Here is a 72,089-nt window from a genome sequence, read left to right as displayed (position 1 = left end):
GGTTGCGAGAGCATTGCTTCTGTTTAATAGCGAAGGTCGTCCAGATTTTCTTGGAACGGTTTAGGGTTACTCCGCTCGCTCTTCACGCACCACGCCACAGACATCATTTCCCTACGAAGTGTAACGTTAATTCTAGGTAGAGCGCCTGTCTATCTGTAACCACTACAAACCCTATCAGCTGCTTCCTCTGAATGTCTCTGCAACACATCTCTGCAAGCACAAACTGTCTCGAGAAGTGGTAATGGAAAAATGGCCCCCCTACCTGGGCCTCGCAACACTTAACCATTGCTGTAAGGCCCAGCAGAGGGGTGTGGTCTCACAGTGCATAGGACCAGCCCCTCCTGTACTTACCTGCGACCAGTCCTCCATCAGGTCAAGGCCCTTGCGGCCCGGCTCCCATGAGCCTATAGACTCCCACCGCTCTCCCTCTCGCTCTCTCCCTTGCACCTTGTTCTCTCTTTCTCTGTGACTTTTCTTTCACTCTTCCTGCAACTTTTGTACCTTTTTACTTGCTCATTGTGCCATCTCTCCCACTCTTTGTTGCTTTTCTCTCACTCTTACTGTGACTTTTTGGCCCTTTTGTACACACTGTTTGTGACATTTTCTAGCACTTCATGCCTTTTACCTCATGTTTACTGGCTTTTTGGCCCTTTTTACTCACTCATTGTGCCTGTTCCCTAATTTTTCCCACTTTTCCAACTGTTTCTGTGACATCTCAGTGGAGTTTCTCTCGCTCTATTAGCAACGTTGTGCTTTTTCTTCATGCTCTATTTCTAACCTTTGCCCTATTTCCACTTTTGCTGCATCACTTTTCTGTCCTCTTTGCCCCACCCTCCCTCCTCCCCTGGCTTCTTACCTGCCCCTTCGTACCTCTCTCTTTTACCTCTTAGCCCTGCCTGCCACACCCTGTGCTTAGCCCCCTTGCAGGACCTACTTAATGGTGTGTCAAAGGTGCACCAAAGTCAGGTCTGTCTGTGCTTGACCTGCCCCAGATACTCTGGTTCCCCTCAACCCATTACTACCCCTCTACTCTCCTGCATACCTTGAATCCCAAATGTTTCACCCCCCTGTTGTTATGCCACAACATGGAAGAAGGCTTCACCTGCTCCCTCTGCCTCTTCACCTGCACCACCACTCCTGCAAAACCATCCAAGGACATACCTATCACACCCACCCCCACACACAATCAAACACCTACCAACAAACACACCTGCATCCCTCACAAACTTATATCAGGTATCCTCCTCAACACCTGCTCACTCAGGAAGCACGCCACGGAGATCTGGGACATGTTGAAAGATACTGCATGGAACTCATCTTCCTTGTGGAAACATGGCTGACTTCTGCTTCAATGCTAGACATTGCAACCGCCATTCCTGGTGGATACAGGTCACTAGGCAGGACCACCTAAACAAGGCTGGAGTAGGAATTGCCATCATCTACAATAACAATTTTATTTGCACCACCTTCCCTGAAGCCTGAAAGCCTGAACAAGCTACTTGAGCACTCAACTTTAAATTACAGATCACAGTAAATTTCACTATGGTGGAACCCTAGTAGACCACCCTCCAGGCCCTCAACTTAACTTCAGAACCAACGTCACAGATTTCATCGCCCCCACTAGTCCTCATCCCCATCGCTTTCATCCTTCTCGGAGATCATAATTTCCATCTTAAAGATCAAACCGACCCCCAACTTAGCTGCCCTTCTTCACAACCTCATAAACCTGGGAAAACCCAAACGTTCATGGAGTGCACCCATACCACCGGACACATCCTAGGACCCATCTTCATACCTTTCAATAATATTACAATCAAGACACTAACACCCATTACCTGGGCAGACCACACCATAGTCAGTTTTACAATCAACATCCATCACAAGAGTCCCCACAGTGGGCCCAACATGCCGACACTGGAACAACATAATCAAGGCAGACTGGATAACCACCCTACACATGAGCAAACTAGAACCCACAGGCTTCCTGGCACACAACATAGAGAACTTCAACAAGTGGCTCACCAACTGGGCCAACACCATGACCTCATTAAATGAAGCACTAAAAAAAAACCAGAATACAACCCAGTTGGTAAACTAAAGACCTCAGAATGACCAAGCAACACTTACCAACTGGAACAGAAATGGAGGGCCAGAAAAGGGTAAGTAGAAAAAGACGCTTTCAAAGCCCCTAGAGGAGGTACCACCAGGTCATCCAAGAACGCAAGAGTGAGGTCCTAGTCAAATGAATAAATATAAGCTCCAACAGCAGCAATGACATTTTTGCAATCATCAAGGACTTCACCACACCAACATCTGTCACTAGAAAAATCAAACCGTCACAAGATTTCTGCAACAATCTCCCAAACTTATTTTGCAGCAAGATTGTCACCATCTGCATCAACGTCCCCCACCCCGAACAGAACCCTGAGACCCTCTAGAAAAGTCTCCCTTTGATGAAGGAAGTCAACACAATCACCACACGGGACAGCGTGAGCACAGAGGAAACTACATCTATCCCAATGACTCTTTACTCCAGGGCCCCGGCAGACCCCTATCCCTCCATGCCTTTCACAAAGGAGCAATATCTATCAGCGATGCCCTCCCCCCTATCCTCCAAAAAGTACAGCCACCTTTCTGGAACCATGGAAACAAGCAGTCATCAATTCCCTCCTAAAGAAACCCTCAATCAACATGACCGAACTCTCCAATTACACACGCATTATCCTCCCGCCCTACTCAGCCAAAGTTTGGAAAAAGCTATCAACAAGCATCTCTTAGACCACCTTGCCAAATAACAGCTTCTTGGTTCCACACAATCAAGATTTAGACCCAACTACAGCATGGAAACCTCCCATACAGCTGCTTCGGATGCCATCCGGGTAATTGTCGACAGGGGGGAAACTGCAGCCCTCATCCTTCTAGACCTAACAGCAGCCTTTGGTACAGTCTCCCCCAGCATTTTAATCCAATGACTCCATGAAGCAGGCATCCAGGGGCACGTCCTGTAATCGGTCCACTCCTTCGTCACTGGAAGAACTCAAACCGTCTACATGCTCCCTACTCCCCCGAAGCACGGGATCTTATTTGTAGAGTTCCACAGGCTCCTCACTCAGCCCAACACTCTACAACAGCCACATGATCCCGTTGGCTGACATCATACAAGCTCACAACAAAAACATCCTCACCTACACTGACAAAACCCAACTGACACTGTCCCTTGCCATCACCAAAAACAAGTTCAGCACATGAATGACAAAATTGGTGTGCGATACTGGCTATTTATATGGTGTACTAAAATGAAGTTCAATGTGCACAGAGTCCAGTGGATCCCCAATAGGTGTGCAGAGATAAAAGCATATCATTCTGACGCTAATAAATAAGACACACACTCAAAAATAAATGCGAGACCAATTAGGAAAAATAACATTGTATCTTTATATATATATTTAGAAACCAAAAACTTCATTCAACAGTTAATAAATGCTTTGTATGTTGATTTTTAACCAAATGCAGTTCAAGACACAAAGACTTACAGGTTTTAAGCAACATCGATCAATACCATCAGGCAGAGATTGTCGCGGGCAAGGGGAAAAATATCATAGGGTTAGATAACGGAGTACCACCAACACATTTACTGTCACGATGGAAGCAACACTGTGCCACAGAGTTTTGGGGGACACTGGTCGCCCATACTTCAGGGGAGGTTCTACTCCAGGGGAGTCATAGTTATGGAGGTCCCCGGGCTCAGGCACAGCAGGCAGGTTTGGATTACTTGGATCGGAGGTGCCGGAGGTCGTGGGATGTCATCATCATCAAATTAACTTTATCCGGCACACAGCCATAAAAGCTTCGACCAAAAAGACAGTCCAAGTTTAAAATACACAATTCAAGTTTAAAATACATTCTTTTGTCCTTTAAATATATTATTATAAGAATAAAAGTTCATATGCAAGCGAAAAAACATGTCTGGGGATGCAGAATTTATTCTTCACAGTCAGTGGTGATGGTGGACCATCGTGGTCTGGGCGGCCGTGCCCAAGTTGCTGCTTTCACGCAGCCGTAGCCACCAGGAACAGGCTTTTAGGAGCAGGACTGTTTTCAGCATCGGTCATAGTGTGGTGTATTTACTATGGGTACTGTATCGATCCCCCTATTTCTGACCCTTGTCTGGTTAATAATTAACTAGCAGCCATTCAACTGCACAGAAACCCGTTATCTGATTATCCACACAACGGCACAGAAGCCCGTTATCTGATTAGGTCATAGCGCATGCCATCTCATTAGGCAAGCACTATTCCTCCAGCCCCCTAACAGGCATACGGTGTTCTCAAAACAAATCAAACCTACCACGACCTGGGAAATCCCCACAGCCATTGTTTTGATTTAGCCGAGAACTTCAGTAAAGAATGTGCGAACGACCAGTTCGTATGACATCCTTATTGACGTATTTATGTCCATCCTTACGTCAATCCCGGCACCTTTCAGGTATAAATAATACCGACATTGCCTTAAGCAAACACACGAGGTGGTGACAAGATTGGAGCAGCGAGACTTGCCGAGGAGCCCAGCTGACAGCGAAGCCCACAGATGCTGCCCCTCCTTTCTGACACGCTGAGAGAGAGAGACGCTGCCTTTTCTCCTGCCGAGAAATCCAGCTCCGGCGCTTCCAAGCCGCCCTCGCAGGCAGCTGGAATATCAAGACCTGAGATAGAGATACCAGCCCTCCAGCCTTCTAAACTCCCAGGTACTGAACTGAATCATCCTTTGTAGAGAATTCTTGAAGCAGACCCTTGGCAAAGCAAACTTAACTTAAACTGCTACTTATCTACTCCTGCCACGTATTAGGCTTAGGTCAGGTACATTGGGGTAGGCGTAGTTAGAAGCACCAGTTGAGTACGATTAGTCAATGTATATATGTATGTATCTATTTTATCCATTTTAAGTATCATATGGCTAAGAAACCATATCAATGCTTTTACAGTATTATTTTATAATTCTGTTATTACTGTATGCACTTTACTTAACTCTAAGTATTACAATAATAGCGATTCATTTCTCTTGTATGAGAAAAGAGACTGATCAATAAATAACATCTTTTTATTGAACACGCCCGTCTCTTCCTTTTCTTTACAATCTGGTGAAACTAAGAATGCACTGAACTGACTGAGTAAAATAAGTTGTCTTTTGTTTTCACACGACTCTAGAGATACACTCTTGATTAGGGGAGAGCAAAGTTGTCATGTTCTATGGTTGTCAGAAACTAAATCCCTTCTTGTCTATCCAGGGAGGTTAAACTCCTCCTTGTCTATTCGAGAAAGTTTCTAGTGAACTCTGAGCTAGCTGGCAAACACTAAACTTTAAGTCTAATATCGACAGTAGAAGACCTAGTTAACCTCTGTCCTACGTCTATACTATTGAAGATATTATTCCAATGCGCAGAGTCTATTGGGATAATAGGAACTACACTACATGGCGCCCAACGTGTTTGGATAGGCGATAAATCTAACGTAAGACATTAGAGTAACTCAGTCGTGCTTTTTCACACAGACCCCTTTTCCCCATAATACTCCAAAGACGTCTGGAGTGGGTGAAAGGTTAAATCCGCCAAACTTAGTAGGAGGAGACTCCTATGTATGGTTCTTGGTTTATTCAACGTTGAAGGATACACTGTTCCAAAATATTGTGCATCTAATCTTTGTTTCCATAGAAACCTGATCTGCAAATAAACAAAATCTTCTTGACATTAGAATGTCAGAAACTGAAGAAGAAAGGGAGACAGCTAGAATAGCAGCTGAACTCATAGCAGCTGACAATACTCTGCTGCAAACTGACCCGGAGGCAATACTCATCCCGGTCAACATAAGGAAATCTATAACTTTAAAACTTATAGAAAATGGGCTGACACCGAGAGGTGGTACAGTCATATTCGTAATTGAGGCACACGAATATCGGCAGACAGAGGTATTCTATTCATGGATAAACTTTCCAGCAGCAAACGCTGTAACAAAGGACTTCCACTACTACAAAATAGAGGAACCTCCTAATGAGTACACTCCTTTCGAGGAGGTGGAAATACCACTCAAATACCGAGAGCACCTGCTCTGGTTTAATGGCGCACCCTAAAACATAATAATCACATCACCAGGCTCGGTCCACGAGGTAGACCAGGAGCAACGTGGCTGGTCCTATCCGGATACACACCACATCCAGACATTGAAGAAATGTCTGCACCAGATCTTTTAGCACAGCTAAAACAACTAATTAAAATATACAGACAATTAGTCCAATATGTAATGCGGACTTCAACAGTCCTACCAGCTATTACAATTCCACAGCTGATCCCTCACCAGGGGAACACAAATAAAATTACACCACAGAACATACAGTCCTGTCTAGGTAAAGTACCCGCAAAACGGGAACAAATACCATTCTGGTTAGCACAAAAAATCACTCAAATAGAGGCGGTATTTCCAGATACCACCCCGATTGAGAAACACAGGATTCTGACTATCTGTCTTCCAATGGGAATCGCACCACATGTGGAGGACTGTGACACTTGGGGTACAGTCTTTGCTTCCAATTACACAAAAACACATGGTGTTCCATCCATGTCAGTAATACCAGATGTGCTAAAACAAATTCAAGATGAATACGGTCCAGAACCTGCTTTAACTCTTGGTATGAAATTACTAAAAGACTTCAAGCAGGTCTCGGCAATATTATTAGCAAATATAAAGGGAGAAGCAGCAAATGTGGCGATCTGCCAGAGGTTAAAAGAGACAGATATAGCAGACCAACCATTCGAGATTGCCAGAATCATAGAAAAATCCTATGAAGAACTAGGAAGAGATAGTTTGGGTGGAAAACCGGTGAAACCCCAACTTATTGAAAAACCTGAAAAAATATTTATTAAGAATAATCTAAACACTTCAAAAAAGAGCTGGGATGGAAATAAACAATCCACTCCTAAAGAAAAAAGATTCCAGTCCAGAGGAAGGTCTCCTCGGCGGAGAGAAAGATCTCCGGACCAAGGGCACAAGTCTCCCCAGAGGGAGCCCTCTGAGAAAAAATACAACCTTAGAAATAGGGATAATCTGAAGAAACCTGATAGATATCAAGATATTGATACACGTCCCTCTCAATCTTTTCAGACTTCCTCGCAGAAATCGGAAAGAAGAGGACGGTCAGAACACAGGGAAGAGCACGTCAAGTCGAAAGACAAGGAACCTGCTCATCAAAATAAAAAATTACAGTTTCCAAAAAAGAAGGTAGCCAGTATTAAAGTAATCAACCATGCCGAGAATACTGAGGACACAGCTGAAAAACGGAGAATGGGCTCAGACAATGCTAGACAGCGCAGCAGAAGTGAGCATAGCTCGCAAGATCCTTATGAATCATCTGGAGACAGTGGACACGAATGAATACATTCAGGTGGAAACTGCAGATACCTGAGTTAGCAAACCTCATAAAATATATGAAATAACATTGCGTATAGAGGGGGATAAGACTAGGAAAATAAGGGGTCTCTTTTGGGATAATCTCTCCAAGGGCTATGACATCCTTCTAGCTGAAAGAGACTGGCCACCAGAGTTTGTCAGGGAGTGCCCTCATGGCGAAGAAATAATTATGCCTGCCTTCTCAAATCATATTCCAATTCATAAAAAATATACACTTGCAAGAAAGTGGGCAGTAGCCCAAGCTCCTGCATTATATAAAAACCATGTGGGATGGGATAAGGACTCTCCTACTCACAAAATCCAGTTAAAATCACAACCTACTGCTCAGAGGCAGTATCCAATTAAGCAAGAAGCTAAAAAATGGGTAAAAGAGATCCTAGATCAACTTGAATACCAGGGGGTGATTGAAACTTGCACCTCACAAATGAATAATCCTTTGTTTCCTGTCTCCAAACCAGACAATTCATATCGTCTTGTTTTGGACTACAGACACCTTAACTCATGTTGCAAAACTTTTGCAGTACAAAACTCGCATAGTGCTGCGCTAATGAATAACATAGTGCGCAAAAAATACAAAACAACATTAGGCATTTCTAATGGATTCTTCTGTCAAAATATAGCACCAGAAAGCAGATATTTTACCGCGTTCTCAATAAATGGCGCGCAAAAAAATTTCTGTCGTTTGCCCCAGGGGTTTAAAAACAGCCCAGGATTATTCTCAGCAAGAGTAACAGAGTTACTACAAATATATGATGATGAGGCATTATCTTATGTCGATGACATCTATCTAACAGATGATGACTTGGATACTCACTTGAAGAGAGTGAACACCATAATACTTGGGTTCGCAGCTGAGGGTTACAAATTCAACTTTAAAAAGTCAAGAATTGCCCATCTAACTGTCCTGTTTTTAGGATATGAACTATCAAGTGAAGGCAAAAGCCTGGCTGACAATTTCCTAGAGAAATGTGCTGTAATCCAAGCACCTAGAACACTAAAAAACTTACAATCAATTCTAGGTTTCCTAAATTTCGGAAGAACTTACATTATAAATTATGCAGAGAGAGTTAAACCTCTCTATGACCTTATAAAACCAGATTTTAAAAGAATCAATTGGACTCAAAAACACACAGAAATTTTGAGATCTTTACAAACAGATATGTTAGTCAAAACAAAATTACAAACACGTGACAACACACGCAACCTTGTGATTCGAGTCATCCCAGGAAGATGCGGATTCACATACCTGACCTCTAATGAGGGAGAGAAGGTACCAATAGCATACAAATCACATTTGTACACAGAAGCTGAAAAAAGGTTCAGCATTAGGGAAAACATTGTTCATGCGGTTCAAATAGCTGTAGCAAAGGAAAAATACCAAGCCGACGGTAGACAGGTTACAGTCAGAACAGCAGAATCAGCTTTTGAGGCATTAACAACACCATGTAATTTACCGACAACTGCACTGAATCCAGAATGGATACAATGGGTAAATTCTGTTGCTACAGACAAAGTAAAATACTATTTTGACCCGGAAATGAAAGAATTAAATTATCTAGAATATGAGAGAGAATACCCTCTGCCAATCGACATTCTGCCTTTACGACAGTACGCCTGTATAATATATACAGACGGACATGCTCAACCCTCAGTTTGGGGAGAGCTGGCTTACAACGCCACATGCGAAATTGTAAAAGAAGTGTGGCGCGGAGGTAAATTAAGACCTCTACTTACAAAAACACACTCAGTGGAAAATAATTCAGAACAACAAACTGAAATAATAGCGTTAAAAATGGCGCTAGATAATGCCGATTGCGAATTCCCGACACTTATAGTGTGCGACTCGTATTACTTCGTCAAATCATACAATAACGATTTACAGAAATTGATTCAAAACGGTTACAAAGATGACACAGGTGCAACAATAAAGCAAAAAGTACTTTGGGAACAAGTAGTTCTTTTACAGAAAGAACTACCAAAAACTCACGTGATACACTCACTGAGTCATCAGCGTGATGGCGTTCACGTTGCAGGGAATTCATTGGCTGAGACAGCCACAGCGGTAGCAACTAAATCGGCTTCCGTAGCTACAAAAAAGCGTGCAGTAAAATACATTGACGGTGAAACTGTGCTGGCAGTAAAAACGTCATCAAAAGGCGACTGCTCTGCACTACCGATCAATTATCCACTCAATTATACATACATAATCGAATCCCTGGAGTGGGGGATAGAGTAATTCCAAACATGGACAGGAGAGGCTTGTTAATAGCAGACGCACATATGGGTGAGGGTCTCAGACACCTTAAGCTAAAAGATTCTCTGGAAGAATTACAATCAGTGTACTGGTGGCCAGGCATGAGCCTGCATCATCACATTTTGTAAAAAACTGCCCAGACTGCAATAGAGATCGCAGTGGCGAGAGAAACGGTTTAATATCATGGCGTTTCACTCCAGAATGTATCAAATCAACAAAAAAAATAAAACCCAGTATGAATAATGCGTCGTATTAACATGAAGAGACTATTTTCACTTATAATGTAGACCCCAAATTTCGGCTGACGTCGGAACTGTTATACAAAGATTTGCGAGTCTAGAATGGCATATACGCTAGAAGCATGTTACGTTCTGACCAAAATCTTTCCTTTAGCTCTAAAAACAGCTTATGGGGGGTGACTGGCCAGAATGAACATTGCATTGCGGGACTCTTCTCACTTCCTTCCTGAGGGAAACGGGATGGTGTAAAGAAAAAAACAAGGCATAAAGCAATCTATAACAGCAAAGATATTAGGTTCAGGAGTTGGGTGGGTCAAACATCTAATAAGTGTCCAACGTAGTCTAAATAACCTGCCAAGAAATTCTCTGAAAGGACTCAGTCCGTACGAACTATTGTTTGGGACTAGAATGTTAATCCAGGACTTAGATAGTCAGACTTCAGTGGTTGAAGAAAAATGCTTTGATATCAAAGATCGCTTGGCTATTTTACAGGACTTAAATGAAACAAGAAAAGACCTGAGCAACATAAAGTTGAAACAGCAGCCAGCAACCACTGAAGAAAAGCCACCTGTCCCAGCAAGGCCTGTCTGGATTCCAAAAGTCGGGGATCTAGTCAGAGAAAAGATCGCGGTAAAGAAGGAATTTGGGCCTTCTTACAGAAAAGCAGTTCCTGTCTTGTCTATCAACGGGACAAGATCAGTAGTACTACCGCCCCTTGCTGGTAAAAAGGAGAACCGAGTCATATCCATCGACCTGGTTAAACCACAATCATGTGGCCGATAACAAATAGTAGGCCAAGTGGACTCCCAAGAAGTAGCAGAACACCAAAGTTTGCTACATCCACAGAGGTTCAATCTGAAAGACTGATCACATTTGGAAAATCTACAGTGAAACAACAAGGACTATGCAACAAAGCAATGGAACTTGAACCTCTTAAAACCCAAATCAAAGCTTTTCATCAAGAAACAACAACCTACGATGATGTAACAGATTCTTCTAATGAAACAAAGCAAAAGCCAAAAACAAGAAGTAATCCAGAAGCAATTGGAACAATTGACAGAACGGCATCCGGCTACTTCATCAACTTCGATGATTCTTCAGAAGAACAAAGCGAACCAGAAGTACAGCCATCAACAAAAACTTTTGAAGACAAAGCAAAGGAACTTTTTCAGCAACTAAAGAGAACCTATCTGACTTCTCCATGGATTGAAATTTGGGTGACATTAGGTGCATTTGTCCTCATACTTTGGCTCATCATGGTACTATGCTTGGGACATTTCATTGAGGGAAAATATGCTAAAATGGACACAGCAAGCCAGAAAATCAACTTGGTCCTTAAACCACACACATCTTCACATGTCAAGAAAAGAGAACTTTCTTCAGTGAACTTCACAGCCAATCCTATACCAGGCGGTGTAGCATGGGACAATACTGATTATGAAATCTATGGCCCGGTTAAAATCCTGAAGTATCCACACCAATTTAAGATCTCGTTAAGTGACTTTGTAAAACCAAGCACATTTGCTGATGATTGGGACTTTGAAAGTATTAATGATATGATGTCTGACCTAGTAATGTCTGCTAAGTTTACAGAACATGATTATTTGCAGGGTTCGTCTAATTATGATAAAATGTTCTGCTATAACCACTATGGTAACCATTATCTCCATAAATCTGCACAACCTAGAAATGTTTTAAATTATAACCAATGGGAACATTGTGCTACTCCACCAAAGGGTAGTTCCAAAACATTTTTTGATAAATATTCATACTTTTCAGGGTTTAATACAAGTAATGCAGAAACATTTTATTTCAAATTGTCAAATAAGACAGGTATGAAGACCATGCTTACAAACACAAAATTGATATATTCAGATTCATTTTTTGAGCAAATGAATACATTTGGTTTTGATTTCTGGAACAGTAACATTGAAACAAAAACTGTTTGGGGTACAAAAGATTGGCAAGTACAAGGAATAGAATCATTGTTCAGAGCCTGCATGATCCCAGAACAAATTATATTTTTGAATGACACCATTCAACAAACTACCTGCCTTGGCTTAGCCAAAATCAAAGACTTAAACAAACCGTCTATTCCAAAGCCAACAACGAATAGTAATAACTCTATAGAGGTTGAGATAGACGTAAACCATATTTTAAACCAAACAGAACACATCCTGATTGGAAACAATGGTTGATCTGGCCCACAGACACAAATAACTGTCAAGACAGATTCCTGAACAAAATACAGGGGTTCAAATTGACCAGGCCAGACCCTAGATATTCCCAAAGACAACATCCAGGGATAATAACTACTTACAGTGTGGGCAAGCTCTGCCTTCAATGGCTACAAACATCCACACTGGCAGAAATTAAGCAACACCTAACTTTACTTCAAGAAGGTGCTGACTTGCGTGATTTCATTATGGGACCATGCAAACAGCGTCAAAAACGTTTCATAGCGGCCTCTATATATGCAGCTTACAATGAAGTTTGGAAAGTAACTCAAATTGAGACAGCAGAAAAAATACGGGAAATTGACCGTATTAATTTGGAAAAATCACTTTCTGTTGTGGACAATGGGTTAATGACTCTGTCCTCCAGAATATATTCACTGGACAGTATTGTATCTTCAGCAATCGATATAATATCGCAAGACTTACTGATGTTACAACACGGTCAGTCCCAATTGCGTTCTATTGTACAACTTTGCTGGACGTTACAAAATCTGCGTTCAGGCTATGTGCCTTGGCGTTTAATCAACACAACGTCACTATTTAATATCTTTAACCTTACTGATAAACAAATCAGTTTGGCACAGAAGGGCGCTGACTATACAATTCTGAGCATTGAAAAACTTGAGAGATTTCCATTGACAATGTCAGAACGACCTGTCATTGAATGGATAATACACGGGATAATAAATATTCCAATAACAACTTTCCAGTTTCAATACTGCCAAAAATATATACAGGCAGGCCAGTATGAAAGGTTGGGTAAAGGATACATTAAGTCAACATGGAACTTGCCCTATACACACGCATGCGTTAGTAATAAAGGACAAAGTGTGTTCCTTAGTGGCAATAATTGTGAAAGGTCACTAAGCGGTACACTTCTGTGTCAGGGTATTAGTTTGCATGGAGCTTGTGAAGGGAACTCAAATAACCTTTCATGTCACCAGCTAGGCACACCTGCAACACAAATAGAACCATTCTTTAAGAGACTCTCGAACGGGAGTTACATTCTAATTGTAGATCGCAGATGTTGCAGTCTGCTGCCCGGAAAACCTTATCTCATAACCGTGACTACGAAGGTCATGTGCTGTGAGCGAGTATTGTACCCGAACGATGCCCGAGACAGGGAGGCAAGGTTGTGGCCCAGTTTGAAGATTTCTTCTATTCGAATTGATACTTTAAGCAGAATGAAGACAGTGCTCCTACAGACGCCAACCATGTTAACGTCATCAAAAGAAACGTATGATCTCCAAGTTGCAAGGACAACGGCTGAGATTCATTCACTGTTATCAACCAATTCCCCCATACATTTCGCGGAAATACTGAGCGAAATCTTAAATATTTCTGATACAAGCGGAATCGCGAGTGTATTTAAGACAGTGTTTTCGGGAGCTTTAACCCCATTCAAAGCCATCCTGGGTATTTTTCCTGATTTTGTCCATTCCATCTTTGGCGGACTTCCTCTCCTTTTGGGACTAGTGGCAGGCATCCTATTTTTGATCCTGTTACTTCGCTATGGCAAACCACGTCACAGACAAGACACCAGCGATAATGGAAGAAACAATCCGAGCTATTGGCTACCGGGACCGCATAACTAAAGTCCTTGGACTAGCAAGGCTACGAGATTTAAACATGACTTGGTTTCTTTCATTCAGACCGATGTGGCAAAGTTGTGTTATGCCTGTATTAAGGTGCTTGCTATGCGGCGAAGAATGCGTGTTGGACACCTGTCTGACACTACAATCGGATGTGCCAATGGACGCAGAGACTTTGTTGGGTCCGGTAACGGCTCATGCATTGTGCTGTCCCCAGCGGCTACCAATCCTGATGACGGCATTCGTGGAGACTTCACCACTACGATTGAAGAGTTGTGAAGTACAAGATGAAAGCAGCATCGATCTGGTACAACCTTCTGTCAGCTATGCTGAACAAAACATCTATGAAGGCAATCATGCTCATGAATGCATGTTACAAAATTTTTCCGAGTTAGTGGAACTCTCGCAAGAAGCAGTTGACAGTTTTTTCGAAAGTCTCAACAATATGATGTTTTCACCAGAGCAGAAAGAATGACTTTGAACAAACTAGCACACGGCGTTCCCTACACCCTGAATTTGGCCTTCAACTTTGAAAATAAAGCAAAGAGAAATTTTCTCACCAGTTTTTTCGGAGAGCGAGACAATTTTTTCTCCCCTTCCATTTCCAAAAATATTTACGATTTTTTGGGACACTTATCTTCTGCTTAAAGTAAAACTATTCTTAGAGAACAAAATTTCTATATTTAGCTACTCTAGAGACATTAGCTACCCTCTAGCATGTTCACGAGTATTATGATTTTTGTGATGAGATGGTCTTGACTTTTTCTTCTGTATTAAGAGCCATTTCATGTGTAATTTCCGCATTTCATTCATGCTGATTTCAAAATATGCGTTTAGATTTAGCTTTATTATGCTGCTTGAAGTGCATATAGTGACTGTACTCATCTTTTCGTGTATTTCCCATTTTGCAATTTCAAAATGCATTTGATTGTATTTTGGGGTGGTTCGGTATACACATGCACTACTAGTATGTTTACTATGCCTAGACTTGTAAATATGGACATAGATTACGTGGAGTGGGTGTGGTGTATTTACTATGGGTACTCTATCGATCCCCCTATTTCTGACCCTTGTCTGGTTAATAATTAACTAGCAGCCATTCAACTGCACAGAAACCCGTTATCTGATTATCCACACAACGGCACAGAAGCCCGTTATCTGATTAGGTCATAGCGCATGCCATCTCATTAGGCAAGCACTATTCCTCCAGCCCCCTAATAGGCATACGGTGTTCTCAAAACAAATCAAACCTACCACGACCTGGGAAATCCCCACAGCCATTGTTTTGATTTAGCCGAGAACTTCAGTAAAGAATGTGCGAACGACCAGTTCGTATGACATCCTTATTGACGTATTTATGTCCATCCTTACGTCAATCCCGGCACCTTTCAGGTATAAATAATACCGACATTGCCTTAAGCAAACACACGAGGTGGTGACAAGATTGGAGCAGCGAGACTTGCCGAGGAGCCCAGCTGACAGCGAAGCCCACAGACGCTGCCCCTCCTTTCTGACGCGCTGAGAGAGAGACGCTGCCTTTTCTCCTGCCGAGAAATCCAGCTCCGGCGCTTCCAAGCCGCCCTCGCAGGCAGCTGGAATATCAAGACCTGAGATAGAGATACCAGCCCTCCAGCCTTCTAAACTCCCAGGTACTGAACTGAATCATCCTTTGTAGAGAATTCTTGAAGCAGACCCTTGGCAAAGCAAACTTAACTTAAACTGCTACTTATCTACTCCCGCCACGTATTAGGCTTAGGTCAGGTACATTGGGGTAGGCGTAGTTAGAAGCACCAGTTGAGTACGATTAGTCAATGTATATATGTATGTATCTATTTTATCCATTTTAAGTATCATATGGCTAAGAAACCATATCAATGCTTTTACAGTATTATTTTATAATTCTGTTATTACTGTATGCACTTTACTTAACTCTAAGTATTACAATAATAGCGATTCATTTCTCTTGTATGAGAAAAGAGACTGATCAATAAATAACATCTTTTTATTGAACACGCCCGTCTCTTCCTTTTCTCTACAATCTGGTGAAACTAAGAATGCACTGAACTGACAGAGTAAAATAAGTTGTCTTTTGTTTTCACACGACTCTAGAGATACACTCTTGATTAGGGGAGAGCAAAGTTGTCATGTTCTATGGTTGTCAGAAACTAAATCCCTTCTTGTCTATCCAGGGAGGTTAAACTCCTCCTTGTCTATTCGAGAAAGTTTCTAGTGAACTCTGAGCTAGCTGGCAAACACTAAACTTTAAGTCTAATATCGACAGTAGAAGACCTAGTTAACCTCTGTCCTACGTCTATACTATTGAAGATATTATTCCAATGCGCAGAGCCTATTGGGATAATAGGAACTACACTACAATAGATACTGTGAGGATCCCTCAGGCTGGTGAATGCAATGAAGGGATCAGTTACTGGAATGATGACCAACAGGCCTTGGCTACTGCAACTTTTGGATAATGAGGTGAATCGTGTCGACACAGTCTGTGCGGGTCTTCACCTCGTGGCGGTCTTTTACCGGTGATGTGCTGGGGAATAGTACCACTAGTCCAAATGGAGGGCCCAGAAAGTTGGTGAAGGCAGGCAGAGCTCTGGGTTTGTTGGAGACTACACCGGTCTCAGGTAGGGACAGCAGACCACAGTTGTTGAGTCCATTTGCAGTTTGTAGGGTTTGGCGCCGATTTGTTCTACAGCAGCGGTCAGTTCTTAGATCAGCAACATGTCTTCTTCCTTTATCTTCTTTAGGCCAGTGGAATCTGACCTCAAGGTCTTGTGGAGCCACCTAAATACTGAATTTAGGGGTGTTACATGGGGAGACAGGTAGTGACCAAGGGCTACTTATATGTAGGGTGTCTACACCCGTAGAGACTACTTCTTGTGGTAAGAGGCACTACACTAGACCTCATTGGAGGTTTTCTTACAGTCTAAAGATGATGGAATTTCAGGAAAGGGGTTCACCTCACCTACCTCGTCCTGGGGGGGTGTAGGCTGAGAGGGGCCCTCCTCCTCATCCAACTATTTTTCCCACTTTTCCTCCCACCAAAAGTGGAGCAGGAAAGGAGGCTTGGCCTCCTCCACTATCTTGGGTTGGATTTCAAAGGCAGCATCATCTTTGAAGCTTCCCGCCCGGGAATACCATCCTGTCCTGGAGGAGGTGTGAGACCCCACTAGTGTTTAGTTAGGTTTCAGGGGACCCTCAAAAAGGCTCTCTTGTGTGAATGTATTACTGAATCCAACACTGGTGTAGTAGAGTAGGGTCTGCTTCCTATGGTCACCCCCACTTGTTGCTGTGATTTACTAGTTTTTCGACTCTAGGGTGGCTGTGGGCCTGCTAATCAGACCCACAGCCCAGCTGTTCTCTCTCTAAATTGATACCATGTACTTTAGGTACATACCTGATTGGGTATTGGGTCACCTTTGTGAGCCCCTGTATAGTGTACCATAGGTATCCAGGACATAGGTGCATCCAAGGCCCATCAGGGGCTGCAGCCACAGGCTGATCACTCAGCTTGGGTAAGGTGGTGTAATCACCCCTTACTTTGATATAGTATATCTATATCTATCTTATATATAGACACATAGTAACCTATAAGTCACTCCTATGGCAGGCCTTAACAATCCTGTAGGGAGAGTGCTTCGTTTTATGTGAGAGGGTACCCTAGCAAGAGCTGAGCCCCTTTGCAGCTTTGGAACCATATCCTTATAGCTGTTCTATAATCCTCGCTGTTAATGCTAACTTTGGTTCGGCTTTATCAAAACATGTCGTGTAAGGTGTCAAACACTTTGGAATACTACCCCCCCCCCCGCCAATTCTGGCAGCGGGGGTAGCATTCCACCCTTCTAGAGGGAGAAGACATGTTGGTTACTGCTTTACCCGGTTAAAGTTAAATAGAGCCTCAGAATCACAAAATGGATGCTGCTGCCACAGACACGACCTCCTGCGGCTGGATGAACCTCCGGCAGGGGAGGCCTGGACAATAGGTTTCCTGCCTTGGGAGGTGCTAGCACCTCCCCAGACAGGCTTTTAGTGTATTGGGGCAGGGAGGGCTGCAAAATGAGACACTGCCTGGGGCACACAAGGTGCTCCATGCATAGCCCGGTTCAAACCACTTGCTTGGGCACTCCAGCCCCAGCTCTGGCGCGAAACTGGACAAAGAGAAAGGGGTGTAACCACCCCCTTCTCATGGTCCACCCATAGGAGGGACCTAGCAGGTAATCCAGCCCCTTAGTTTGGTATAAAGTTAGGAGCTGTTTCTAGAGACATCAGATTACCCTGGAAAGAAACTATGAAACAGAACTCTTGGACTTCGGCATTCTATGTTGACTAGAAGACTGAATAAGATCTCCCTCGTTGTCAAGGAGTGACCACCCTGTTCAAACAGGCACCACCAGTAACTTTCCAGTTTGCTTTGTCGATGCTCCTGATGGAATCCGACAACTCAGCTACTCAGGATGGACTTCCAGACTTCTTGGACTCCGACCCACATCCACAGCAAAGCTGAGACCCATGGAGAGACGTGGGACCAGACTTCCTGGGCATCCTGCAAATTGCTAACTACATCGACTCCTGAGGTAACTCGCAGTTGTGCATTGAGGCATGAGAATCCCCAGACCCAAGCAACATCGGCACCAGAGCTTAGCCCTCCACACTCCACGAGTGCCGCATGGGGCCCACTCCTGCATTTCAGCTCAACGCATCTTCCAGGTTGATAGCCTGTTGGCTAGTGAGCCCCCTGAAGACGATCCTTTTAATTTTCAATGCTTGCCTGGTTGCTCTGGGCTTGCTCCAGCTTCCTTACAAAAGAGAAGCTCCTCAGAGCTTGCTGGTCTGAACTGAAGCGAATCTTCACTTTCTGTGTGGGTTGCAGTTACCAAGGTTTGTTGGGTCCAATCCAGATACCGACACCGCAGGCAACTAGATTCTTCATGGGACAGCTGGACTCCAGCTCCTGGTAATCATTGATGCCTCCTGGTCCTCGTGGCTGCAGAGACAAGCTTCACCTTTTCACCTGTTTGCATCGCGACATCACCTGGTTCCATCCTGGTTCCATCCTGGCCACTGGCCAGTGACCAAGACTCTGTACCCTCTGCTGTCAGGTTCCTCACTGCTTGATCCACCCTTGGATCCACCTGGACACTCTTCCTTCGGCCGCCTGCAGCACTTCTTTTGCAGGTCTCCATTGAAAGCATTGACGAAACCCAACACGAAAAGACACCTATGCACCCGGCTTCCCTGGGTGAGGTAACTCAAGTACTCCGGTGCTCCCGTGGGTTTTGACTATCCAAGTGTCCTAGTTTAAAGGGGTTTCACCGTAGTCCACCCGGAAGTGTCCTTAATTAGTAACTTTGTGACTTCTTCGTTCCCCATTGTAAGTCAATGGTAACTTGCGTCTGTGTTCCCACACTGCACGCGTCTCCCGTGGGTCTCCTGCTTCCAAACCCTTGGTTCTGTAGTGTAGCCCCAGTGATTCCCTAGGCCCTATGCCTATTCACCATTGCTGAAGTGGTTCTTATACCACTTACTTAGTATATGGTTTGTGAGGCCCCTAGGGCAGAATTGTATTTGTGCAACTTATAGAATGCTTAATGAGTAACTTGTAATGTATCTCAAACTCTGACCTCATAAAGAGTGCAGAGGGGTTGTGTTAGTAATAAATACATATATATTTGATATATACCTTGTGTGGTATCCTTTCATTTGGTATTCAAGGGATTATATATGGTGAAACAGCTTGCTTCACATGCTCTCTGAAGTTTTAGCCTAAGACTGCTGGTCCACGCTACCACTAGGATAGCAGGTCTATAAGGTTGGTTTTACAACCAACCACCATAAGGGTCGTTTAGAATGGTGCAAGGTGCCCACTAGAACAGTGGACATCATATACCAGGCTAACTTCTCACATTGGTGTGTAGCGGATGGGATAAGAGCTTTCTGTTGTTTTACCATATAATCTTAAGATATCATTTGAAAGATCACTTTAAGGTACCCGAAGGTACATATAAATCAAGTTCTTATAATACTTAAGTTCTACTGAACTTAGTTGTTGTAGAGGAAAGGGCTTAGCACACCCTGACTACAACTCCTAGAGAGGTTCTAGTAGGTAACACTTAGTGAAGGTAGGTGCACACACCACACCTCACTAGAGAATGTCCTTGAGAGCAGAGCCTAGTGTGTCTCTCCCAGAGGAAGTGGACCCTCCCAGGTTCCCTTCTCACTATGACACATTTACTTTTAATGAACTTAGAAGTTTGTGTTCACTCAGGAGACTGAGGCAATGACAGAGTCCAACCCTAAGACACCTTATAGATTTGTTAGTGGAGTATGATGCTGAAAAAGCAGCAACCCCAAATCAGCTAGGTAGTGGGAGGGGGGGGCATCCATCAACAGAGGATTCCCAGGATGACAATCCAGGGGGGTCTGATGATGAGGATGATGATCAGTTCCAAGTTGAAGAACTGGACCAGGTCAACCTAGGACTACCAGGGGCTGGGCAAGAGAGAATCCTATCCAGGCCCCCAAGTAGGCCTAACACTGAGCACAGAAGGAGGAGGTCACTTTCCAGTGACTCCCACCACTCTGATGAGTCAATAGGGTCAAATACCTCAGCAGTGATGAGGATGACTTCACCTCAGAGAAGAGAGCATAAGGCTAGGATGAGGGAAGTCAAGCTTAGGATCAAGAGGCAAGAAATTGCCCTTGCCAAAGAGACCCTGGCTCTTGCTAGAGAGCAAAAGTTGAGTGGATTAGATTCCACTGGTGGCAGCAACATCCCTAGAGGTATTGAAAGGTCAAATGACCAGAGAAACCTAAGTACGATTATCCCTCCCTACCAGAGAGGGGATGACATCCACAAGTAGATAACTGCTTTGGAGAGGGCTTGCAAAGTACAGCAGGTCACCCCAAAGTCAGTGGGCAGCAATCTTATGGCTCCCCTTTTCAGAAAAAAGGTAGAGGCAAGCTCCTCACAGTTAGTGATGAGAATGCTGACAACTACAATGTCCTGAAGAGTGCTCTGATAGATGGGTTTGGCTTAACCACGGAACAGTATATTTTGCTGTTCAGAGACACCGAGAAGACACAGACTCAGGACTGGACTGACTTTGTAGATTGTGCCACTAAATATCTGGAAGGCTGGTTACTGGGCAGTAAGGTCAAATACTATACAGGATTGTATAATTTGATTATGAGAGAGCAAATTCTTAATAATTGTCAGAACCAGTTACTGCATCAACACTTGATTGAATCTGATCTGACCTCTCCCCAAGAATTGGGAAAGAAGGCAGACAAATGGGTCAGAACCAAGGTGAAGCAGAAGGTCCAGAACCAAGGTGGTGATCTGAAAAAGCAAGACCAAAAGGGTGGGGAGAAAGCAAAAGACCAGGGGCCTCATTTATGAGGCCTTGCGTCAGTTTTGCGCTTCCAATGCGTCACTTTTTGTGACGCATCGGCAGCGTAAAACATGCCTTCTGTTGCGCACCATTTACAAAGAGGCGCATCTAAGCCGATGCGTCACTTTGTAAACCCCCGCGCTACATTATACCTGCGTCAGGTATAATGTATGCAGAGGGGGCGTTCCCCCGCAAAAAGCCTCGTAATAGTGACGCAGTGAAATCTATGAGATTTTACTGCGTCACTTTTAGGACGCTGTTGCGTCAAAATCTTGCGCCTGCCTCACAGCAGGCGTAAGACTGACGCAAGCCCTTTCACGTGGGGCTTTCCCCATGTGAAAGGACGCTTTGCTGGAGTTGCGTCACTTTTGTGACACACCCCAGCAATGCGTGACTTTTGCGCTTACAGATACGTCAGAAATACTGACGTATCTGTAACTCCTTGCGACATGATGCGTCATACTGTAAATATGACGCATCAATCATGTCGCAAGGACTGCGCACTGAGAAGTGACGCATCGCTGCTTTCACGCAGCGATGCATCATTTCTCATAAATGAGGCCCCTGAAGTCTCCTCAAAGTCCCCAAAAAGCTTCTAATGGTGGGGGTTCCCAACAATCTAAGAAAAAGGAAGGCCCAAATAAACCCTGGTGCAAAACGTGTAAGGTTAATTCTCACTTGACTAGTGATTGCACCAAGAAGGAGACAGCTCCAACCACTGTTGCCCCTAAGGCACCTGCACTGCCTAGTACAGTTAACAGCGGTGGGTCTCAACCCAAGGCTATAGTGGGGTTAACCCTGGGTACTGAAATGGATTCTGGCCTAGTCAGAATACCAACTCAAGCTGTTCTTGTCTGTGATGTGTACATGGCTATGTCCTCTACTGTGAGTCCCAATGACTTGGGCAAGTACAGGCAAACACCTTTAATCAATAACAAAATAGCTCAGGCCTACAGGGACACATGTGCCAGTGTCACCATGGTGACGCTTAACTTTGTGGACCCTGGTCAGATAATACTAGGTGACAATTACCTAGTGACCAATGCAAGCAATGTCACTACCACCCATAGTATGACAATTGTTAATTTCTCCTGAGGAGGGGTAACTGGCCTCAAAAGAGTTGTTGTTAGTTCAGACCTCCTGTAGAATGTCTGCTTGGCAATGATCTGGAATATTCAGTCTGGTCTGAAGTGGAGTATAGGACTCATGCATAAATGCTAGGTATATCAGCACATCTCCTTGGTGTGACCAGGTCACAGGCCAAAAAGTGCAAAACTGAACAGGCCCTGGATCCTGAAACCATGGACCAGTTGCCTACCAAGAGAAAGAGTAGTAGGGTTAAGGCAGTGCCTTCCCCCCTGCCTCAGAATGAGGATCAGCCTTCTGAGGAAGCTGATAGTGAGACCCAAGAAGGAACTGTCCTAGAAGAGCTTGAGCCTGATCAGGTTGAGTTTCTTGGGTCAGGGGGACCTTCAAGGGCAGATCTGAGGCAGGAGCAGCTGGACTGCCCCTTTCTTGAACCCCTCCGAAAGCAAGCTGCTGCTGAGGCTGCTGGGAATGCTACAGGTACCCATAGAGTGTATTGGGATGAAGGACTCCTTTATTCAGAGGCTAGAGACACCAAACCTGGTGCTTCCAGGAGGTTGGTCTAACCTTTGGCAGTCGGGGCTTCCTTCTTACCTTAGCTCATGATATTCCCTTAGCAGGACATCTTGTCCAGAACAAGACTTGGGCCAGGCTTCTCCCTCACTTTCACTGGCCACACATGTCAGAAGATGCCAAGGAGTTTTGTCGCTCCTGTGTCACCTGCCAAGCCAGTGGCAAATCAGGTGGCGCCACAAAGGCCCCCCTAATACCACTACCTGTGGTGGGGGTTCCCTTTGAAAGAGTTGGGATAGACATTGTTAGACCAATAGATCCCCAAACAGCCTCTGGGCACAGGTTTAGTCTGGTGGTAGTGTATCATGCCACCAGATACCCAGAAGCTATTCCCTTAAGGACCATATCAGCCCCTGTTGTGGCAAGAGCCCTCCTGGGAGTTTTCTCAAGAGTGGGTTTTCCGAAAGTGGTTGTCTCAGACAGAGGTGCAAACTTTATGTCTGGGTATTTGACTGCTATGTGGATAGAGTGTGGAGTAAACTATAAGTTCACCACACCCTACCATCAACAGTGCAATGGTCTGGTGGAGAGATTCAACAAGACCTTAAAGGGCATGATCAAGAAACTCCCTGAAAAGCTTAGGCGAAGATGGGATATCTTGCTGCCCTGCCCTTTGTTTGCTTACAGAGAGGTCCCACAGAAGGGGGTTGGCTACAGCCCTTTTGCACTTCTATGTGGGCACCCTGTAAGAGGACCCCTGTGTTTGGTGAAGGAATGATGGGAGTTACCTCTCAAAAAGCCTAAACAAGACATAGTGGATTATGTACTTGGTCTCCGCTCCAGGATGGCTGAGTATATGAAAAAGGCATCTAACAACCTTGAGGCTAGCCAGGAACTCCAAAAAGCCTGGCATGACCAAAAGGCTGTGCAGACTGTTTACCAGCCAGGACAGAAAGTGTGGGTGTTGGAGCCAGTGGCCCCAGCAGCACTCCAAGAAAAATGGTCTGGACCCCACACTATTGTTGAGAAAAAGGGAGAGGTAACCTACTTGGTTGACCTTGGAACTCCCTCCCTTCTTTGAAAACATGACCTTGGAACTCCCAAGAGCCCCCACAGGGTGCTTCATGTCAACAGATTGAAGGCATATGTTGACAGGGCAGACATGGGCTTGCTCATGGCTACAGATGAGGGACAGGAGGAGAGTGAACCGCTCCCAGACCTGCTTTCTCAGAACCCTGATGATGGTTCAGTTGATGGAGTGACCTTGGCAGGCAGCCTCACTGACCAACAGCAGCAGGACGGCAGACAAGTTCTACAGTCCTACAGACATACGTTTTCTCTGACTCCAAGTCAGACAAGCTGGTGCACCCATGAGGTGGACATTGGTGACAGTCTGCCTGACAAGAGTAAAATCTACAGGCAACCTGACCATGCCAGGGACTGTATCAGGACAGAGGTCCAAAAGATGTTGGAGTTGGGAGTTATTGAGCCCTTAAAGAGCCATTGGGTCAGTCCTGTAGTCCTTGTGCCTAAACCTCACACCCAAGATGGTAAGAGAAGAGATGAGGTTTTGTGTGGACTACAGAGGTCTCAATGCTGTCACTGGGACAGATGCCCACCCAATACCAAGGGCAGATGAGCTCATTGACAGATTGGCTTCTGCCAAGATTTTGAGCACATTTGACTTCACAGCTGGCTACTGGCAGATCAGACTAGCTGATGATGATGCAAAAGCCAAAACAGCATTCTCAACCCCAGGGGGTCATTATCAATTTGTGGTAATGCCCTTTGGTCTGAAGAATGCACCTGCCACATTCCAAAGGTTGGTGAACCAAGTCCTCTCAGGTCTGGATGACTACTGTGCAGCTTATCTAGATGATATTGCTGTCTTTAGCTCCACCTGGGAAGATCACCTGATCCACCTGAAGAATGTTTTGGAGGCCCTGCAGAAGGCAGGCCTAACTATCAAGGCTACCAAGTGCCAGATAGGGCAGAGTAAGGTTGTGTACCTGGGCCACCTTGTAGGTGGAGGTCAGGTTCAACCACTGGAGAGCAAGATCCAGACCATAAAGGACTGGACTCCTCCAACCACCCAGACACAGGTCAGAGCTTTCTTGAGCCTGTCTGGTTACTACAGGAAGTTCGTTAAGAACTATGGGTCCATTGGGACTCCTCTTAATGACCTCACCTCAAAGAAAATGCCAAAGAAAGTTCAGTGGACAGTAAGCTGTCAAAAGGTATTTGATGACCTGAAGCAGGCCATGTGCACTGCACCTATTCTGCAAAGTCCATATTACTCCAAAGAATTCATTGTCCAAACAGATGCTTCTGAGTTGGGTGTGGGAGCTGTTCTTTCACAATTGAATAAAGATGGTCAAGACCAGCCCATTGCTTTTATTAGCAGAAGGCTGACCCCTAGAGAGAAACGTTGGTCAGCTGTTGAGAGGGAGGACTTTGCTGTGGTTTGGGCCCTGAAGAAGCTGAGGCCATACTTGTTTGGTACTCACTTCAAGATTCAGACAGACCATAAGCCCCTCTTGTGGCTAAATCAGATGAAGGGTGAAAATTCCAAACTGCTTAGGTGGTCCATTTCCATACAGGGGATCGACTTTAAAGTGGAACATAAACCTGGGACTGACCATGCCAATGCAGATGGACTCTCCAGATATTTCCACTTATAACATGAAGACTCAACTGGTCAAGGTTAGTTTAATGTCCCTGCGTTTGGGGGGGGGGGGTTGTGTAGGAGAGTAGGGTCTGCTTCCTATGGTCACCCCCACTTTTTGCTGTGATTTACAGGTTTTTCGACACTAGTGTGGCTGTGGGCCTGCTAATCAGACCCACAGCCCAGCTGTTCTCTCTCTAAATTGATACCATGTACTTTAGGTACATACCTGATTGGGTATTGGGGCACCTTTGTGAGCCCCTGTATAGTGTACCATAGGTACCCAGGGCATAGGTGCATCCAAGGCCCACCAGGGGCTGCAGCATGTATTATGCCACCCGTGGCTGCCCATCCAAACTGACACCACAGGCTGATCACTCAGCTTGGGTAAGGTGGTGTAATCACCCCTTACTTAGATATAGTATATCTATATCTACCTTATATATAGACACATAGTAACCTATAAGTCACTCCTATGGCAGGCCTTAACAATTCTGGAGGCAGAGTGCTTGGTTTTATGTCAGAGGGTACCCTAGCATGAGCTGAGCCCCTCTGCAGCTTTCGGAACCATGTCCTTATAGCTGTTCTATGATATAGCCATACCATATATTCTTAAGTACATTATAATCCTCGCGGTTAATGCTAACTTTGGTTTGGCTTTATCAAAACATGTTGTGTAAGGTGTCAAACACTTTGGAATACTACCCCTGCCCCCGCCAATTCTGGCAGCGGGGGTAGCATTCTACCCTTCTAAAGGGAGAAGACATGTTGGTTACTACTTTACCCGGTTAAAGTTAAACAGAGCCTCAGCATCACAAAATGGACGCTGCTGCCACAGAAACGAGTCTGACTTCCTGCTGCTGGACGAAACTCCGGCAGGGGAGGCCTGGACAATAGGTTTCCTGCCTTGGGAGTTGCTAGCACCTCCCTAGACAGGCTTTTAGTGTAATGGGGCAGTGAGGGCTGCAAAATGAGACACTGCCTGGGGCACACAAGGTGCTCCATGCATAGCCCGATTCAAACCAGTTGCTGGGGCACTCCAGCCCCAGCTCTGGTGCGAAACTGGACAAAGAGAAAGGTGTGTAACCACCCCCTTCTCAGGGTCCCCCCATAAGAGGGACCTAGCAGGTAATCCAGCCCCTTAGTTTGGTATAAAGTTAGGAGCTGTGTCTAGAGACATCAGATTACCCTGGAAAGAAACTAAGAAACAGAACTCTTGGACTTCAACATTCTATGCTGACTAGAAGACTGAAGAAGATCTCCTTTGTGGTCAAGGAGTGACCACCCTGTTCAAACAGGCACCACTAGTAACTTGCCAGTTTTCTTTGTCGACGCTCCCGACGGAACCCGATGACTCAGCTACTCAGGACTGGACTTCCAACCTTCTTAGACTCCGACCCACATCCACAGCAAAGCTCAGATCCGTGGCCGACACGAGAGACGTGGGACCAGACTCCCTGGACATCCTGCAAATTGCTAACTGCATCAACTCCTGAGGTAACTCACAGTTGTGCATTGGGGCATGAGAAGCCCCAGACCTGAGCAATATCTGCACCAGAGCTCAGCCCTCCACACTCCACGAGTGCTGTGTGGGGCCGGCTCCTGCATTTCAGCTCAACACATCTTCCCGGTTGCTAGCCCATTGGCTAGTGAGCCCCCGGAAGATGATCCTTTTAATTTTCAATGCTTGCCTGGTTGCTCTGGGCTTGCTCCAGCTTCCTTCCGAAAGAGAAGCTCCTCAGACCTTGCTGATCTGAACCAAAGCGAATCTTCACTTCCTGCGTGGGTTGCGGTTACCAAGGTTTGTTGGGTGTAATCAGATACCGACACTGCAGGCAACTAGATCCTTCATGTGGCAGCTCGACTTCAGCTGCTGGTTGTCATCGACGCCTCCTGGTCCTCGTGGCTGCAGAGACAAGCTTCACCTCTTCACCTGTTTGCATCGCGACATCACCTGGTTCCATTCTGGTTCCATTCTGGTCACTGGCTAGTGACCCAGACTCTGTCCCCTCTTCTTTCAGGTTCTTCACTGCTTGATCCACCCTTGGATCCACCCGGACACTCTTACTTCGGCCGCCTGCAGCACTTCTTTTGCAGGTCTCCATTGAAAGCATCGACGAAACCCGACACGAAAAGACACCTATGCACCCGGCTTCCCTGGGTGAGGTAACTCGAGTACTCCGGTGCTCCCGTGGGTATTGACTATCCAAGTGTCCTAGTTTAAAGGGGTTTCACCATAGTCCACCTGGAAGTGTCCTTAATCAGTAACTTCTTCGTTCCCCATTGTAAGTCACTGGTAACTTGCGTCTGTGTTCCCACACTGCACACGTCTCCCGTGGGTCTCCTACTTCCAAACCCTTGGTTCTGTAGTGTAGCCCCAGCAATTCCCTAGGCCCTAGGCCTATTCACCATTCCTGAAGTGGTTCTCATACCACTTACTTTGTATATGGTTCGTGAGGCCCTTAGGGCAGAATTGTATTTGTGCAACTTATAGTATGCTTAATGAGTTACTTGTAACGTATCTCGAACTCTGACCTCATAAAGAGTGCAGAGGGGTTGTGTTAGTAATAAATACATATATATTTGATATATACCTTGTGTGGTGTCCTTTCATTTGGTATTCAAGGGATTATATATGGTAAAACAGCTGGCTTCACATGCTCTCTGAAGTTTTAGCCTAAGACTGCTGGTCCACGCTACCACTAGGGTAGCAGGTCTATAAGGTTGACTTTACAACCAACCACCATAAGGGTCGTATAGACTGGTGCAAGGTGCCCACTAGAATAGTGGACATCATATATCAGGCTAACTTCTCACAACTGGCATCAGTGAGGATTTATTAAGACAATATGTTTGGTAACAAACACCTTCGAAATCAGTGAAGCCATCATGGAGCCAGGAAATTCGTGTTGAAGAGTATCCAGTCTCTGTTCTCTTTATGGCTTTCCTGTTCACTTACAACATCACAGAATAGGCTGGACATTGTAGGTGCCTATCTGCTCTTGCAGGTATACCCACACATAGGATATAGTGCACCCTGCCTTTGGGATGAAGACCTGCTGTAGGAGTGGCTTTTATATATCTTATGCAGTGTACGGGAGGCATGGCACACATGGCTCTGTGCCATGTCAACTCTTCGGATCTTCCTGCAGCAAGTTGCACAGCCTGCAGTGGCAGAGTGCATAGCCGTCGTCAGGGGGGCCTGGGATGGCACAATCAGTGCTGCAGCCCCAGAGGTCCCTCTTCAGTACCTGTGCCTTAGGTACCAGGGGTACCTAGTAATAGAGACATATAGGGGTGACTGAAGTTGTGCCAATCGTGGTACAGTTTTGGTGGAAGAGATCTGGCACTGGGAACCTGGTTATCAGGGGCCCAGTGCACTTACATTTCGAAATCACATCAGGCATCCAACAAAAAGTAGGGGGTAACAATGCAAAAGTAGGCCCTTTCCTACAATTGACCACTTGGATGAAATACAAATGTCTCAAACTGAACTCTCACAAGACTGAAGTAGTAGTCTTCAAGAAAAACAAAACATCACACTATGGGACTCCACCTGGTGGCCCACAAAGTTTGGGCCCACCCCACACCCTGCTCACAAGAGAGAAACCTCAGAATCATCATGGACAACAAACTGGACATGACAACACCCAAAGGATGCTGAAGAATATCATCAAGTGTATACCAAACAACACCAAGAAAAACACTTGACTATAGGAACACCCTGTATGCAGCTAGAACCAACCAGCTCGCAAGAGGGCTGCAGACAGTCCAAAATACAGCATCCAGACTAATCCTCCCAAATAGCTCCAGACCTTATGCAACTCCACTGGCTCCCGAATCACAAGCACGCACACTTCAAACTCCTTGCTACAACCACAAAGCACTCCATACGCTTTTCCTGCCCAACTGAACAGCCACATTCACTTCTACCGACCTTTCAGACATCTTCACTCCGCTGGTCTCTTTCTAGCACATGCCCCATGCATACTAAAAAGCAGAGCAGGGGCATGCACCTTCTCGTACCTGACCCCTAAATCCTGGAACGACATTCCACAACACATCACAGCCTCCTTTTGTCTTTTTGACTTTTGCAAGAAGCTGAAGACCTGGGTTTTGGAATAAGCCCCCCAGGGCTGGACTTACACACCTGCTCAAGAGTGCCTGGATGCCATCACGGGTGATTAGTGCTCCAAGAAAAATACACGTAATATAACATAACATACAGTACTGGGTCATATATGAGAGGCTCAGGGAAGGGGACTTTCCTCCCCTTGACCTTGCAGTGCTAGACCATGGTTGCAAGGCCTAGTAGAGTAGGAGCACCTGTATTAGGCCTTTTAGCTATGGTATATCACTGCTAAGCCTCCCCTGGGCCATGCTGGAATTACCTCGCAGTGCTGTAGCAAGCCCACATGCCAAGGTTCATGTCACAGGCATAGCAATCAGTAGTGCAGCAGGTGCAGTGATCCAGGCCCCAAAGGTGTTAGGTGCCCAATTAAAAGACATTATGGCTGTATTTTACTGTGCAGCAAGTGGATGGGGCAAGGGGACTCTTTTACTTTGATTCATGGTATATGGTGCCATTGCTATGATACTTACATCTTTTCCATGGGGGGGGGGCCTTGAAGTCATGTTCCTGTCCTGCGAGGCCCAGGGAATGCCCTCCCTACCTTTGTCTTTGCCGCCATTGTTAGATGCTCAGGGGAGCAGCTTTTGCCCAAGGGCTTTGCAGCATCGGAACATGGCTGTGAGGCACAGGAGATGAGGCCTCTCTCAGTAGTGTAGTTATCAATAGTGAGACAAGGGTAGTGGCACTGTAGATCATGTGCGATATCAGATGAGTTTACCTAATTTATGTCTGTGTCTTACTGCCTAGCAAGTGGGTGGGGGAAATAGCGATCTATTTATCGTTTGTTGCATCTGCTAGGATACATGGCACCATTTCGGGCTGAAGACGGCTGAAATGCCAGAAACCGGTCCTCGGAAGCTTGTTTCCGGTCCAGGGAAGGCATGGCTTGGCAGTTCGGGCTGGACTGTTCCCATGAGGCACAGGGTCAGACTGAATTGGGGTGGCAGAGTGGGCTAAAGAACGGTGATGGATTAAACCCAGATCTGTTGACTGGGTGTGAGTGTTTGATTGGTTCAGATGCTCCGTCCATCACCACCCCCTTTTGTACCATTTTACAGCACTGCCCCCTTTTTAATTGGACTCACACTGCTGGTCTAATGCTGCAAGCCTAACGTAGTAGGTTGGCATGGTGAATGATTGTCCCCATTTTAGATGTTTATGTTGCACCCTGCAGGTAGGTCCTGCAGGGAGACCAAATGTTCAACTTTTTTTGCTCACTAAGGGACTGCCTCAGGTAAGGAGGCTAATCAATTGTTGATATGAAACAAACAGGTCAGCTGCAAAGCCTGGAATCGCCCTGCCCAGCACGATGTACCAACAAAGACTGTGGCAACAACCACTGTGAAGAAGTGTGAGCGGCCAGCATCTGCTAACATGGTAACTGGCTGGGAGGGTATGTAGCAAAGGAAATGACTTACACAGGCCACCTTATTAAAATGTTTACCTTTAGAGGTGCTAAATAGAAGGAATATTAAAACTGTATGAAAAAGCCCTAAACCAGTAGGCATCCTCTGTAAAATCTTTACTTTAAAATAATGGGCCGTCAGCCCATGAAATAACGGCAGATAACGAGAAAAAAGGCCAGGGGAGAACATGATTTGCCTTAGATCAAACAATTCGGTAAAATAGGAGAACCTAGACTGCAACACAGGACTGATTATTTTAAGACATAAACCTTGCCCACTATACCACATGCTTCATCTGTTCAAGAGATTTGGGGCTTAATTTCAAACATGGTGTAATGGGATGAAAACCCCCAAAAGAACCTGTGTACAAAGTCCCTCCAAAACTTGTTTGCACAGTGACTTTTCAGATTGCGCATTGCCATGTCTGTTCAACAAAGACCTGCTTTGTTTGTGTGAAGAGGTAACTAATCATTTACATTATGCTAAAGGATAATCCATATACTTTTACTAGATGTGACTGACTAAAATTGCAAATTACATAACTTATTGTACCAAGCATATGACCTGGTTTGAGTTGATTGCGAATATAGAATAATGAGATAACTCAGACTTTAAGTTTCCCACTTGTGTGTTTAAACACCTGACACGCTCTTCAATTTTACCCTTGCTTTCTCACTTTTGTTACACACAGGTCTGAAGAAAAAACAGTTGTTATGTTGTGATTATATTAATTTGTAAAGTGCAGTAATGCTAAGCTTCTTGGTGCAAAAACAAGTAAAAAGAGAGAAGTAGAAGTTATTGGTTAAAAAGCCGGGCTTTGATGGCCTTCTTGAATTTAACTAAAATGAGTCCTGGGCAAATGTCAGCTAGAAGGAAGTTCCACATTTTGACAGCAGCAACGGCGAAAGAATGTCCCCATATGTAACTGTTCTAGTTAGTGGCAAGTTTAGTAAGATATGATTGGGAGAGCATAGGCTTTTATTGGGCCTAGGAAGGTTGGACAATGGTGATGTGGGATTTTATGTGTTATCATATGGACTTTGAAGGCAGCTGTAGATCAAATGGTGGTCAGTGCAGTTTTCTGGCTATATCCTGCCATGTCTAAACATGCAGAATATGAGGCTGACAGCAGCATTTTTTATGACTTGAAGTCGATAAAGACGTTTTTTAGAGACAGCTGTGTAAATGCCCTTTGTATTTTGCAGCCTAGATTGAATCATGGCATTGACTACTGTTTTGTGCCAGTTGTAGTCAATGTAGGGTAAACGTTTCTTCACGAAGGAAGGCAATAGGCCAGAGTCTTTCTATTTTGTGCAAGGTTCAAATTTGCACTTGGATTAGCCAGGCTATATAGGATTTGAATGTCGTCCAAATACGTGAAGAATAATTCCCCTAGGTATTGAAGGAAAGGGGTTAAAATCAGTGTGGACACGATTGACCGCTGTGAGACACCACAATTAAAATGCTTAGGTGTGGAATGAAAAGGTGGTATGTAATAACCTGTGTGTCATTTTTATTCATGTTTTATTTAATACTAGCTTACCCGTTGCGCGTTGCTGAGATCTCCGAAGAAAGGAAATTCAAGGAAACTCGTTATGATAACATTCAATTTACATTGTGTCATATTTATTGAAATTTATTCATTTTAATATGGAAAACATTTCAAAGTGTTGTTTTAATTCTATTTATTTATTCGAGTGCTTGTGGATACACGATTTTTTGTTTTTCTGTCTGGTGCGTGCATCAGTATTTGAAAGATTATGAGGGCCCTGGGGGGGCCAATATTTAAAAGAAATTTATGCCAGAAACCTTCGCGGCAGTGTACTCAACAACTTCCCAAAGTTTCCTGGCGATCGGATGAATGCTGTTTTAATTCTATTTATTTATTCGAGTGCTTGTGGATACACGTTTTTTGTTTTTCTGTCTTGTGCGTACATCAGTATTCGAAAGATTATGAGGGCCCTGGGGGGCCTTTATTTAAAAAAGAATTATGCCAGAAACCTTCGCGGGAGTGTACTCAACAAATTCCCAAAGTTTCATTACGATCGGATGAATGGTGTTTTAATTCTATTTATTTATTCGACTGCTTGTGGATACATGATTTGTTGTTTTTCCGTCTGGTGCGTACATCAGTATTCAAAAGATTATGAGGGCCCTGGGGGGCCGATATTTAAAAAAAACTGTATGCCAGAAACCTTCACGGGAGTGTACTCAACAACTTGCCAAAGGTTCATGGCGATCGGATGAATGGTGTGGTAATGCATAAAGGACAAACAGACAGACAGACATTTGTTTTTATATATATAGATGACCTGTGTGTCAAGCCATCCTGTTTGAGGCTTGTCACTGGGGCCAGAGTTCTTCATTCTAGAGCCTTCATCTGTTTGAGTGGCTCTGGAACACAGAGAGTTCAGTTACTGCCAGTGTTGTGTGGGTAGAACGTCTGATGGGTAGACACCTACAACCTTTGAATAAATCTTTCATTCAAACTTCTACCAGTGTATTATGACCGTACTTTATCACACTGGCGACGACCTGTAAACGGATCCACCACCGTCTACCCTACTGAAGCACAGACATCCTAACACAGCAATCGACACTACGGAAAAGAAGACTGTCAAGCTTGAAGAGCAGTTTTTTTTCGAACTACTTCATTGATAATACCCCATACATCTTTCGATTCACTTTAACAAATAAACTTTAAAAAAACATAATTTTTTTGTGCATACCGTCATATCACGTGCATTCCTCGTGCTGCCAACTACGTATTCTAACTGTGCATGCTCCTAAGTGACGTATCTTCTTCTTGGCGAGGGCTGATTTAATTTCTGTTGCCTAGCTACAGAACTTCCACGTCTCAACGCGCGTCACAATCCCTTCTGTTGCTTGGATACCAAAACTCTGCGAGGGTCATGTGACTGCATTTCACATTGCTAGGTGACCATAGACACTTTAAGAGTGCTGCTGAAGACGAAATTCCATGTTTCAGCGCGCGTCACTTAATCTTCTGTTGTTTAGCTACAAAAACTTTGCGAGTTACATGAGGTTGTGCGGTACAAAAGGTGGTGGTGATGGATGGAGCATCTGAACCAATCAAACACTCACACCCAGTCAAAAGATCTGGGTTTAATCCATCACCGTTCTTTAGCCCACTCTGCCACCCCAGTTCAGACATGGCCATATGCAAATCAGTCTGACCCTGTGCCTCATGGGAACAGTCCAGCCCGAACTGCCAAGCCATGCCTTCCCTGGACCGGAAACAAGCTTCCTAGGGCCGGTTTCTGCCATTTCAGCCGTCTTCAGCCAGGCTTGCTTGAATCCAGTGGCAAAGTGAGCAAAGGACTCACGTCTGAGCATACCCTGTCAATTTATGGCGAACAAAGAGGTACAAAAGGGGGTGGTGATGGATGGAGCATCTGAACCAATCAAACACACATACCCAGTCAAAAGATCTGGGTTTAATCATGTGGTTGTGCATCAGTGACAGCATACTTTTCAAGCGTGCTGCTGAGCTTCTGAAGACGTGCTCAAGCCTTCTCACGTCAATTCAAAGCGCTCCGCAACAAAGTGCTACTTTGTTTTCTGTTTCGCCTAATTTATTAAAGTGTGACACTTCACTTCCTCTGCTCTGGCAGGCACAGCTCATCATCCAGCATGTGTTTATTAATCTCAACTCATCTTCTTTAGCCAACTGATTAGTCTCCCTACGAATATTTTCCTGCCTGTTTCACTGACAGGCACAGCTCTTGATAATTAACACTTTGTAGTCTTTCATTTTCCTGTCAAGCTGAACATATTAGTGTCTCTACAATCTTCTGACCTGCCTGTTTTGCTGATGGGCACAACTTTCTACCAGTAAAATATTGAGAGTAATTGAATAAATTTTACAAGCACAGCCTACTACGAACTTATTTCAATTCACTATGTTCTCAAGTGCTTTCACTTCACCTGCTACAGTGATAAGCACACTACTTCAAGTACTTTCACTTCGCCTACTACAATGATAAGCACAATACTTTACAAGATATCTATTCACACTCTATAAGGTGACTGGCACACCACGTTACCACCTATTATCTTTTATTTTCAATATGCAAAATGTAAAGCCACCTCTTTTTTTCCTTTGTATTCGTGGTGAACCTTCAATCCGCTGGTCCAAGTGGAAAAAAGTCTTCCTCAATTACGCAAGGGTGTGAGGAGTTTCACTGAGGGCTGAGAGGAAGTCAGCTTTGCTTTTACACTGCCTAGGCACAGAGGGTCAAGAGGTTTTCAAACACCTACCCGACCTTAATGACACTGAATCTGATAGCCTCAACGAATTTGAGATTTGTTTGAAGAAATTAGACAAGCATTATCTCCCCAAAGTAAGTACCATCTTGGAACGTTACCACTTTGGGAAGCGTGTACAACAAGCCCAAGAGTCTGTTGAGGTATATGTAACTCACTTACGCAAGCTGGCTTCGACATGTTAATTTGAAGGGACACTTGAAGAACGTATTCGCGACCAGTTTACGTTGGTTTGCGGTTTGGAGAAAGTCAAAAACCAACTTTGGCAAAAAGATGACCCTAAATTAGATGAGGTCATCTCGATTGCCAAGCGTGTCGAACACTCCCTTGCGTGTGTTGAAGTGAAAAAGAAAGAAAATGGCTCTACTATATATTACTGCAGATGATAAAGTGCAAGCTGTAACCAATGTAAAAACAAAACCTTTTAAACAAATTGAACCACAATGATCATTTAAAGAAATTGAGACAAAACCTTCGAAATTCAAAAAAGGCTTCTCTGGAAAACGCAACCATTGTGACTTGGTAGGTCACCTGGCCAACGACAAGTCTTGTCCAGCTTTGAACTCCAAATGCCTTAAATGTGGGAAAGTGGGTCATGTGGCAAAAGCTTGCAGGACATTAAAATTTAAAAAGAACAAGCGTGAAAAAGATGTTTGGGTCCAAATTGAATCCGACTCCAATCTTGAAGAAATGCATTGTGGTGAGATCCTAACCCAGAACAGTCAATATAAGCGGAAAAGTCCCATTGACATCGTTCAAGTGAATGACTACCCAGTCAAAATGCTTTTTGATCCCAGGGCAAAAATAACGCTGGTTCCGAAGAGTTTCTACAACGTGTCCTTAATGGGCAAATTTAAAGTTTTTAAACCAGATATCAGGCTGCTTGCTTATGGTGGCCAACCCATAAAGTTGTTCGGATACTTTGAGGGTGACATCAAAAACAGATGCAAGCTTACTGCTGGGAAGATGTACATCTCCTCCAGAGGCGACAGCATTATAAGATGGTTTAACCAAGCTGATCTTGGTGTGATGCTGGTTCCTGGTGGAGATCCATGTATTGTTATGAAGGGAGGTCTACCATCTTTACACCCTGATGTTGCTAGTTCACCTGAATCTGCCGACATTGTCCAAGTTGATGACTTACGTACTGAATTTGGGCAGGTCTTTAGTGAGAAATTGGGTTGTTTAACTGACTATACACATAAGATTACTTTGAAGCCTGGTGCTACCCCTGTCACGTGCAAAGTGCGTAACGTTCCATTAGCTCTGAGAGAGTCCATGCAAAAGGAATTACTTAAGTTACAAAAAGAAGGAATTATAGTCAAAACTGAAGTGAGTGAATGGCTAGCCCTAGTGGTTTTTGCTCGCAAAGCCTCTGGTGAGGTGAGGCTATGTGTGGACTTGCATGCCCTCAACTGTGCAGTTATAGCTGATAAATATCTTCCCCCCCAATATTGCAGAAATGCTGACACAACTGGATGGTGCAAGGTCTTCTCCACCTTAGACCTTAGGGCCGCATAGCACCAAATCAAGATTGACCCTGATTCCATGAACCTCAATGTGTTCATAACGCCTTTTGGGACGTATACATGTAGAAGACTTCCCTTTGGCTTGAATTCTGCTGCTTCTGTCCTCCAGCGAGCTATGGAAGATGCCCTTCAGGGGTTACCTGGTGTTAAGGTGTATCAAGACGATGTACTCGTATATGGCTCTTCTCAGAAGCTGCATGATGAAAGGCTTAGGGATGTCTTTGGGCACTTTAGGTTGCTTGGTTTGACCTTAAGCGAGAACAAGTGTAAGTTTAACCACCATGAAGTTGACTATTTGGGACATAAGTTATCCAAAGAGGGTGTGAAACCAAGAGACCATTTAGTCAAGACCATTAAAAATCTTCCACTTCCTCAGTCTAGAGACGAGTTGGTTACTTTTCTCTGCATGGCCGAATACTACAACAAATTTGTACCATAATTTGCTTCCCGGACCTTCACCCTAAGGTCACTCCTGAAGAAAGGTGTAAGATTTACCTGGTCACCACAATGTCAAGCAGAATTTGATATTAAAGAAGCTTTGAACAAAGCACCCTCTCTACAGAGTTTTGATGCTGATGTCCGTTCCATTCTTGCCACTGATGCTAGTTCCAAGGGTCTCGGCACTGTTCTCAAACAGCTGAAGAATGGAAGGAAGATCACTATCATGTTCCTCTCGAGAGCACTGGTGGGACCAGAAATTCAGTACTCTGTGATAGAGAAAGAGACCCTGGTTTTTTTTTGGGTGAGAAAGAAACTTAAGAAGTTTCTTTGGGGAAGTTCATTTGTTGTACAATTTTTCCATAAGCCATTGAAAGACTTATTCAGGAAGAAGAGTCTGTATGCTGTATCCTCAAGAATTGCCAGGTAGATGGTCGCCCTACAAGACTCTGATTTTGTTGTGAACTACATACCAGGGGCTCATAATAAGGTTTCTGATTGTCTTTGCCGTCTTGTCCAGAGCAATTCTGATCCTGAACCTGTTGTCTCAGGGGACTTGTGGGAGTATGATGATTATAAGGTATGTGAGGTCATGACTGATGTATTGAGTGAAGGTGAGTGGAATTCATCCATGGAACGTGACCCCACTATTCTTGAGGTTTGCAAGTTAGTAACCGAAAGGTGGGGAGGCATTCAAAGAGAGAGGAGACACAAAACTTTTGGAATGTGCGCCATGAGTTGTCTGTTTCCTCTGGCCTAAGTTGGAGGGGTACAAAGCTCATTCCTCCTCTTTCCGTCAGGCACAAGATTGTTCATCAAGCTCATCAGGGACATCAGGGCATCTCCAAGACCAAAGAGAGGATTAGATCACACTTCTGGTGGCCTTGCATCAATCTTCTCATTAAACGCTTAGTTAGAGATTGTACTGAATGTAATGCATGTGATAAAGTCTACAACACTAGGGTCCAACCCATGGTGGTGCGAGAGACTCCTGATCGTTGTTGGCAAAAGGTGGGTTTAGATCTTCTGGGTTCTATTTCGACCAGCTCTGGTCAGTCCTACAGCTTAGTATTGATAGACATGTTCTCCAGGTGGCCAGAGATTATGTTCACACATAGCAACGAAACGAAGGATGTCACTAAGTTTCTTGATGAAGTCTTCTCATGAGAAGGACTTCCAGACTGTCTCCTAACCGACAACGGTCTCAAGAGAAATGGAGGAATATTTGACAAAGAGGGGTATTAGACACAAAGGTTGCTCTATCTACCACCCCAAAACTAATGGAATGGTGGAAAGATTCAACTGTGTCTTGAAAGAATACATTCAGCTGGCCAAGGCTCAGAATGAGTATTGGAAGAAAGAAGTTTTACAATGTGTGACTGTCTACCGCCTCACGCCCCACTCCACAACAAGTAAAGTTCCCTTTGAGCTGTTTCAAGGACGATGTCCAAACACCCATATGTTTCAAGCGTGGATGAGAGACAAAGGTGTGAGTGTGGGCTTGGATGTTGATGCTGGTGTGAGACTCCCTAATCAAGGTTCAGACAAGGCGTCCTGGCAAGAAAGTCAAGATGTTAAAATTACCAAAAGGAAGGAGTATTTTGACGCCAGGCATGCTGTCTCTCACAAGCGTGTGCCTGTGGGTGACGGAGTCAACCAATCAATCAATCAATCAGAGTACTTGTAAAGCACGCTACTTACCCGTGAGGGTCTCAAGGCGCTGATGGCGGAGTGGTGCTAGTGTTCGAAGAGCCAGGTCTTGAGGAGTCTTCTGAAGGCGAGTAGGTCTTGGGTCTGCCGTATGTGGATGGGGAGGGTGTTCCAGGTCTTGGCGGCGAGGTAGGACAAGGATCTGCCGCTAGAGGTCGCGCGTTGGATGCGGGGGACTGTGGCGAGGGCGTAGCTGGCGGAGCGGAGCTGGCGGGTGGGGGTGTGGAAGCTGAGTCTGCTGTTCAGGTAGGCTGGTCTGGTGTTGTGGAGTGCTTTGTGTGCATGGGTGAGGAGCTTGAAGGTGATCCTCTTGTTGACAGGGAGCCAGTGTAGATTTCTCAGGTGGGGGGATGATGTGGCTGTGTCAGGGGCATTGACAATCAGTCGGGTGGAGGTGTTTTGGATGCGTTGTAGTCGTCGTAGGTGTTTGGCTGGGATTCCTGAGTAGAGTGTGTTGCCGTAGTCCAGTCTGCTGCTGACGAGGGCATGTGTCACCGTTCTTCTTGTTTCGGTCAGGATCCACTTGAAGATTCTGCGGAGCATGCGGAGGGTGTTGTAGCAGGAGGAGGAGACGGCGTTGACCTGTTTGGACATGGAGAGGGAGGAGTTGTGGATGAATCCTAGGTTGCGTGCATGGTCGGTGGGTGTTGGTGCTGTTCCCATTGTTGTCGGCCACCAGGAGTCGTCCCAGGCTGAGGGGGTAGGTCCTAGAATGAGCACCTCCATCTTGTCCGAGTTCAGCTTCAGACGGCTGCTCCTCATCCAGTCAGCATTGGCCTTCATTTCCTCGTGGAGGTTGGTTTAGGGGGTGTATGGATCCTTGGTGAGGTAGATGATGAGCTGGGTGTCGTCGGCGTAGGAGATGATGTTGAGGTCGTGATGGCGGGCCACTTGTGTGAGGGGGGCCATGTAGATGTTGAATAGCCTCGGGCTGAGGGATGAGCCCTGAGGGACACCGCAGATGATGTCGGTGGCTTCGGATCGGAAGGATGGGAGGCGGACTCTCTGGGTTCTGCCTGAGAGAAAGGACGTGGTCCAGTCGAGGGCCTTCTCTTGGATTCCGGCTTCTATGAGGCGTGTCTTTAGAGTGCGATGGCATACCGTGTTGAAGGCGGCTGACAGATCCAGGTGGATGAGGGCTGATGTTTTGCCATTGTCTAGTTGGCGTCTGATGTCATCTGTGGCAGTGATGAGGGCTGTCTCGGTGATGTGGTTTCGTCTGAATCCGGACTGGGACGGGTCCAAGATGTTGTTGTCTTCCAGGTGGCGGGCCAGTTGCATGTTGACGATTTTCTCGATGACCTTTGCCGGGAATGGTAGCAGGGAGATGGGCCGGAAATTCTTGAGGTCCTTGGGGTCCGCTTTGGGTTTTTTGAGGAGGGCGTTGATTTCGGCGTGTTTCCATCTTTCCGGGAATGTCGCTGTTTCGAAGGAGATGTTAATGACCTTCCGTAGTTGGGGTGCGATGGCTGTGTCTGCTTTGTTAAATACGTGGTGTGGACATGGGTCTGACGGGGATCCTGAGTGGATGGAGTTCATGATCTTGCGTGTCTCGTCGTCGTTGACGTTGTTGCAGGAGGTCAGGCGGTTGGCGCTGGTGGTGTTCACAGGGGAGGTGGCGTCTGGCGTAGTTAGGGCGGTCTTGGTGTTGAAGCGGTCGTGGATGTCAGCAATCTTGCAGTGTAAGAAGATGGCTAGTGAGTCGCACAGTTCTTGTGAGGGCGGGATGTCGTTGGTGTTGACGCTGGGGTTGGAGAGTTCCTTTACGATGCTGAAGAGCTCATTACTGTTGTGTGCGTTGTTCTCCAGACGGTTTTTGAAGGAGGATCTCTTGGCTAGTCTGATGAGGTGGTGATTTCTGCGGGTGGCGTCCTTGTGGGCTGCGTGGTTGTCCGGTGTGCGTTCATGGAGCCATGTCTTCTCCAGTTTCCGGCATGCGCGTTTGGAGGTCTGGAGCTCAGTGGGGTCGGTGGGCGGGTTCTGGACAAGGGTGGTGATCAGCTGGTCTTCGGTGACTTTGCTCCAGCAGCGGCGGGGTAGTTGTTGGGTGTGGTGGTGTGTGGTTGGTTTCTTGAAGGTGAAATGGATGCAGCGGTGGTCGGTCCAGTGGAGTTTGGTGGTGTTGTCAAAGTTGACGTGCGAGCCTGTGGAGAAGATGGGGTCCAGCGTGTCGCCGGCGGCGTGGGTGGGTGTGGTGACTAGTTGTCTGAGGCCGAGATTGGCGAGGTTGTCAATCAGGGTGGTGGAGTTGGCGTCGTTGTTGTTCTCGAGGTGGAAGTTCAGGTCCCCGAGGAGGATGTAGTCCATGGAAGCGAGTGCGTGGGTGCTGGCGAGGTCGGCGATGGAGTCGCTGAACTGAGCTCGGGGTCCAGGGGATCTGTAGATCAGTGTTCCTATGAGGGTGATGTTGGGGCCAGAGTTCTTCATTCTAGAGCCTTGATCTGTTTGAGTGGCTCTGGAACTCTGAGAGTTCAGTTACTGCCAGCGTTGTGTGGGTAGGACGTCTGATGGATAGACACCTGCAACCTTTGAATAAATCCTTCATTTAAACTTCTACTAGTGTATTTTGACTGTACTTTATCACATGGTATCTTAGTGATCTGCTGGCGGGCTGAGAGCGATGATGTATTCCGTTTGATGTATGTACGTAAGTTAAGGCACTATTCAATTTTAGAAATAAAATCATACGAGAATACATAAATTGCCCGTTCATCACAATTGCGCACAAATACAGTCATTACAAAGGTAACTAAAAATAGTGCCCTGAGAAAGTAAAAGGGTGTCACAATTAAAACAAACATGAAAACATAATTGATTATCATCACTATTAACCTACCCACGAAAGAACCCAACTTATGTAGTAACTGTTTGAGGAATAAGGAGCGGGTTACAGAACTTAATGTCTTCAGCTATAGACATTCGATAAATACCTTGACACATTGAAACAGATTTTATATGTCGATAAAAGTTGAAAATATAAAACATCAAGCATAACCTGATAAAAATCCATGGAAAAAAAAAAAGAGATCTTAAAAACTTGTGATGAATGGTTTTATATAAAGGACATATGAGTACAGTGTGTACAGTATGGCAAATTGAAACTTGATTCAATTGCATGAGGGCAGTTCAGTACACTTATACCAAATACCCTGTGAATAGAGCAGCCGATGAAACAAACCCAAGATGAAATATTTCAGTAGCCGTCATTGGAGTTTTTTCATTTTAAGGAGGAGATATGGCTCTATCCTGGGTACTAACTTTACCATAACATATTTCTGGTATGTCTGTTTGGCCAGGGCAGAGGCTTCCCTCTCGGTTGACACCCTGAGGTGAAGGGCGTGACTTAACCAAAAAACAACTTGTTTGATAATACTCTCTAGGTTAGGAAATAACTCCGGTCTCCCCAGGGCTTTGAAATTCTCCTTAATGTAAGTCAACCACGGAATGTTGTACATGTCTAATTTCAAATAATACAGAATAAATAGCCTGTTAAGACCTAATTTGTCCTTTAACCAAACAGCACACAACAACAAAAGAGGTTGCAGATGAACAAATTCAGCAATATAGTTCATACCAAAGGAATTTATACTCTGCCACCACATCCGGGCTTAGGTTCACATACCCCCCAACTCTCACAACCAAATGTAGAGATTGGGACACACTTGGTTTTATAGACCACAAGCATAGTTTTCAGTGGCTTCTGACCTAGAATGGAAGAGAAGGCATTCACACTAGTACACACTCTCTTAAGGGTCCCAGTGTTCTTTTTTAAAAGGGGTTGCCAGTTGAGACCTGAGTCTATGAAAATTCCTAAGTAGGTAAAATTGTCCACCTTACTGAAGACCTGGCGCTGCACAAAAAGGTGGCACTTTTCATGTTTTTGGGGCCAGGTTAAACATGTGAGGCTTCTTAAAATTAGTAGGCCCATGCTGCTCATAAAATTGATTTAAAAATGTTAAGAGCCGCTGAAGACTTCTGGCAGTACGGGCAATCAAAATTACTTCATCTGCATATAAAATAGCCAGGAGTAGTCTTCCCCCGACTCATGGAACATCTAGGCCCTGGTCAGAAAGCACACTCTCTAAACTATTAATGTACATAATGAAAATAAAGGGCACCAAAATACATCCCTGCCGGACACCCCTTTTTAAGTCAAAGTACTTAGTGAATTACCCATGACTTCCATATCTAACAGAGCCCGTCAGTCCACAGTGAAGGTCTCTGAGGAACTCACCAGACAGTGCTCCACCCCAATGGACTTCAGCTCCACCCAGAGCTTATCTCTGTTTACCTTATCAAAGGCAGAGCCGAGGTCCATGAAGGCAAGATGCAGGGAACCCCTTTGTACCCTGGTATATTTATTAATTACAAGATGTAAGTTAAGGTTCTGCTCCACTGTCGCCCTCCTCAACCTAAACTCATATTAGGAGTCAGACAATATAACGTTTTCCTCCGTCCAGTGAGTTAATCTTTTCAAAATGACCGATCCAATGATGTTCACCTCAACATTGATTAACAAGTTGGGTTTATAACAAGTAAGGTCTTTTCTGTCCCCTTTCTTGAATATGTATACTATCACGGAGTGACGCCACAAATCCGGCAAAGAGCAACTGATGGAAGCGTTGATGTGCGGAGTAAGAAGTGGAGTACAGAGATTCACAAATGACTGAAACAGGTCCCCAGGGACCCCATATGCGGTGGAGAAGTGTGGCTCACTGGTTAGAGGCGGCAGACCCTGAAGCAGAGGTCAGACCCGGGACCAGGGTTCAATTCCCGACGCGGCAGGGTCTTGAGCCCAAATATGCACGGACTCACTAATTCTCGTTTCGGTGCCTACTCGAGTCACAGGTTCACACTCTGCAGCTCTGGGCATTAGCTTGCTTAATCTCCACTACGGCCCCCCCGTGGCGGGATGCCTGGCTTTCACCTTGGGGGTGCCCAGTACGGGTATCTCACAGGGAAAAACCAGGACGGGTTCCCAAGGCAAGCGCCGAGATGCCTATGGGTAATCGAGCGCTATATAAGAACGCTTAATAATAATAATATGCACTGAGGGCCTTGCCCGCGGGCAGGGGCACACTAGCATTGCTAATCTCCTCCCACTGAAACGTCTGTTTTTCCCACTGTTTTAGGGATGGAGTTAGAGAAACGGAATCCTCCCTCTGATATAAAGCTGAAAAATGACCAGACTTAGGCCAGAACTAGGGCTGCCTGAACTGATATCAGGCCCTCTTTAATGAATGGGTTATTGACTACCTTCCAGAACAAGGTGCAGACTTTCAGGGTGCTTGCTGTGAGGAGCTTTAGGTCGGGATTTCTACGTTTAATGCCAGCTCTATAATTGACCCTGAATTCTTTTATTCCCCCACGATCCTGAGGTTTTTTGTGTTTAGCGTAGCTAAAAGTGCCTTATGTGCCCTTGTTCAGTTATTTTCAAACCAATGGCTCGGGACTGGAAGTCCTATTCACCCAGGCCTAAGGCGGGCAGAATTACCCTTGGTGCATACTGTTTCAAAAGCCCTTAAAATACCATTATGGGGTTACCTCATTGCTCAAGCCGATCTGAAATTCCGATGTGCAGGATCTAACCAACTTGGAAATAAAGGTCTCAGAGATTATTTAATCCCACTTCAGTCTATGCCCTTGATATTTTTTGATCCATTTGATGACTAAGCAGCCCAGCCACAGCTCCACTTCTAGGGTTTTTTCAGGATGGAATGATTTATGATGATCAATGCTATTGACAAGTCCAAAGGTACCAGTGCTTCCAACACCCCTGTTGTCAACCAGGCATTGAAGATAATCTAAAATTTATGAGATTACCAATTCTGTACTTTGCCCTGTCCAGATTCAGCCTGGTAGGTACCTGAAAGATTAGTGTATGACAAATTGTTAGAGCTGTTTAAAACCAGTTTTATCGTAGGTTTGCAGAGGAATTGTAGAATGGAAGTTGCCCAGTGCACAGTGTCATTTACAGTGAAGGGGGTAAATTACCTTATTCTAAAGAACAATTAAGTAAGCTCAGCAGTTGATTTTTGATACAAGGGAAAATGTAGCTAGGCATAAGCTGGTCAGATGTCGGCTTGTAACAGTGGTATAAAGGACCAATTATGTGGAAATCAGCCTTTGACCTCCTCTAGAAAACATTAAAAAAACAGCCTTTCTTCCTTTATCCAATACTCATCTGTTTAGACATGACAATATTGGCCAGATGGTAACCCTCTAGGCCTGGTCTCTGCTCCTAGGCCCAGCAGCCACAGCCCAGCACTGTGAGGCCCAAGGAAACAGGTAGGTTGGTAAGACAGACTGACAGCATCATTTAGTTGCACTTGGATGTGTGCTCTACAGGTTTGTTGCACAATTGGCAAAACTTATTGAAGGCAGGTAAAAGGTGTTGTTTCTTAGAACTGACTATCAAGTATAATTTAAAAATGGAAATGCACTCTGTAGCATACTAATAATTTGAATCAGATATTTTAAAGGCTACAGAGGCATTCATAGGGATCATGTAGTCAATGCCATTAAACTGTTTAAGCCTACATATCATTGTTGTAAGAAATTGGGTTGTTGGTTAAAGTGGGTTGAAACCCTATTCAAGCAAAAGCCACATTCTTTTTCAGGGTGAACCACAAAACATCAATACATTAACCCTGTGGTAGCTTGGCACAAAAGTAGTCAGCCTTAACTTAAAGACAGTTATTAAAGTATTTATGCAGCAGGAAGCTGTAAAGTATTTATGTAGCACTTCAGCAGCAATAAAGTGAAAACACAACACAAGAAAAATCCCAGACCAATTTAGAAACATAGAGTAAAATGTAATAAAGTTTTGACACTAAAATAACAGAAATCCAATCAGAAGAACCGGAGTCATTAACCTTTAGTAAAATCAAGGCACCTAAAAAATCAACATGCCAACTGCACCATCTACTCAGCCAAGACCATGGCAAAGTCTAAAGTTATGGCGGGATATACAATGTACATTGGGACCTATCTCTACTTACCTTCAGACAATTTTGAAAGAAAAAATATCTGAGAAGGTAAAGCTCAGATAGGCAAGTAAGCTAGCAATTTCAGAAGCTGGCAATTTCGGGAGCCTCTAGATGAAGTTGAGGGAAGAATTCTATATCCGGACTTAGTCTCTATTTTGGCAGTCGAAAATCTCCAGAGAGATGAAAATGCAGGCTGTATTTAACGAGGGCTCCAGGAGGCAGGACACCATTCCCAAGATGAGCCACTGAACAGGATTTGCTGCAGAGAGAGCAGAGTAGGAGCTACCACAAAGGCAGGCCGGCCAACGATTCGCTTTGGGCAGATCAGCGAATAGGTAGGTCCTATGAAAATGTTTCTCAGTTTTGCATTTGGGTTATCAAGGCACCTTTAGCAACACTTGAGGTGTGGGTTTAACATGGATGGAGCCTTTTCTATGCCTGCGGCTCTGATAAAGAGGCCAGCCTACTAACCATTGGAGTCACTCTGGAAGTCCTGGGTTCAAGCAGAGGTACAGGTCTCAAGCATCAGGGAAGCCCTCTAATGCCACAGGACATGCTTCAGAAAGCAAACCAGTCCTATTGGAGCAGCAGGGCAGTCCTCTGAAGCACACTGCATGCCACAGGATGCAGGGTAGTCCTCTGAGAGTAATTCCGCAGGTCCAGATGTTAAATGAAGAGTGAGTTTGTGAGTCCCATTTTTATACCTGATGCCAGCCTTAAAGTGAGAGAAACTTCTGAAGTTTTCCCCCCACAGTCATGTCTGGAAAATCCTGCCACCTGCCCTGGTCCCAGGATGCCTGAAGTCACAACAGACTAGCGTGAAGTTATTTTTGTGTGTGCTGAGTCAGAGTCTTTGAAGTGCAAGTGGGGCTGTGCACAGCTCCGCCCTCCCATCTTGTCAGAGTGGCCCATCCTGCTACTACCCAGTCCTTCTACTTTGTGTCTGTCAATGAGCAATACTGAAAGGCCACTTGCCAATTACACCTAGTCATGTGAGCCAAGAAGAGGCTGCAGGCACCAAATGATTAGTATGAGAAAAGGCCAACTTTCCTAAAGTGGCGTTTTTAGGATTGTGACTCAAAATTAAACTTTACCTTTAAAGAGGATATTAAATTACACTTCTTTAGACACCAACCATGGTAGTTCTACCTGTCCTCAAACAAAAGTTAATACTTATTAAATGTAATAAAGCAACACAATGATATCATACAAGGTATGCCTCACAGTCAAAAAACTATTTAGCAGTTTTTGACTACCATGTCAAACTTAAAAGTAAATGTGCACCTTTTTATATGCAATGCACCCGGCTGTATGAGCTGTTTAGGACCTACCCTGGGGTGATGAATATGCATTAAAGGGACGTTTTAGGATTGGCAAAGGGACTATTTTGCGAAGTCAAACTGGTAGTTTAAAACTGCATGCAGGCTGTAATTGCAGGCCTGTACAATTGTTGATCTCGTAAGAGATCTATATCAATAAAACTAAATTGAAATCGAATTGCAGGCCTGTAACATGGTTGGAAGGGCTACAGAAGTGGATGGCTAATTAAGTGCTGCAGGCCCACTTGTAGCATATCATGTACCAACCCTGGGTTTATGGTATACCACTTTACAACGGACTTATAATTAAATTAAATATGCCAATGAGGTAAAAGCCAATTTTAACATGTTTTAGGGAGTTAGCACAAGCAATTTAGCACTGGTTAGCAGTGATAAAGTGCACAGCTTCCCAGGGCCAACATAAACAAATTCAGCAATACAGGAATCAAAATGTTTCGGAGACGACCACCCTAAGGCTGACAGGTCTAACAACTGTATTGTGGTAGTCTCTTAAACTTTAAAGTGAGCAATGCCCTTAATAGCAGTCAAGTTACTTTCAACTGTTTTGTTTACTTTCATGTCTGTCATGCTCAAATATCATCTGTAGCATACACCTTGTCTTGCACTAAATATCCGCATGAATAATATATTTATACAGCACAAACAGCTACACCAGCTGAGGTGTCCAGGTGCTAGACTAGCCATCAGAAAATATTGAAGAGACTAGACCAGGTTAAAAAGCCATGTTTTCATCTATTTACAGTAGTGGAAAAACTCATATCAGTGCGAAGTAAATTCCACTGTGTGGCCCCTGTAAAAGGCCAGGCCTGGCTCTAAGAGCCTGTGCACTAGCCTAGCCTTGGACATTTTTGGAATGCAAATCATTCAGCAAATATTATGCTAGAATGTGAAAAGGTTTCTTCAAAATTTTAAAAAGTGCATTTCTTTACCACTGAGAAGCATGTCACCTTCGTACATCAGATTTATTTGTGCAGTATTTATTAGAAGTGAGAGTTTTTAAACATTAACTGAAAAACACTCCTGCCCTCGCCCTAATGATATTACTCTTGGAGAATCACGAGGCATGTCAGGGGTAATGTGCACCCTGGGAAACGGCCTTTACACCGCAGGCAGAGCCTTGCGGGCACAACCATGCTTGCCTTAACCACGCATATGCCTTAACCATGCAAATGTCTGGGTCTGCCTATTCCGGGGTACACCCCCATCTCTATATAGCTATAAATTCTGAACCTTAATTTCCCAAGAAACACTAAACAGAATTTCACCAAGTCACAAAAAGCACACTGTCTGCATAAAGATCTAGATTGTGGCCAAATTTGGTGTTATTTTGCTTAGCTATTCTGGCTGCAGCTAAGTCTACAGTTACAATGCATGGGGAAACTTTTTTTTTACCCCCTTTCTTCTCGTCCCTGCCTGACAGATCATCCTGAAACTTTCCAGGGAGAAGCTGAAATAGATTCATCTTTTTTCCCAAACATTTTGTCAAGATTCATCGAAGTGTGTGTATATATATATATATATATATATATATATATATATATATATATATATATATGAAAAAACCATAGGTTTCAGAAGTTATATAGTTAGGAATTCGTTTTTAAAAAACCTTTGAAATTCACTCAAAAAACTATAAGTTTTAGTGGTGTTATAGTTAGCTGGACATTTTACTCATACAAAACCAATGAAATTGCTCCTATATAGTTAGTTGTACTAACTATATTTCGCGCACCCGCAATCCACTGCTGATGATGTCACATATTAGATCATTCATGACATGGTCAGTGACATCACTGATGACATCTCAAATGACATCACTGATGACATCACTGATGACATCATCCAGTGAATGTGGTTTGCTTCGTTATTTAAATATGCATTATATATATAGCAATTTACATTGAAGAATGAGTGGATATATATAAATAAATATTTGGACGGAGGATTTAGTAGCAGTGTAATTGACTGTTTACTTGACCAATTTATAATGTCTCACTAAATATAGTGGATAGTGACTAAACTGTGTGAATATCTGTATCACTTTGTCAGTTGTTGTGTAAACTGATTCTACAGTTGGTTACTAGCTATGTGAAAGTCTATATTAGGTATTGATTAGTTAACTGAGTATTTGTATGGGAGTGTGAAAGTGTGTGTGGTTCGGTGGGGGGGGGGTGACTGTCCAAAGATGTGTGAATAGTTGATTCAGTAGATATATGAAGTTAAAACTACATGTTCTAACAGTTTGGGTGAGGGAATCTCTTTATGGGTGTGGTGATGAGCAAATATATTTCTCAAAGGTACAGGTCCAACAAACTAGAAAAATAAAAGGCAGTGTATGTGTCAGTTGTTGTATATAAATAAGTATACATAAGACACAATGATTGTGTGAGTGACTGTATGGATAACTGTATACTTGTAATAATGATTTTATAATTCACTAAGTATGACTTACTATCTAAATGAATAGAAGAAGTGGTGTTTGTATAAGTGTTTTGCTAAGTAAATATGTAAGTATGATCCATTGTTTGCATAAGTGAGTAGGATGACTTCATATGTGAATAGGATGCGTGCTGTTGTTTAATGTCGATATAGATGTATAAGTATTTTTGAAAGTGTTCTATTGTTCATTGACAGCATGTATGAGTGAATCCAGAGGTAAGTGATTAGATGTGTGTATACATCTATGAATCACTGAGTGGATTTTTAGATACTTGTATTGCTGTGGCAATGGATTTAAATATGATACTCTGTATTTTACAATCAGTGATGAAAAATTGTAATAGTGTATGAAAAGGTGTATGTGATTGTCACGTGGATGATGTCATCAGTGATGTCATCAGTGATGTCATTTGAGATGTCATCAGTGATGTCACTGACCATGTCATGAATGATCTAATATGTGACATCATCAGCAGTGGATTGCGGGTGCGCGAAATATAGTTAGTACAACTAACTATATAGGAGCAATTTCATTGGTTTTGTATGAGTAAAATGTCCAGCTAACTATAACACCACTAAAACGTATAGTTTTTTGAGTGAATTTCAAAGGTTTTTTAAAAACGAATTCCTAACTATATAACTCCTGAAACCTATGGTTTTTTCAGTGAATTTCAAAGGTTTTTTTAAATGCTAATTCCTAACTATATAAGGCCCGAAACCTTTGGTTTTTTCAGTGAATTTCAAAGGTTTTTTAAATGCTGATTCCTAACTAAATAAGGCCTGAAACCTATGGTTTTTTCAGTGAATTTCAAAGGTTTTTTAAATGCTAATTCCTAACTATAACTGGTGTGTAACCTACGGTTTTTTCAGTGAATCTATATATATATATAAAATTTCTATGGCAAAATGAAACCTCTCATATTGTTCCTTTTCAAATTAAATGTATTAAGTGTTACCACTTTATTCCAATCAAGATGACTTCAGGTGTGCCATACTTTTGTCATAAGTAAGACTGTTAGCGTTCTAGTTGTTCTTTAGAACACTCTGGGACATTCTGTCATTGGGCTATAGTTGGGCTACATCTGGCTGATATTTGGGTTACATTTGGGCTCTTTTGTCTCTAGTGGCCATCTTGGGAGACTGCATATCAGAATTTTTTTAATGAAATATAAGAGGATTTGAGAAGTCACTCAAAATGTGCCCTAATTTTTCTTTCTTCAGCACTAATCATAATTTCTATGGCAAAATGAACCCCCTCATTTTGTTCCTTTGCAAATTAAATGTTTTAAGTGTTAACACTTTATTCCAATCAAGATGACTTCAGGTGTGCCATACTTGTGTCATAAGTAAGACTGTTAGCGCTCTAGTTGTTCTTTAGAACACTCTGGGACATTCTGTCATTGGGCTATAGTTGGGCTACATCTGGCTGATATTTGGGCTACATTTGTTTTTTTTTGTCTCTGGTGGCCATCTTTGGGCTACATTGGGCTACATTGGGCTACATTGGGCTACATTTGGGCTCTAACATATATATAGCCCAATGTAGCCCAATATATATTTTTTCAAAGTTAATTTTCGTAAAAACCACGGGAGCACATATCTTGAGACATAGCAAAGGCACATCGGGCTACCAGTCCCTACAATTTTGCCAAGTTTGGTGGAAAACCATTCAGCCGTTCGGGCTAAAAGTGAGTCCAACCGCCCTATGGAAGTTAACATGGGGAAAACACGTTTTGGGATCCCCCTTTTATCTTGGCACCCGCTTGACGAATCCCCCCCAAACTTTCAGGGAAGGAGCGGAGCGCCGCAAGGCAAAGTTAAGTAAAATTTCAGGAAGATTCCTCAACCGGCGCCAAAGTTATTCCCAATAGAATGTTGCGATTTCCCTGTGGAAAACAATCCTAACTATATATACCTACTGGCTATCGCCAGTAGGTAATACAATTTCTATGGCAAAATGAAACCCCTAATTTTGTTCCTTTTCAAATTAAATGTATTAAGTGTTACCACTTTATTCCAATCAAGATGACTTCAGGTGTGCCATACTTTTGTCATAAGTAAGACTGTTAGCGTTCTAGTTGTTCTTTAGAACACTCTGGGACATTCTGTCATTGGGCTATAGTTGGGCTATATCTGGCTGATATTTGGGCTACATTTGGGCTCTTTTGTCTCTGGTGGCTATCTTGGGAGACTGCATATCAGAATTTTTTTAATGAAATATAAGAGGATTTGAGAAGTCACTCAAAATGTGCCCTAATTTTCTTTCTTCAGCACTAATCATAATTTCTATGGCAAAATGAACCCCCTCATTTTGTTCCTTTGCAAATTAAATGTTTTAAGTGTTAACACTTTATTCCAATCAAGATGACTTCAGGTGTGCCATACTTTTGTCATAAGTAAGACTGTTAGCGCTCTAGTTGTTCTTTAGAACACTCTGGGACATTCTGTCATTGGGCTATAGTTGGGCCACATCTGGCTGATATTTGTGCTACATTTGTTTTTTTTTGTCTCTGGTGGCCATCTTTGGGCTACATTGGGCTACATTGGGCTACATTTGTGCTCTAACATATATATAGCCCAATGTAGCCCAATATATATGTTTTTCAAAGTTAATTTTCGTAAAAACCACTGGAGCACATATCTTGAGACATAGCAAAGGCACATCGAGCTACCAGTCCCTACAATTTTGCCAAGTTTGGTGGAAAACCATTCAGCCGTTCGGGCTAAAAGTGAGTCCAACCGCCCTATGGAAATTAACATGGGGAAAACACGTTTTGGGACCCTCCTTTTATCTCGGCCCCCGCTTGACGAATCCCCCCTAAACTTTCAGGGAAGGGGCGGAGCGCCGCGAGGCAAAGTTAAGGAAAATTTCAGGAAGATTCCTCAACCGGCGCCAAAGTTATTCCCAATAGAATGTTGCGATTTCCCTATGGAAAACAATCCTAACTATATATACCTACTGGCTATCGCCAGTAGGTAATAAAATTTCTATGGCAAAATGAAACCCCTCATTTTGTTCCTTTTCGAATTAAATGTATTAAGTGTTACCACTTTATTCCAATCAAGATGACTTCAGGTGTGCCATACGTTTGTTATAAGTAAGACTGTTAGCGTTCTAGTTGTTCTTTAGAACACTCTGGGACATTCTGTCATTGGGCTATAGTTGGGCTACATCTGGCTGATATTTGGGCTACATTTGGGCTCTTTTGTCTCTGGTGGCCATCTTGGGAGACTGCATATCAGAATATTTTTAATGAAATATAAGAGGATTTGAGAAGTCACTCAAAATGTGCCCTAATTTTTCTTTCTTCAGCACTAATCATAATTTCTATGGCAAAATGAACCCCCTCATTTTGTTCCTTTGTAAATTAAATGTTTTAAGTGTTAACACTTTATTCCAATCAAGATGACTTCAGGTGTGCCATACTTTTGTCATAAGTAAGACTGTTAGCGCTCTAGTTGTTCTTTAGAACACTCTGGTTTATCTGTCATTGGGCTATAGTTGGGCTACATCTGGCTGATATTTGGGCTACATTTGTTTTTTTTTTGTCTCTGGTGGCCATCTTTGGGCTACATTGGGCTACATTGGGCTACATTGGGCTACATTGGGCTACATTTGGGCTTTAACATATATATAGCCCAATGTAGCCCAATATATATTTTTTCAAAGTTAATTTTCGTAAAAACCACTGGAGCACATATCTTGAGACATAGCAAAGGCACATCGGGCTACCAGTCCCTACAATTTTGCCAAGTTTGGTGGAAAACCATTCAGCCGTTCGGGCTAAAAGTGAGTCCAACCGCCCTATGGAAATTAACATGGGGAAAACACGTTTTGGGACCCCCCTTTCATCTCGGCCCCTGCTTGACGAATCCCCCCCAAACTTTCAGGGAAGGAGCGGAGCGCCGCAAGGCAAAGTTAAGGAAAATTTCAGGAAGATTCCTCAACCGGCGCCAAAGTTATTCCCAATATAATGTTGCGATTTCCCTATGGAAAACAATCCTAACTATATATACCTACTGGCTATCGCCAGTAGGTAATATATATACATATATATATATATATATAGAGAGAGAGAAAACATGGAAATTCACCATGTATAGTTACCTGATTTAACTATAACTTGCCTTCTCGCCATGCACTGCTTATGATCTCACATACTGCATCACTCATGACGTCTTATGACATCATTGATAACATCACTCAAGACATCTGAAATTACATTTGTGATAACACTGAGCATGGAAAGCTGCAAGCTATAGTCACTTCATTTAACCATAATTGGTGAATTTCATTTTTTTTAGAGTTTAAAACGCTGTGTGTCACTTTAACCTATGTTTTTTTGGAAGGAAAATATGTCAACGCGTTTCGGTATTGAAGCTTGTTTAAAGGAACAACCTTCTACCGGACAAGACTATTTCATGCTTATTTATTAAGTATTTGAGAAAGTTTTTAACTTGTGTATGGATTTTGTGCTCTTTTTTATAAATAAAAATTGTGGGAGCACTACATTTCAGCTTGGGGTTTAATTTTTATGCCACTAAACGGGGGGTTATGGATGAGTAATAGAGAGTATTTTGAAAGGGAAGGCATAGAGCTATTTGAATGTGTGAAAAAAGGTCTTGAATGTATATGATTCTGTCTCCAGGGGATTTTTTCTCTGCTTATTGGTCTTAAGAGCTCAGTTCCCTGGAACGTTTTGGGCCATCTCTCTTGTTGTTTACCCGTTGTGGTGACATTTACAGACCAATTGTTTTTCAGCATTTTTAGTTAATAGCTGCCTTATTCATAATAAACACCAGCAGCTTGACTTGACGCAGTCATACTTTAAAAATTAATTTATAAAGCAAACACATTCCGGCCAAACGTAAGAAGAGCAATTCCTTTTGCGACTGAATGATGCTATGATTAATGAGGGTAAATCAGGTCTTCTTTTTGATTAACTGGCACTTTATAGGTCATTTAAATTTCGTGGCACTTATTACGATTAAGGCTGCTCATAACTGAAATACTCTGTAGGATACTATATGTGACCTGTGTTGGCTATATTTACATTTGTTTTTGTATCTTTAGTTTATTTAATGCATTTAAGATATTTACAAATCTGTACTTGAATTTTGGAACATGTAAATCCACGTAGCTAAATGTAAACAAAAGGAATGAAATGCTGGAGTATCGTCATGCCTAACATAAAAGAAAGAGTAAGTGTAATCAGTCTCTTTTCAATTTTTTTCACTGTTGCAACAATTGGCATTCGCAGTGTTAAAGGTTGTATTGAGCCAAAATGTGTTGCATTCGAATATATATATAAATACTTATATAGATGTGTTTAAACTCTCTTCAGGTTATATTAATTTAAAACCAAAAGTATATTTTCTTTTTGCCACTTGTGATATACAATAAAACAAAAAAGGGTGTCTATACTTCACTTAAAACAGCTGCCTACTTGGAAGCACGCCTATGGTTTTATTTAAGTTAAATGCAATGCCGATTCTTTTTAACTTTAATTATTGATAACAGCTTATGGCTAGAATGCTTGTTTCCAGTCCAGGGAGGACCTGCCCTGGCAGTTCGGGCTGGACTATTCACATTGGGCGCAGGGTCAAGACTGATGTGCATATGGCTGGGTCCAAATTGGAATGGCATGGTGAGCAAAAAAACGATGGATTTAGGCCCATATCTCTGTACTGGGGTGAATGTATGACATTGTTCTGCTTTCTGTCCATCAATTGTTATTGAATTATGGGGCCAGGTGAAACATCTGCAGTCAGGCATTGTTTTATTTTTGTGCTTCACACAGACTGCATTTAAATTGCCACGCACATTTTGGTGCAAGTTAAAAACATGGTACATGAAAAACATGAAAGTGAGGCCTATTCAGTCTGAAATGGTTGTGCTGAATTAACATTTGTTTTTGCAGTCTAGAGAAAAGTGGCCTTTTTAGCTGTGAAGATTAATAGAATGTGTTTCTCTCTTCCCTGCTCATTCCTTGTAATCTAAATTCACTATTTCTGTCCTAAAAGACTTTGACTTGTTTCATATTTTGATAAACATGTTTAGTTTAAAACACCTCTTTTTTATAATGTGTGTGAATTAATAATGCACCAAACACCTCACATGGGGTTAAATGCTTTTTGCATGAAAAGCTATCTAAAACACTAAAGCATGTTGCTGTGTGTGCTATATTAACTGTGTGTGCTTTTAAATTTTACACTAGAACTTAAAAATGCTATGTTGCACATTGCTCATTTATTTTGCATGTTGTCATAAATAATAGAAAAGCTGCTTGCAACTAATAGCTTGTCTAGGTAAACATTTATAAGGGGTATTAGTATGGAGTTGGGAAACATAATGGACTGATTTACATGAAATTAATATTCTCTTTGTGTCTGTTTTATTTTTGGGCCTACCATTAAAATGGCTGCCTGTGAATCCAGCAAGGCTATGGCTTGCATTAAAAGAGAAGAGAGCATGTGCAGACTGTACCAGCTTTCCTAAAGGAGTCAAGGACACTTTGAACTGGACATTCTTGTGATTGTGCCAATGTACCAGTTAGATAAAGTATCCGTCCTGACTGCGCTGTGGAAGGAAGGAAGAGAATTAGAATGAAACATGTTTTCTAGTTAATGTTGCAAAAACAATATAAATGTATTTACTCATGTATGCTTCTTTTGTTAAAACTGATATAGCCAGGTTTTTAGAATGAGTCAGGGTAGTAAGAACTCATGCCATTTTGGCTGACCAATCACTTTCAGGTTTTCCTGAAGATGCAACATTTTTGTGTAGACTGCCAAGAATTAGAGTATAAATAATGACCTCTCTGGAGGTGGGGTTGGCTTTTTGCTCATAGGGCTTCTTGCTCATTTTGGCTTAGGCTTTGCTTCATTCACACGGTTTAGGTACGAGATCGTCACGGGTGCAGCCTTGGGCGTCCGAGGAGAGTTAGTTGGGGTTCCCTGGTGATTTTTTTTCAAAGTCCTTGCACGTCATATTTTGGCACTGCAGGCCACATTCCTTTGAGGCCTGTGAAGGGCGGGCTGTCTCACTCCTTGTTTGCTTTTTAGACACAGAGATGCATAGAGCAGCAACAGATAGAAAGGCTTTTTAGATTTAGATGCTAAACTTTAAGTTTATGCTTTGACTAATTAATTAGGTCTGAAAAGATTTATTTTTCTTATTCATTTATTTCTCTTTATGGGAGATTTTTGCCAACTATTTAATTATTGATGAGCCTTGCAAGACTATTTTTCTTAGAAACTCTTTAAGAATTTTGACTGATATTTTGCGCCACATTTTCTTTCCTACATGTAATGCTTACATGCAGACTGTAATATGTTTTATATTAATGCTATTTTTCCTGGTATCCAAATTCTGTAACCTTATTGATATTTTACTAATGAATAAAGGGTCAGAGAAAAATTAACTTTTGACTAGAGAATAAAACCCTTTAAAATACTCAACAACTCTCTTTATTGACTTAAATGATAATTGCATTTTTGACTGTTCATCTTTATTTAAAGTCTTCTGAAGGTAATACATGGTGTGAAGGGCCCAACACCTTTTTCAGCGGTAAATTAGAGGTAGCTTGAGGGTTTGCATTGAGAAATTAACAGAAGAAATTTACCGCTCCATCAGTGAGCAAAAAAACAATGGATTTATCCCCATATCTCTGTACTGGGGTGAATGTATGACATTGTTCTGCATTCTGTCCATCAATTGTTCTTTTTGCATTTGTCACCCTAAGTGGTATGGGTATGCCCAGATGTGTGTCCTGTGCTCACCATGCCACTGGAGTCAAGCTATCCTGGCTGATGAGGGTTGAAAGCCTGAAGACGGTCCTAGGATGCTTGTTTCCAGTCCAGGGAGGACCTGGCCCGGCAGTTCGGGCTGGACTGTTCTCATTGGGCGCAGGGTCAAGACTGATTTACATATGGCTGGGTCACTCCTGGAATGGCACGGTGAGCAACAAAAACAATGGCTTTAGGCCCAGATCTCTGTCCTGGGGTGAATGTATGACATTGTTCTGCATTCTGTCCATCAATTGTTCTTTTTGCATTTGTCACCCCGAGTGGGACGGGTATGTTCAGACATGGGTCCCGTGATCTCCATGCCAATGGAGTCAAGCTATCCCGGCTGATGAGGGCAGAAAGCCCGAAGCCGGTCCTAGGATGCTTGTTTCCAGTCCGGGGAGGATCTGGCCAGGCAATTCGGGCAGGACTGTTCCCATTTTGCCCAGGATCAGGACTGATTTGCATATGGCTGGGTCCAAACTGGAATGGCATGGTGAGCAAACAAACAATGGATTTAGCCCCAGATCTATACTGGGGTGAATGTATGACATTGTTCTGCATTCTGTCCATCAATTGTTCTTTTTACCATAGTTAGGCAGCAGCATTTTTTTATTTTTTCTTGCTAATTTTAAGGCTTTTTTAACAAAAATCAAAACATATTGACCATCTCACCAGCTTGCCTAGCCCATACTATTGCCTTTGCCAATCAATGTTTGTTCATGAAAGGAGATACATTGTAAAATGATCTTTAGATTCCCTCCCTTTTAACTAAGGAATGGACTCCAGACTTCGGATAGCTTTCTGGAATGATTTTTTTTATTTCATGAATTTTTCTCTACTGCCCAAAACAATAGTTAAAAACACATTTAGTATAGTTCTCAAATGACAAATTAATCTGAAATGTTGTTTAAATTGTTTTTTTTAATATGACCAGGAGTAAGAGTTTAGGATTGCTCCGTTGGATTTACCTCTTAATCTTTAGTCATCTTTAGTCCGTTTTCAAAATATGGTTTTTTTTTAGTGTTGCTAGATTTTTACAATATCAACTGAATATTCAAATTATCACCATTTAGATTCGGTACATGTAAATTTCCATTAGGTGGATAGCTCAAAATTCTGGCACTGATCTGAAAATTCTTGACCTATGTGGGACATCCTTGTGATTCGGGATTCAGATCTCGAGGCAGCCACATAAACGCATGTAACATTATAAGCGATAAGGTGTCTAATAATTCCAAAAAACACATGCCCCCGAAATAGTTTTCTTGTTTTCCGTGTCTGATTAATGAATCAAACTACCCTAGAATAGCCTCAGTAGTACTCAATTCCTGTCATCTTCTCCAACAATCCCTGAAGTTGTGCAGTGTAGAGCCCATAGAAAGGCCTGATGGCCACTCGAAGACTGATGCACCAAACAGTACACACTTACCGTAATTACTGTAGTGGCTGTGCAATGTCCTTAAGAATGACTGACTTATCCTGTCTTTTATCCTGCCCCGGGAAGTATTCTTTGATAGACTATGGAACTACGACATTTCACAGGCACTTACTGTTTGATCCGTTTGTTCCTGGGTGCCGCGGATCCTGAGCTTCACCCTTGTCTGCTTCGGGGCCTCCGGAGCGAGCGGGCCTGACACTCCTTGGCGGCGCCCGGGCGGGACGGAGCGCTGTGGCCGGCCCTTGGTGGCGGTGTGGGTTCGGTCGGAGAGGCCGATGTGCAATTAGACCGGTTACGGCTATCCGGGCCTGATCCGGCGGTCCTGCGGCCTGGTGTTGGGGCGCTGCCTTCCATGGACGGGGTTGACCGTGTATGTGGCTCGTCTCCCCTTTGTTCTCCGGTCCGGCCATTTTGAGTCCCTCTGCCCGGACTCGGAGAACGGAGCCGGTAGCGTGTGGGGAGCCGGCGACCCGCCTTCTTCTGGTGGCCCCCCTTCCTGCTCTGGTGGTGCCTCTGCTGGTGGTCGGCTGTATCCTGTTTGCACCGCTGGTGTCCGGACGGGGGTCGGAGTTTGCCGCGGCCCCGCCGGGCTTATAAGATGGCGGCCGACCCCATGTCTCTCGGCCTGGCCGAGCCTGGCGACGCTGGTCCGCCGCATGGCTCGTTTGCTGAATACCGTAAAGGTGAGCCTACGCTTGGCGACATCCTCGCCGCCTTGCGCTCCTGGAGTGCTCCCATGGCCGCACCTATCATTTACCTGGAGGAGGATCATTTTGCCGGGCCGGCTGGGCTCCCCCCGGTGTGGGCGGCTTCATCTCTGTTGTGTGCTGCTGGAACTTTCCTGGAGGCCGTGGGCCCGGCGGCTGCCGTTGGTGTGGGTGTACGGATGCCAGCTGCCCTCCTTCATCCTGTGCTCCCCCCTGTGCGGGGGGTCCGCCGGCCAGGTCCCGTTCGGACCGGCCTTGTTGGATCACCTTTTCCTTTTTTGCCTCGAATGGCCGAACAAAGATCCTGTGATTGCTCCGACGGATCGGCTTCCCTCGTATTGCCGTCGGAACTGTGCCTGCATTGCCTGAGGTGGTTGCCGTCCTTTCCTGCTCATCCGGGTCGCAATCGATATGACTTGTGTGGATTGCCAATTGGACTCCCTGTTATTCACCTCCTGTTCCACATGATCTGGTTTCTTGTGCGTTGGACGACTACAGCTTGGGATAAACAAGGACAGGGTTGAGATGAACTTGCCTCGGTGGACTGTTATCTTGCGGTATGGTCGGATGATCCGTTTGTAACTGTATGACTATGTTCGATACTCCTTCATGTTCCTGGAGTTTATCCTTGTGCTTATTATCTTCCCGTGGGCTCTGAGTATTTTCGGACGGGAGGGTGGGAGCTGATGGGATTTTGATTATATGGCTCCTCTCCCGTTGTTACTTCCCTGTTTTCCCTTCTTCTTTTTGTCTTTTGTTTCCTCCTTACTTTTATCTCTTCTATATTTCGGGTTCTGATTAGGGCGACAGGCACGCTGCCGGGGGGTAGGCCATAGCCTTCTGCAGGGGTGCAGGGTGGGATGTGCGGGGTGGAGGGGGGGTCTGTCATATTGTGTTTTCCCCTCATTTTTTTTGGTTCTATGGCTCTTATGTATCCCCTTTTTTCGAGACGCGGTGCCGGCATGTGGCCCCCTGGGGTGTTTTTGCTAGCATGAGCCTTCTGGTATTCCTGCCGTCACGGTTTACTACGCATTCATTCCTCCTGTTACCACTGGTTCCATGTGCTGGTCTATTCTTGAGTGCTTCGTTAGCCATGGGGCGCGTGCAATGATGCTGCGTTCTTACTTCTCCCCCTCCTTTTTTCCTATGTCCTTTCCCCCCCTTTTTTTTCCCCTCTCCCCTCTTTTTCCTTCCTGCCCTGGGTTGTTGTGGCAGAGGGCTTTTTGTTTTGCAAGCCTAATTTTAGTCTTGTGTATTATTGTGTGTTTTCGTAGTGGTGGGAAGGCGCGGGGCAGCGGTTGCATTTGCCTATTACTGTGGGACTCACGTTCTGCCTATGCCAAAATGTACCTGTTCTTTTTGACTTTTCCTGTGTTTGATATTTCTGCTTGTTCGCGGCCCACCACGGCCCTCTGGACTTTACGGATTGCCCTTATTCTGAGACACCCTTTCTTCTATTATAAAATCAACCTTCTCTCATCCTGTACGTGGTGGTTGCTCGATGGCTCTTTACCTTTGCTTTTCGTAAGGATTGCTGTGAGGTCCTGGGGGAGCTTCTGTACTACCTGATATGTTTCTTTTATTGTGGTGGCCGGCCCGATGGGTTGTAGGCCCGTATCTGTGAGCGCTTTCTGTACAATAAAGGTTTAAAAAAAAAAAAAAAAGAATGACCGACTTGGATCGAAGTTTCTCATTGCAGTATAGGTAATAAATGTCCATCGTGCAAAAGCAGGATGACAAGTCAAAGGCTGTCCAATCCAAAAGAATGACAGGTGAGGTTCAATAGTGACATGGCGTCCATCCCACATAGTAGCATCTATGTTTGGGGTAAGACTTTTGTTATATCCTATGCCACAATAGAGAATAAAGCTAATATTTGTGTCTGTTCTTTTGTACTTCCTATCGTGTTTTGTGTCAAATGTCTGACCGAAGACTGATGGAATATGTCTTTCGTAATAAATAATATACTTATCTTAATTACTGAGTTCGTTCAGCGAAGACTAATTTAATGAGTAGTATTTATCTATAATGACTTTTTAAATCTTCCTCTCTCGAAACAGAAGAACATAAAACCAAACTGATTCAACTTTCTTCCAAACAGCACTTCCCAAGGGATAATTGTGGAGGCAAATTCTGTCCATTTCCCAAACTTGCCTGTGTTCTAGGTACAAAACATTCTTCCTCAACTCATAAATCTGAAAAGGCCCTAAACACTTGGACACCTACCCAGGTAAGGAACCAGGGGCCTCATTTATAAGGCCTTGCGTCAGTTTTGCGCTTCCGATGCGTCACTTTTTGTGACGCATCGGCAGCATAAAACATGCCTCCTGTTGCGCACTATTTACAAAGTAACGCATCTAAGCAGATGCGTCACTTTGTAAACCCCTGCGCTACATTATACCTGTGTCAGGTATAATGTATGCAGAGGGGGCATTCCCCCGCAAAAAGCCTCGTAATTGTGACGCAGTGAAATCTATGATATTTCACTGCGTCACTTTTAGGACGATGTTGCATCAAAATCTTGCGCCTGCCTCACAGCAGGGGTAAGACTGACGCAAGCCCTTTCACATGGGGCTTTCCCCATGTGAAAGGACGCATTGCTGAAGTTGCGTCACTTTTGTGACCCACCCCAGCAATGCGTGACTTTTGCGCTTACAGATACGTCAGAAATACTGACATATCTGTAACTCCTTGCGACATGATGCGTAATACTGTAAATATGACGCATCATTGGGGTCGCAAGGAGGGCGCAATGAAAAGTGACACATCGCTGTTTTCTCGCAGCGATGCGTCACTTTTCATAAATGAGGCCCCAGGTTTCTTTGCGTTACCACTCACATGGAATTATAACCATCACTCCCTTGAACTGCTTGTAACCGTTGTAACGTTCAGTATGTTTCCTTTGGTGAGACAGCACACACTCATTAATGTGGCTTCTGTTCACTTGTTTGCCTTGTTCAATGTTTAACCACTCTGAGAAAAACTCGGTTCCTGCTTGCTTCCCCTCTGAGTAACAGGACTCCTCTTAAGAGTGTTCAGAGTTGGGTAGAAGGCCGAAATAATTTCCTAAAGAGCTTTCCTAGCATGCTTCTGTTCATTCTTGCAAGCACTATTATCATTTTATTTATAAGTTCTTATGGACATTTAACTCGGGGACAGTGTAGAGTAGTTTTGAGGTGCTTACTCAACATTGCTCTCGAAAAATGTATCATGACTTCTGTGATGGCTGCAGGGCTTTAGCACTGTTGGCCCCCGGTGAGACTATCTTTTTTGGTCCCCTCCAACCTTTTTTACAGATTCCCTCACTAACAGCCTCCAACGGTGCCCCTTATCTCTCCACAGCCCATCTTTCACATGTATTTTAATTGCTTTTACAGCCCTACTCATACCAGTGTAGGGTATTAGAGCACTTTACAACCCACACAAATTATAGAGAGAGAATGAATCATACGCATGTAAATCAATATATTGGAAATGTTACATAGGACAATGAGGATTACAAAGGTGTAGGAATCGCATGTAATCCATACTATTAGACAATATATTTTAAGAGTGGTCTTGAGAAACACAAACTCAGGATTTAAAACCACAGTGGTTGTGGTTGACTTTACTCATAAGTATGCATTTCTACCCAAACAAGCCCTTTTGAGGTTAATGAAAGACTGAGGAGAAAAAATAATGTTCGAACCTATGCCATGCAGTTTGTATGAACTATTTGATTTCTAAACACAGCCCAACCCCCCCCCCCCATCCCAGCTCAGGGCCAGGTGCGGCTGCTCTAGTCACACCGCCCTAAAGCAGGCCCAGCATAGCTATACACCATTATCAGTAATTATGCCTGCATCATATAAGTTACTAAGTTCACTTAGACACTTGTGGTAGGTTATAGTACCACTGCAATAGCAACTCACCTTTTGCAGCAATTAACTAGTGAAAGCACAAAACACCCATCAACTCCAGGCCACTTAACGGGACCCAAAATATCTGAAAACCACCTTGTTTCAGGGTTTGCCAGGCCCATCAATGGGAGACAGGGGTAGTCTGCTTGTTGCATGAACCTTATCACATACTGTGAAGGTATTGTAAGATTTTGCTTTCTTGTCCACATCAGAATCCATACTTGGCCATCAATGACTTACCCAAACACTGCCTTTGATAATACTGCTGCCCAGGGTCTCTACATAAACAAGGTTGATCATCTTTTCTCTAAGTCATTCTAGTGGCACTATTTTGCTACCTTGAAGTTATTTCTTATGCACTACACTAAATTAGTCTCTGATCTGCCAAGAAAAGGCTAATTTAGGATAACTCATTTCTATGAAGTAAACCTTTTCACAAACATCCTTTAACCAGCCTCAACCTGTCATCATAATTCTCTTCTTTACTCCATTCATCTCCTGAGAGGCCATTTTGCACCGCAACAATAATAACTTCCTCGCACACATCTTCCTCCACCTGAAGGTTATTCAATGATGATCCAGAGAGACTGTCAGCTGCTGCATTCTTGGGTTGTGGAAGATACTTCATCCTAAAGTAAAGGATCCCTATCCTAGAAACCAAGTGAAAATGTGAGTTGTGTTTTGCTCAGCACCTGTGGTGGTAAATACAAAGATCTGTGATTTATGGTTGATGTGTTCCATGAAAGTAATACCCATTGAATAACTTAAAATAGTGAATGTCCACGTAGCATGATAAAGTTTCTCGTTAAACTACAGAAGGGTGGAGTTCTGCTCTTTCTAGAGAATGTGAGACAAGGGCAACGATTTTCACTATACCATTCCCAATTTAGGAGGGAGTTGCCCAAGCCTTTAAACATAGTGCCAGTAGTAAGTATAGTACATTTAGATGTAACAAATCTTTCCAATATCGCGGCTATACACTTTTAAAGGGCTTTTTGCACTTTTGGACCATGGGTAATACACATCATTTTTTTAGAAGTGTGTTAACGGGTTGTATAACAACTAAAACCTTGAAATTAAATTTAGCATAATACTCATACAACCCTAAAAAAGACTTGAACTCATCTATATTCTGTATTGGGATTACTAATCTTATTGCCGCAGCCAGTTCGAATCTGGGCCTAACATTTTCTCTAGAAATGGTATGCCATATATAGGTCACTGCACCCTTACAAATTTGACAGTTGTCCTTTTTGACTGGGAGACTAGGTTTCTTAAGTCTCACAAGGACTTCCCTCAAAGTCAAAATTCGATTTTGGTGCTCCACGTTCTGACCATGAACTAAGAAATCATCCTGGAAACATAAAGCATTGTCAAGACCTGACAGGATGTTGATCATTATACACTGAAACACAGCTGCTGCGTAGGCCAGCCCAAATGGCATCTTGCAGAACTTAAATGCACACAACACTGCAATGGAAGCGGCTAAAGTATGGAATTCTGTGTGCAGACCTACTTTGGTGATAAGTTGGGAACATAAGACAAGTGGCTTCACCAAGGGTCCTGGAAATTTCTGCAATGCTAGGCAAGGGGTGGAGATCAACTTTTATCCTTTTACTCAAATAACTTTAATCAACACACATCTTCACAGCAGCAGCACCCGTTTTGGTTGCCAACACAGTTTGAGAAAGCCATTTAGAGCTTTCAGTCTTTAAAATCACCTCCTAGTCTAACAATTTACTAATTTTGGCCTTGAGTGGTACACTGTCTCACTTCATGCACAATTGGAGGTTCACTCTTTTTTAACTTTATACAATATTCACAGACGCAAACCCATGTTATTTAGTTCCAAAATCTGCCCAATCACGAAAATGGGCTCTAATTCACTACAGTAAATTTTTATACCCAAGTGTTTTTGATGAGCCCGACCAAGCAAATCTATGCCTTTTTCAGTCGCATACACTTTTCCTTTTGTGGATCTTCAGTAAAACTAAATCTGGCCATACACATTTGCTGGTCTGAGATAAGATAAATTTCATAGTGAGCTCAATGCCTTCCACTATAGCTATAGCTTCGTTTAAATCAGGATTCATGGCAGCAAGTTTCTATTCGATACGCAAGATGTTTGTTACGGTAATTAACTGGTGCTGATTAAGGAGTGACTTAATTCCCGAAAATCAGAAGTAGAAAACAAACCTCTGAGAACAGCAATATCATTAAAAACCGTTCTAATCTTTCCCTTGCAATCTGCCAAAAACTGTGTGCCTTTCAAGGACCACATTGATCTACCCCACAAAATGATATTCAGGTTTTTTGTATACAGCTTGAAACACATCTCAAGGTCCACTTCCAAACTCCTCTTTATCAGGTTCAGGAAGGCTCTCATACACTTTCATCCCTTCCACTCTCAAGTTATGCAACACTATATGTTATTTTCTTAATGGTAAAAACTTTTCCGACCAGTGGCAACAAATATGATTCAAACAGGTTACCCATTGTTTCCATGGGAGATCAGGTTTTTCAATCTCTTAAAAAAAAAATAGGGGTGGTGATGTAGCCGCCCATGCCAAGATGGGGGTCGCATCATAGATTCACTCCCGGACCTCCTCCAGTATCCTGAGCCATCCTGTTGCTGACCAAGCCCTTTATCGCACCTTGTGATGTTGCTGGCCAGTCACAGCGAGCACCCCCTCTTTACACCCAAAGTCTGTGAGCTGTCTAGGTCCAAACAGTGATTGGGGAGACAGATTGTGATGGTTGGGGAGAAGCTGACAAGACGGCGGCCCGCTAAGATGAGTGGTCACGGAGACTCATCGCACGCCTGCACGACCTTCGTGAAGCGGACCGGTGGATGCGGGACTGTGGATCCAGTCACCGATAGGGATCCTCTCTCCCTCTTTGCCCCCAGCACCCTTGAACAGCTCAGATCCTGGCTGTGCTGGCCAAGGGTGACGCAGCCAAGACTGCAGCCTGCTAGGACAGGCAGTCACAAAAATCCTCCACAAGCCCACATTGCTTCATAGGAGCTGGTGAGCTGCGGGGGGGCCAAACTTCTGGACATGGGCAAAGTGCAAGGTGGGTTGGCACCCCCACCTCCCTTCCCCAGTGTTCTACTTCCCAATTAAGATGGCTGTGTGGTTCATTGCGCCCATGAGCAGGGTTAAATATTTAACAATTGCGGGCTGCTCAGTGGGTTGTTGCAGCCCACGTGATGTCTCTTTCCTGCCGGTGACCCGGCTGCTTGTGCAAACAAAGATGGAAAAGTTTGAAGTACAGTGCCTTGGTGCACGCCTCTGCAGCCACCTTCTTACAAGCCATACAGGCCTCAAAAGAAGCAGTGGAGGCCAAAATTGGTGAGTTTGTTTGTAGTGGACATGGCACTACTGCACCAAGACTTGCGTAATGCGGTCTGCAAGGTTTCCGAGGCTGAGGGAAGGGTCTCCACCCTGGAAGACGAGGTGACCACACTTAAACGCTCCGATGTCAAATTAACAACTACAACTGCCACCCGGAGGCCCGAGCTGAGGACTCTGAGAAACTATTGTGTCTAAAATACCTGTGATTCATAGGTTTCCCAGAGTGCATTAGGGACTCGCAACCTGAGAAATTTATGAAGGTTTGGAACTCGTCCTGTGTGCCTGAAGGGAAATTGTCACCATGGATTGTGATCGAAATAGCACATTTCTCCCTCGCCCTGTGTCCCTCTTGGGAGCCCCTTCTCCAGCCTTTCATAGCCCAGGTCATCAACGATAGAGAGAGGAATGCAATCCTGTGTGAAAACCATTTGGCAGGTACCCTGACCCATGACCCCTGTCTATATCTGGGTGGTGCAGCAACGGAGAAAATCCTACGAGGAAGTGAAACAGAAACACAGAGCCAATATTCAGTACATGCTAATCTTTCCCAGGAAGCTAAAAGTCATCAATGATTACAGGACCTCCTTTTTTACTTCCCGGAGGATGCATTGGAGAGGGCAACCGAGCGTCTGTCCCTTCATGGCTTGCCCCCACCTCACCAGGAACATACGGGTAAAACTGAACATTGCCCATGACTCGGGGTGCACCGGTATGCATGGTCGCGGAGGGACAAGCCAGTGGCTTAGAGAACCCCCAGGTGGCTTTTGGGGGGCAGCAATTGCACTTGCAGCAGGAGCGACACCCTGAAATGGACAATGTGAGCTGAGGTCAACGCCTTATGCTCCCCCTTCATTTGAACACTAAGAGTCTCACCCAAGTATGCATACTGGACCGAGCTCTGGTGGCAGTGCTGCGCTTGGCGCTTTTAAGTGCAGAAATCTTTTATGCTAGACATTATGCCAGTCCTGCTTCATTATGCAATGGAGGAGGTTCCACGCTAATGTTTCACTCATGGTCCAGTTGGAGGATTGGTTTTCAGAAGTTTTGTAAGTGACAGATGCTTCAGGGGGAGAAAAATGTGGCTGGGAGAATTGGGAGGTTGGGTTGTTTTACATTGTGGTGTTTGTTTTCATGTATTTTTCAGTTCCAGACTGTCTCTGCTTGCGCACATTACACTGGACAACACAAGAGAGGAAGACGTTGCTCTCCCCTCCTATCCCCTGACAATGGCTTGTCCCTGGGAGAGGGGACACTCGCCCAACACTATGTATGACCTGCGATCCAATGTCACACTTTAAAGTCCTGTTGTGGAATGTGAATGGCCTCCTGAACCTCATTAAGCACACCTCAGTCCTCCAATACACTCAGCGCTCCAAACCAGATATCCTGATGCTGCAGTAGACCCATCTACTCGACACCCATTGTCCCTTTCTGAGGTGTTTCGGATATGATAGGGTCGACCACGCGGGCTTCACAAGAGACACCTTTGTATGTCCTTCCCGTTGGTGGTGACTTCCACAGTCATCACACTCTGGGCAGTTACATTGGGATGGAGGGCCATCTCTAGGGCCGGCCGTATACCTTGCTCAGAGTGCATGTCCCACCCCAAGCCCTAGCCCAGGTCCTCTCAAGTCTTCAAAAGTTACCCCTCACCCTTCCGTCAGGTCCTATGATTGAGGGGGTGATTTCAAGGCCCAGCCATACCCAGTTCAGGACTGGTCCAGTCTGCCCAATACACACAGGCTCTCCCAAGCCCACCAGCTAGCCTCATGGTTAGTCTTCCTGGGGCTGTGTGACATCTGGCACATATTGCCTCTCACATCTCGGCCACCCATGGAACTTTTTTGCATATCCCACTTGTTGCTCCTGCCGGCCACAGACACGCTCCTGGTCACTGGGGCTGAGATCCTCCCACAGTGTATATCAGACCACTCTTTCATCTCTCTCTGGGTTGGGCACCCGAACCATCTACAGCGCCAAGTGTGGCACCTCAAGGCATGGTGCTTGGTAGACTTCCAATGTGCGGAATTTCTGCAGCCTGAGACACAACACAATTTTGACGGCAATAAGCGGAAGTCGAGTCCCCCAAGACACTCTGGGCGGAGGGCAAGGCCACAATTAACGGTGGGGCTCATGGCTTCCTTCAGGCCCAGAGACTGGTGTGGATCAATGCCTTGGAGGCAAGCATACTCGATGTGGAGCAGACGCTTCGGTGCAATCCCTCCAGAATGCTGAAATGACAGCTACAGCTTGCCCAAACCCCCTGCGTCAAGTCTCCCTGGAGGACCCAAGGCAGTGTTGGAGGACAGGGTAACCCATTCTGATTGATATTGAGAAGGCTTTTGATTCGGTCAGCAGGTCCTTCCTCCACGAGAAAATAGGGTTTGGCCCCAAATTTCGGTCTTGTGTGAGGCTGCTGTACGCCACACCTACGGTGAAAGGGCAAATTAATGGAGTCCTTTCGGAGGATTTTTTGATTGACAGATGGACCCAGCAGGGCTGCGCCTTTTCCCTGCTCATCTTTGCTCTCACCATCGAGCCACTGGCATGTCTCAACCACATTGATGCGCAGATAATGGGGTGGCAGTGGGCTGATCAACTTGATGGCAGAATCCCCCTATATGCGCATGATACCCTGCTCTTTATCGAAACCTGCACCTATTGGGGTGCCGAGTGATAGAAATCCTCTGCATTTACGAAATGCCCTCCAGTCTGGGGTTAACTGAAGTAAGCCCATCCTCATGCCGCTCTATTGGAACCGCCTTACGGTGAAATGGCAGATGTCCATGCCCATCTGGCAGATGAGCTTTCCTTAACTGGGCTTCCACGTCTCCACGAATCCTGACTTGGCCTGGCACCTTAACCTCATGCCCTCCGTTCATGATATGTACAAAATTTAATGAGTGGGACCGCCTGCTGCTTGACGTATTGGGAAGAGTAGTTTTGGTTATGATCATGGTCTTCCCCTGTTCCTTTACACTCTCCAACACTTTCCATTTTTCATTCCCAACAGTTGGTTCCTGACCCTTAACACCTCCATTAGAAATTTTCTATGGGCCCACTGCCGTTCTTGTGTAGCATTGGACCAGGCCCGACATGCGACATATGATGGTGCTCCAGGGTCTGCTGATCTCCCGCTCTACTATTGGGCATCGCATCTAGTGGCCTTCAATTATTGGCTGACTGGGTGATGGGATGACCCAGCATATCGGTTGGAGCGTGCTCGCATGAGACTGGACACTGTCATGAGACTGCTCTATGGCAACCCAATTGACACTCCTAAATTGCAGGAGCAACTTTCCATGACCATTCCGGAACTAGAGTTAGACAGCAACCTAGCCGCTGACCAGGTTTTCAGTTGTGTGAACTCAGCAATCAAATTAGCAGTCCCGCTGAAAAAGATCACAGCCAGGAGGAAAAATCCCTCGCAACCATGGTTCTCCAATAAATTGAAGGGGCAAAAATAAAATTGCAGAAGGGCGGAAAGGAAATGGAGGACCCATTTTGAACAACGGACGAAAGAGGAATACAGAACCTCTCTAGCAACTTATAACAAAACTAATCCTAGAAGAAAAAAGCAACTATTTTATACGAAAAATAAATGAGGCCAAGATTCCAGCAATGAACTATTTACCAAGGTTAAAAAACTAACAAACCTCAATACAAACAAACAGATAGACTGTAGCACTGAACTATGCAACACTTTCGGTCAGTTCTCTGTAGGTAAAGTCATTTCTGTATATGAATCCTTTAAAACGACCGAAAAGTCTGCTACCCCACAGTCACGCATAGAACCCAAACAGGGACTGTCTACCGGAATCTCCAATCTGGGGTTCCACTTTTTGCCCCCATCTGTTGAACAGATTAAACGGGTGGTAATGACTACCAGGTCTGGGGGCCTAACGGATCCCTGTCCACCCAAGGTGATGCACCTGTTTCCAGATCTACTGAGCGACCAACTAGCCCTGGTTGTCACAAAAATAATTAAATCTAGCTGTTTCCCAGATGCCTGGAAAACGGCCTCAGTCCTCCTGCTATTAAAGAAGCTAAATTTGGATCCGCAGAATCCCGGGAATTACAGACCAATATCGAGAATCCCTTTTACAGCAAATGTACTGGAAAAATTATTGAACAAGCAATTGTCAAAATTTTGAACCTCTGTAAATGCCCTAGATCACTCACAATACGGGTTCCGAGAGGAACATGGAACTGAAACAGCTCTGCTCATGGCAGTGGAAAAACTCAGAAGTGTACTGGATGCTGGAGGGAAGGCCGCCTTGATTCTATTAGATCTCTCGGTGGCCTTCGACACTGTAAACCATGATACACCCCTGACCCGACTAGCCAAAGTTGGAGTCCATGAGACGGCACTCAAGTTGCTATCCTCATATTTAACCGGTAGAACTTTTACAGTTAAATTAGAAGAGGCTATATCCAAACCCTTAACTCACCGTGCGGCGTACCACAGGGGTCTTCTTTGAGACCTACCCTTTTTAATATTTCTGTAGACCTACTAGCAGCTATAATAAAGAACTGTGGTTTCCTACCAGTCTCTTATGCAGACGACACCCAAATAGTGGTATCGGTCTCAAACAACTTAGAAGAAACAGCAGGCAGATTTGACAACTGCATGAGACAGATTAATCACTGAATGCACCGTAACTGCCTAAAACTAAACAGTGATAAAACCTAAATCATGCTGCTTGGGACAGACATAAATGTCTGGTCCCCAAAATGGTGGCCAGACAGCCTAGGTGACTGCCCGTCCCTAGTGAACAAAGTGAGAAACCTAGGAGTGGTACGGGATAACAAACTATCATTTGACGCCCAGGCAAATAAACTGTCTTCCACAGAATAGTATATCCTCAAAATGATAAAAAAAACTACTGCTGTTTATTCCCCAAGATTCCTGTAAAACATTAGTAACAGCACTGATCTTATCTAGGATGGATTATGGGAATGCCCTGTATGCTCTGATACAAAGCCAATATCTAGCAAAACTACAGCGCTTACAGAATGCTGCAGCAAGGCTGGTGCTGAACATTCCCAGATTAGAGCCAGTCGCCAACAGATTAGGAGCCCTCCATTGGCTACCTATTGAAAAGAGGATAAAGTTTAAGTCAGTTTGTCTGGCCTATAAAGCCCTCCATGGGTTAGGATCCCATTTTTTAAAAACACATTT

This window comes from Lissotriton helveticus, chromosome 10 (assembly GCF_964261635.1).
Source record: "Lissotriton helveticus chromosome 10, aLisHel1.1, whole genome shotgun sequence".
Classification (NCBI taxonomy): Eukaryota; Metazoa; Chordata; class Amphibia; order Caudata; family Salamandridae; genus Lissotriton; species Lissotriton helveticus.
Note: the sequence above shows the minus strand (reverse complement) of the source record.